At 36.5% G+C, this 72,089-nt stretch overlaps 7 protein-coding genes across 8 annotated transcripts in view; 4 read left to right on the forward strand and 3 right to left on the reverse strand.

Moving 5' to 3' along the window:
* Positions 1 to 5,469: 5,469 nt before the first annotated feature.
* LOC118344256 lies at positions 5,470 to 6,968 on the forward strand. The gene is made up of 3 exons (XM_035684409.1): positions 5,470 to 6,066; positions 6,144 to 6,300; positions 6,496 to 6,968. The coding sequence occupies exons 1-3, from the start codon at positions 5,470 to 5,472 to the stop codon at positions 6,966 to 6,968; spliced, it is 1,227 nt and encodes a 408-aa protein (XP_035540302.1).
* A 22,236-nt stretch (positions 6,969 to 29,204) lies between these two features.
* Positions 29,205 to 31,296, reverse strand: LOC108983422 (dynamin-2A-like). Its single transcript, XM_035684410.1, has 6 exons — positions 31,236 to 31,296; positions 31,051 to 31,134; positions 30,052 to 30,153; positions 29,769 to 29,853; positions 29,486 to 29,624; positions 29,205 to 29,251 (listed from the first exon to the last, which is right to left on the reverse strand). The coding sequence occupies exons 2-6, from the start codon at positions 31,092 to 31,094 to the stop codon at positions 29,205 to 29,207; spliced, it is 417 nt and encodes a 138-aa protein (XP_035540303.1). The 5' UTR covers positions 31,095 to 31,134; positions 31,236 to 31,296.
* A 3,520-nt stretch (positions 31,297 to 34,816) lies between these two features.
* On the forward strand, positions 34,817 to 37,813 carry LOC109010880 (receptor-like protein EIX2). Its single transcript, XM_035684411.1, has one exon. The coding sequence runs from the start codon at positions 34,817 to 34,819 to the stop codon at positions 37,811 to 37,813; it is 2,997 nt and encodes a 998-aa protein (XP_035540304.1).
* An 11,234-nt stretch (positions 37,814 to 49,047) lies between these two features.
* On the reverse strand, positions 49,048 to 50,717 carry LOC109010843 (UDP-glycosyltransferase 88A1-like). Its single transcript, XM_018991771.2, has one exon. It carries the CDS (start codon positions 50,646 to 50,648, stop codon positions 49,206 to 49,208), a length of 1,443 nt encoding a protein of 480 aa, XP_018847316.1. The 5' UTR covers positions 50,649 to 50,717; the 3' UTR covers positions 49,048 to 49,205.
* Positions 50,718 to 64,547: 13,830 nt separating this feature from the next.
* Positions 64,548 to 65,078, reverse strand: LOC109010878 (uncharacterized mitochondrial protein AtMg00810-like). The gene has a single exon (XM_018991827.1). It carries the CDS (start codon positions 65,076 to 65,078, stop codon positions 64,548 to 64,550), a length of 531 nt encoding a protein of 176 aa, XP_018847372.1.
* Positions 65,079 to 68,390: 3,312 nt separating this feature from the next.
* On the forward strand, positions 68,391 to 71,784 carry LOC109010839 (pentatricopeptide repeat-containing protein At5g52850, chloroplastic). Its single transcript, XM_018991766.2, is given in 3 exon segments — positions 68,391 to 70,780; positions 70,782 to 71,387; positions 71,615 to 71,784. Coding segments are annotated over 2 exon segments (2,631 nt in total). The 5' UTR covers positions 68,391 to 68,534; the 3' UTR covers positions 71,167 to 71,387; positions 71,615 to 71,784.
* Positions 71,628 to 72,089, forward strand: part of LOC109010841 (probable NADH dehydrogenase [ubiquinone] 1 alpha subcomplex subunit 5, mitochondrial) — a 2,662-nt gene continuing 2,200 nt past the window's right edge. For both annotated transcript variants that reach the window (XM_018991769.2, XM_018991770.2), the window contains exon 1: positions 71,628 to 72,089. This exon is cut by the window's right edge and continues 16 nt beyond it. In XM_018991769.2, coding sequence (XP_018847314.1) covers positions 71,793 to 72,089 — 297 coding nt within the window. In that variant the 5' untranslated portion in view covers positions 71,628 to 71,792.

Genomic DNA, 72,089 nt, shown 5'->3' on the forward strand with positions numbered 1-72,089 from the left:
GGAAAAAATTTTGAATACAAGTCAAACTATATATTTATTATACGCCTCCTCATAAATAAATTTATTTACGACAGACATTGTCTTTATTTCGAAACTCTCATAAAAGAGTATCAGTCTCTGTATAAAACAGAGATAAAACCAACCCCCACCTTTAAATGAGGGAAGGGTATTCAAATTGGTTTCCAAACCCCCATCCATCAAAAGAGGAAGAGGAGATAACCATATCATCCTTCAAAAAAGGAGGAGTTCCCTTGTTATGGACATAAGTCTAATAGCCTATTTCTTTATTAATCAACACCAACAGAGAAACATAAACACAAAGAAAACACTGTAAAAAATAGAGAAAACATAGCACAAAAAGGCTGCAGGAGCACGTGCAGGACACGCGCCAGTCCAGGAAGAAACTAGGTAGACGGTCGTGGAAGAGCCGGAGCAGCGCTGCGCGTGGCGCTAAGAAAAGAAACTGGACGAAGGCGCGTGGAGACCACGGGCAAACTTCAAACTGCGCGTGAAGGATACGCGCCACTCCTTTGGACGTCGCGTTCGGTAGGCTGATAGATCGACAGTTTCTAAATCTTCCTGTGGGGCGCATGGTGTCCTTCGACCACTAGAAAGTCTTCGAACGATACTCCTCTCTTATTTGGCTTGTAAAACAAAAAAAATAACAAAATAATAAAAAAATGATTGAACTGATGGGAATGAGAACGAATGAGGGAGGGGGAGGAGCCCTGATAGGTTTTTTGGTGAGTTTTATAAGGAGAAAAGTTAGTTTTCTTAGATTGAACTTTTAGGGCAGGTTTGGGGCCGCAGGCGAAACCCAGAATTCTTGTCCCATTTCAAGTCAGAGACGAGATGAAATATCCAAACATAATGTTTCGTTCAAAACAAAATCAAGAATTCTTGTCTCGGTTTCCTTTCACTGTTCATAGACATGACCAAACACAGAACCGGACAGTACCAGTTCTGAACATTGCATTAAAGTACTTTTCCGTTTGGCATTAGATGTTTCTTCCCTCTTTCAACGACCCATTGAAGACGTTTGAATGAGAGTAACGTTTAGAAACTGCTGAGACCCTTCAAAAGTCTACCTGGTTTCCAGTTCGTCCTTCGCTCAGGTTTCACTCCATAGACTCGATTCCAGTTCCGGCATCACCCCGAGGTGGGATTTCTCCTTCATGCCCTAAATTGCGAGAATCATCTCCGCTACCTCCGAGCTGCCTTGTCTTCGTAAACTGTATTCACGCCGTTAAATCTCAATCGGTTCCCATCAATAAGCTGTGCTCGAACCAGCTGGAGCCTCAAATCACTCCTGCACATGAGAATCTCTGCCTCTAATCTCTGCATTGGCAGTGCAATGTGTACCCCAATCCAGCGAATCTCTGCCCCTAAACCATAGCCCCTGTTCTGCATCCTTTCCAGGAATAGAAGTGACCTCAATAGAGACCCGTGGGCAATCGCGTTATTCGAATCTGTACGAACCCCATTCACTGTTTGCATTCTTCGTCTGGTGCGAAAACTCTGCATAATGGTGTATAAAGTCCCAGTTTCCACTCCAACCGTCTTCACCCCAATGAACCGGTGCAAGTCTCGCAACGAAATCCCCAAACGTCGCAAGAGATGCCTCGCCACTCATAAGTCCATCACCACGGGTCCCAAGACACGCTCCTACCAGGTAAATTTCCTTCGGTTTCTGAATTTATATGATATGTATGAGCTGTGATGGGTCAGTTAGAAAATCAGAGGAGGCATTATTTCGCTTCGTTTAAATTTCGCTAAATTGCTTCAAATGCTTGCTTAAACTCGGGATTTATTTTTTTGCCCATTAACATGGTTGCTTAACTGAAATATGCTCTGCAACATATAGAGTGGGGCGAGGAATCCCACTCCGAGAAAACCTTTGCAAAGGGCATGTATGCATTTCACACTAATGTGGTTTGAGATATGCTCTAGTGTTGAGGTATAATCTGATTAACATGCTTATTGTTTAGTTGGTTAACAGAAGATTCACGTATGATGCATTGGGATTTCAGAGAGACATGGGAACTATAGAGTCTGCAATAAGGGACTTATCTGTTCGATTTAAACATGTCAATAGAGTCTGCAATAAGGGACTTATGATTAACCATCTCAGAGAATCAATTCTCAGTCCCGACCTCCTGAAAGGAGAAAAGGAATTCATAATAAGCACACAAGTTTCTTCTTTAAAGTTGAACATGTTGAACATTATAGTGGTGCCGAGGTTTGGAAAAGTAGTAATGGGAAAGTAGTTGAACATGTTGCACTACTAAGAACACACCCCAAAAAATTCATATGGAACTTAGTGAGACTGAAAGTTACAATGATCTCATCATCTTTCAAAATAACATCACACCTCCTTTAGGATGTTGGAAAACAAATTTTTCTGTAGGTAGGCAGGAATAGCATCTCCCAAATGGCCATCATATATGGAAAACAACCCTAATTCATGTCTCTTAATCTGCGTAAATTTAGCAACATGATAATCCTCCATCGGATGATTAGCCTTCCCTTTTACTAGGCTGAAACCATACTTTATTACCCAGTCATGGCTTCTTCCTTTACCAGAGCTAGATGAGGAACGCACTCCTACAAGCTACATAACAAAATTATGAATAACAAAGACCACAATATAAATCTAGCATGGCTTAGATGCAATTATAAGGCACGAAAGCAAACAAATGGTAGTTTGCAATTTTCAAACCATTTATTCAGCAGCAGGAAGAAAATTAAACAAAGAAATTACTATTCATGCTTGCAAAACCACATCATCACAAACAAATAAAGCACTGAAAGTTATGAACATGGGGACCTTTTCTGTGACCTATCAAGATGGGAAATTGGTTCTTTGTTTTTCCTCCAATTCCATCTTTATTTATTTTTTTATACTTCTTTCTTTACCCCCTTCTTTTGTGGTCTTCAAGGCTCTGTGTTGTGTGCTGTTTGAGGGATGGGGAGGGACGAAAGAGGGGCACCATAAGTATAAGATCCTCCACCTCCTCCACCCCACCTTGCTACTTCGGAAACAATATGGGAGGCCTTGCTACTCTGAAAACATGCAGTTGGTTCAATTCAGCGCATCAGGCTGTCCTAAAAGACGTGGCTTAATAGTGCAACATGTTCACTTTACACAACATTATAGTGGGGTCAAGGTTTGGAAAAGTAGTAATGGGAATCCATGTGCTTGTAAGCTGCTGCATGCAAACACTCTACTGAAAACTGCTTCAATAATCTGGGAGACATAAAAAAAAATAAGCATAATCTGGATCAACCAGCCATCAGATGCTTGGGTTTTTTTTTTTGGTTTGAAGACTACTGGCGCTAAAAACCAATAGACTACATCCGTATATTTCTAACTTGCAACAATTGCCTTTCATTTCTTGATACTTTTAAATTCCAGGAAAACTTGCAACACTTGCCTTTCGTTTCATATTTTAGTTAGGTGTACGGCTTATACCAGAAAATATGTTTGCATATTACTAAGGTCATGTATACATATATTAGCAAACATTATACAAAATAAAATAGGAATTTTAGTAATTTTCCAGACAAATAGATGCCTGGGTTTTTTGTTTTACTACAAACATTTCTATATAATTGTTGATACATGAATTATATTACCGAAGAAGGTCTCGCGCTTTTGCCCTGAGATGGAGGTCTAACTTATACCATTTCTTGATGTAGCGTTACTATTTACGCTCAACATCCAGGTCATCCTCTCATAAGGTACGAGTGTAGTCGTTTCATTCCATATTTTAGCATAATAACCAAGTTTTGTACCTTCTCTCTTCGATTGTTTTTTCATACTTACTTCACGATAGATTTCATATTACTACAATTTCCTGTCATTATTTCCCAACTTCCTTAGTTCATAAACATGTCATTGTGTGTTCACCATGTAATGGTGAATTGGAACAAACCCAATATGGGGTGTTTGATATCTCACTTCATGTGCAATCGGTGGTTTCATTTGAGCATATATTAGATTTATATGGAGAATGAGACAATCGATTCGACCCGGGATGCAAGCTTATGGGCAGATGGATTCGAGGTTATACTTATAGACATGTTGTACGAAGATACCCTGATGGGTAGCCTGAGGGGAGGGAGGATCACGAACAGTGATCATGTAAGGCTTGCTGAAAGGTTGTCTGCAGTAGGGCCAAGAAAATTTAATTCTGATCAAGTTAAAGGCAAACTAGCTCGTCTCAAACGCAGACAACGGGAATTTACGGATCTTATGAAGCAAACTGGATTGGGGTGGGACCCAGAAAGGAAGGCACCAGTAGCTAGTGAAGAACACTGGGCGAATGCCCTTCGGGTACTACAATCTATTTAAGTCACTTTCAAATGCTTCAACTACTATATACATGAGTCGATATATTCAATAATGTGCTTTGATGTTATTTGTTTATTCTAACCACTTTGTTGGGCCCTTAGGTTAGACCATCATGGAAGAATTTCAAGACGATGGGATGCGCAAAGTATGAACAACTTTGAGCAATATTTGGTTGTTCTGTGGCGACTGGTACAATGCATAGGGGTTCGACAGATCCGGCCCCAGACAGTGACGATGAGCGCTTGCTTGATGAAGAGATGGGGAATCGTGGGACACCCCTCGCAGATGATCATGCCGACCCCTCGATGGATCCCCAGGTTCAACAGAGACCATTCTCTGCCTCCTACGCCAGCGGGTCTCATAGACGACAGAGGGGAGGGCCCACCCAAGACGCATCCATTCACCAGCAAATGAGCGAGACCCTCGATGCTATCAGACGCAGTTCCGAAGCTAGAGAGAAGGCAGCATTGGAATCGATCGAGTATACAAGGTTGAAGAAGCGCAGTAAAGGCGACACTAACATGGAGTCATCTGGGGCATTTGATCTCCAAATGCATTGTATGAAATTGCTTGAAGAAGTTGAACCTCCCCTACCGCCCGAGCAATTTAACAAGGCATTTGACCGATTGTTGAGCACAAAAGTCCAGAGATCGTTTGTGTCAATCTCTGATACTCGCAGAAGTCAGTGGGCTTGGAGTTTGAACTGATCAGTCATGGCGGATGATTAGTTTCGGTTATGAAGGCCTAACTATTGTTTTCTTTATTTAAATTAGTTTATTTGCGGGACGTTTCTGTTTTTTCAATTGGTTGAGGGATGAGCGATTCCAAATGCCTTTGTATTTGAGTACGTCTAGTTTGTTAATTAGCATTGAACTTTATTGTTTTTCCCTGCACTTTGTGATATTATATTTCATGATGAATTTATGTTACATGCTTATTGTGATTATGCTAGTTATGATATCTACATACTTGAGCATGATGTATTTGAATGTGACATAATTCCAAAATGTTCCCGCCTTCATATATGTATAAGCATGAACAACATCAATTTTGATTAGTAAGATACTAATATACTGCACATTGTTTTTGGAATCACAAGCATTCCGTTACGCATAATGGAAACCAATAGTAGTTCGGAAGAAGCCCAATCGATGGAGACAAACAGCGAGATGGAGGACACATGCTCAAGTACGTCTCACAGGAGCGAGGCGGATGATGGAATCTACCCATCTCATTCGAGTGGAGATGAATCTGCAACGCAAGAGGCGAACATCGTGTACATGATGTTCATGGCATCACAGTTGTCTAGAGGTCGAGTTCGTATGCCCAAACACAATATTGGCCTACGAGGGGATCAATATATTCAAGCAGTCTTGAATGGTAACCCCAGAACTTGCAAAACAATGTTTCGAATGGAGGTGCAAGCCTTCCGTTATGTTTGTGACCTCTTACGAGACTCATTAATTATGGACCGTACGGAGAGAGTGTCTGTCGAGGAATCAGTAGGAATATTTTGCCTTCTTGTTGGGCATGCACAGGGTCAACGAATCGTTGGGGACCGATTCCAACATTCAAGCGAGACAATTAACCGCCATGTGAAGACTGTGATGCGGGCACTACATCAGCTTGGGAGGACAGTGATTAGGCGCACTGAGAACGATGGGGTCCATCCTTACATTACGGAGAACCCCCACAATTATCCAAGGTTTGAGGTATGAACTTTTCTATATATGCCTTATGGTTATCATTTTATTGTGCACGTATATTTTATATGATAATTGTTATGTAGAAATGTCTTGGTGCTATGGACGGCACAATGATTAACGCCCGAGCACCATCTAGGCTGAGTAATGCATATAGAAATCATCATGGTCAAATCGCCCAAAATGTACTATGCCTATGTGACTTCAATATGAAGTTCACGTATGTATATATTGGCTGGGAGGGTACAGCACATGATGCAAGAGTATTCCTGGATGCCTTGAGTCGACGTCGGAATCAATTCCCATGACCACCCGAAGGTAAACATTGTACTTTATATATTAGTTAGGTTATTTTAATTATAAAATAACGTAGAACATAATTTGAAAAAGCAGTTGTCTTTTTCAAGTTGTGCCTTGATTTCATATTAACTTTTGCAGGCTATTATTACCTTGTCGATTCTGCATTTCCATGCATTGAGAAATTTATGCCTCCATATCCGCGAGAGAGGTATCATCGGTCTGATCATTATAGCGGTCGTCAATTCCGAGGATATAAAGATTATTTCAACTTCCGACATTCGTCGCTGCGCAACATTATTGAACGTACATTTGCGTTATTGAATAATCGATTTCAAATATTGAGTGCGATGCCTCGCTATCGCCCTACATGGCAAGGGATGCTTGTTACCGCATGTTGTACGCTGCACAACCTTATTAGAACGGTAACGCCAAATGATGAGTTCATTCAAGCAGCATTGGCGCTTCAGTTTAGTGAAGAAAATATGACCGGGAACGATGAGGCAGACGAGCCCTCTAAAGTAGTTGACATGTCCCATGAGTCAGTCGGAGCTATGGCAGCACAGAGAGATGCGATTGCGATCCCCATGTGGGAAGATAGGTTTGGAGCATGAACGTGTACAAGTTTATTTTAAAACACTTTATGATTTGGTCTTCACTTAGGTAATGACAACTATTGGGAATGTTAATGCTTTGGATTGATTTACATTTTCCATTGTTTGCAAACTTATCAATTGCGGGTGACCAAATTTGACAGCCTATAGTAAATTGTAAATAAACAATATATGAGGCTATAATATGATATATAAAAAACAATATATCATTTTATATATTATGATATATGTATATTTTCATACTAATAAAATAACACCAGATATTCATATAATACATGTATAATAACCTAGTTTATTGTTTTTTTCCCAATAATTGAAGTTGCCAACATTCAGCATATTTATATATATAAAGATATTGGCATAAAAGAGCACATATGTTCAACATGACAACAGAATAAAGTGTCAGTCGATAACAACCGTTCGGTTTACATTTGACACTATTGTGTGCAGGGAAATGTTTAAGGTAACATTAACTGACTTACATTATCATTAAGTTTATACATTTTAACATGACATAATAAGGCAATAAATAAAACCCAAGATATGATCAACGCACATTTGTACTTCATCTTCATTGTTTGAAACTTGCTATCCTCTTTTTTTTTTTTGTTCAGCCGCTAATCTTTGACTTCTCCGTTTTGCTAATTGCAACGTTCGCTCACAACAAACTGGTAGAGAGATTGAAGCATCAACCCATTGAAAAAATTCGCACTATTTTTTTGCCTTATGGTATCGACAATTAAAAAAACGCCTCCCAAAACTGATGGGCTTAGCCGACGTCCGCAGTTTGCATGGCATGCCACAATAACATTGTGGTATTCGTCCCACTAGCAGCTCCTCTTGTAGCCTGATAGGATCGGTTGAATTTATGGACACACTGCTTCTAGTTGCCATAGTTCTTGAACATAAAAGTTAAAACGGGAAAGTCAACAGGTTTGGAAGAAAATGGTTTTTCACATTCCTCCCAACATATGCATTCCAGCGGGTCTGTATGTAAGCAAAATCAAGAGATGAAATAACCTGGTGGGCTACCTAGGTAGCCATCTAGTCTTTATTTGAGTTTTTTGGCCTTCTATACTACTCAAGTGGCAAAAGCAGAGAAAGTGTTCTTCAATCGAAGGGTGTTACCGACATGAACTTGTGGGCTAGCTAGCTAGCTACCTCGTCTTTATTTTCCTCAAATTATCTTCCTTCAGATTAGTTAAGATAAAGAACAACATATATATTGCTATATGTATGTATTGTAACGTCGAGAGGATGCAGTTCAGTTAAGATTATTTCGGAAATTATTTCTAATGGTATTACAAAGAAAGATTAACGTCGAGCATATATATAATAATTAGCATGGGGAACAAATTATAAGTCTGTGTGAATTGGAGTACGATTATGCAGTTTGACATGTTATAAAACAACAACAAAAGGACATAAAAAATGGTTTAAAGTTAAAAAACTGCAAATAGATGCATGAGATATTATCACAGAAATCGCAATGTGTTCGTAAATATGGTATTGTTGAAGATTCCGCAACATTAGGAACTTTTATTAATAATTGAAACGTAATTTTAGTGCCTAATTCAATTGGTATAGAACTTCATCAAGCAATGCAATGCAATCCCATTGAAGTCCAATAGATACGTCAATCATCAAACGAACAATTGGATGAGAATACCATTTGTCAATATATATACTAATTCTAATCGTATTTTAATGTTCTTTGAACCCATCTTGAATACTTTTGCTGCTTGTTGGTACAGTTTTAGGGAGTATGGAGTAAGTTTTAGAGTAATTTGGTGAATGAAAGCATTCACCAAGAAGCCAAGAGACAAACAAGCACCGACTCAGCCCCAAGTAAAACACTGCTATATAATTAATTGCAACCTACATCTGGTTATTTTTAACCCCGTAGATTGGTATATAATCCAATCTCTGAGTAGAAAACCAATACATCCCCGACGGCAGAATATCAATGGCCTTGAATGTGTGTAGGTGCAAATGCATGTATTTAATTAAAGCAACAAAAATGGAAAATAAGCAATCAAGAAAACACTGGGAGACGTAAGGAAAACCATAGCCGAAGTACATGCAAGACAAAAACAAATAGAAAATACAATGAATTGAGATACCCTATAGGTTGATATGAAAGCAGTGAAGAGAATTTATGAAAACCAAAGAGGAGCAAAACTTTAATCTTTACTTTCGAGAATCTAAATTTCATGACAATAGAAAAGTAGCAAACATCTTGCAGTGGTTCATCAAACTTTCGTAGACCAAAACAATCAACAGAGCCTCATAAACCTAAAAAAACCATAACCTAAATGTCGATGTCAAGCAAACCAATTGCATCACAATTGACAGCCTAGAAAAAACATGCAACCCAAAACTGAAAAGAAATTGATGGGTTTTTTGCACAGCATGGTCTAATGGAGCCAAAAATATTTCGAATGCCTTAGTGCTTCAGACACTGCTTCAAGCACTAACTTGACACAGAGAAACCCATTGTTGCTAACGAGAAACATGTGGCAAACTCTATTTTTGGTAAAGACTAGCATAATATAGTTTTCTAATTGTTTGCAGGGAAATCCCACTTGCTTAGTAGAGCTTCCCAGTGAACATACTTAACAACTTCCCTGAGAGGGTGTTTAAATAGGGCCGATATTACCGCAGATAAAATGGAAAGCAAATAAAGGATGGCACAACTCACAAAACACAAACTAAAAGCTCGGGAAAGTAAAATAAAAAAGGAATAGATACGCTGGTTCAAGTCCAGGAGAAAATCCAATAAACACCCAAAATAAATAAGTTGAATATCTGAGTTCATTGACCGAGTCCAATGAAGTGTCAGGCAAAAAGGAAATTTTAACAATTATACTACTGACCCGTAGGATATGTGACACCTAATTTGGGAAATGGTGCGCAAACACAGACCAATTAAGCATCCACCATTACAACCGGAACCCTAACATTTCGAGTATCCAATGTTCAAATTTCCAGTTGTTTAAGACGCTCAAGAAAGTATGTACAACAACAACATGTTAAATCAGACGAGATCACACTGAGCTCCCAACAAATGTTTGCATTAAATCCAATCAAATCAATGTTTCAACCGAGATTCGAATCAAATTCAGAAAACCCTAGTGGGTCGAGGACAAGAGATTTATAGCATTAGATCTAATCAAAAATAGGGGAACTTACCTTGTTCCCAGGTGATAGTTGTGTCGGAGAATGCTTGAACTCGAGACTCTACAAACGAATCCCGTGGTTCCCTCCAAGGATTTAGCTGGAGAGGGAGGGTCTTCAAACCCTCACAATCACCCCAAGGTTGAAACGCTGGACTCGCGGCACTCTTCAAGATCATTGCATAGACCAGGTCTCACTTGTGTTTAGATGAGTATTGAAAATATGGGGCGCGGAAGGATGATCTGGGACAGTGAGGGGAGACAGACGAATGGGCGAGGAAAGGCGTTTCCAAAATAGTGGGGAAAGAGATGGGCTCGGTGAGAGGAAAGAGATGAGATGGGAGATCATCTCCCGAGGTGGGTTTGCCATTAATGCAAACACGGTGGGACCCACGAAATTATGTTTTTGAGAAAGACAAAATTCTCATTTAACTTTACTTCCAAACACATCTAACTGTGGGACCCATAAAAATTCTTTAACATATCAGAAAATTTTCACTCCTAACATCTTCACACTATTTACAAAAATTTCAAAATTCTCGTCTCGTCTCACTCTCCAAACCTGCCCTTATACGTCTCTATCATATTAATTTATCATAAAAGAATCCAAAAAAGTATTTATTCAATAGTTGAAAAAATGTTATACACGTCCGCCACAACGCTTAATCCATGCGTCAGGAATGAACCCAGCACCACGCACTATCTTTTCTTCTTTTCTCTCTCTTTAGAATTAACGTGCCTTGACCACTCATTTGCCTCGTTCTACGCCAGACAAGCTACCTTTAGTTGTTTAACTAAATTTGATTCATCTTAATTTATTTTAAATTAATTATAAATATGACTCATTATTTTTTTAATTTTTTATAAAAAAAAAAAAAAAATTCATCTTAATCTATTTCATACATTTCAATCTAAAAAATTAAACTCATCTCAATAAAATTTATAAAATATTATTATTTATAACTCAACTTAACTTAACTCATCTTAATATTCATTACTTTTATTTTATATATATACACAATCCCAAAAACTATGGTTTTAACCTTATGTGGTTGGTGAAGAGTGTCCCAAGTGAGATATCTCTTGATACAGCTCCAAACTGGTTATAGGTAAGATAAATGATAGTTTTAATCATGAGTGTACAAGCATCGCATAATTATTTTGAAAAATATGAATAAATACGATATTCACTTGAAAAAATTAATTTTTTTAATAGTAGACCATACTCTTTTTCAAAGTGACTGCACGATACTTACGTACTCCACAATTGCACGTAGCATTACTCTATAAGTAATGACTTCTTTGTCAAAATTACACTTGTTTGGTTGTCAGCTTCATAACTACGATACCAAGATTTCTTACGTTAATTTTTGGTATCTCAACGTTCTTGATCTTTCCTTTGACAACTTTGGGGATTCAAAATTTGCTTGGTTATATAATCTTACTTCTCTATGTTCTCTTGTTACCCTCAATTTAGATTCGAGTGCTATTGAGGTTCAAATTCAAGTTACTTTTGAAAACATCATTCACATGTCTAACTTGAGAAATCTATATATTTCTGGTGATGAGATTGGCTATACAATATACATTACAATAGAAATCGTCATGTGTGATGAAATTTTTCGTCCCAGAAGATTGGGGTTTCGTCCCAGAGAAGAATTTAATTTCGTTCGAAATTCATCCTAGATAGCCTATCACGAAAGACATTCTGAGACAAGAAAAAATTTCGTCAAATAAAAGATCTTTTGGGATGAAATTTGTCCAACCCGTTTGAAGTCCTTTCAAAAGCAAAAAAAAGTTCGAGATGAAAGTATTTCGTCCCTAATTACCAATCAAACGGCTAACTTTTATTTGAACATAGAATATTGTTTGAACAATTATGATATGCTGCTGTTATTCGAATACTTTAGTCATGTTCGAATGGGTTGGGAAACTTTTGAATGTGATCGGAGGTCGTTCGAATAAGATTAATTTGTATTCAAATGTTGAGATAGTATATGGTTCAAAGGTATGCATTAACCATTCGAATAAGAAATTTCCTAATTTGAATAGCATAATAATAAGGGTGATGGAACATTCGAATAAGAAACATCATTTACGTTCAAATAGAAGTGGGGGTTTGTTTGAAAAAAGAGGGGACGCATTCGGATGTGATGAAGACTTGTAGTTCAAACCATTATCATAACCATTTGAACATCATATGTTAACACTATATGGTTCAATTAGCGATTACAACATTTCGAACATAAAATAGGGTACGCTTTCGAGTAAATGAAGTTTCGTTCAAACAGTAGATAGTAAACTTGAAATTCAAACACAATATATAATCTAATAATTGTTCATGAAAAATGTTACGAAACTACAATCAAACTCTAAGTTAGGGTCATGATACAAAATATTAAAAAAAAGTTACAAAATGTGTGGAATGGAATTGGAGACATAAAATGTTGGAACATCATCATCTACATCTCTCGAAGGATTTCTTCGTGGCTGAATGGCTAAGTCCATCCACAACTTGTCTATTGCTAAATTTGTATGACAAGACTCATACAATAAGAAGCAAAATTAGATTGATGGTGTAAAAAATAAGAAAACGAATAGAACTAGTTTAATGAAATAATGCATTATCTGGTATAGTGGCTCCTCGGCACTGCGACGAAGGTTATGTTTCATACGATAGGATTCTGCTTATTCTTAAATGATGTTTCTATTTCCACTCGAGTAATTAAAAAAAAATCCATCTAAACATTTATATGCCAAATTTGCCAGGGCATCACTTCTTGAACTTTAGATGTTGTCCACTCATTGTTACTGCATTTGTCAAAATCCGAGAGAATGAAGTGAAGTAACAATGAAAGCCACACATTTCTTTAAGAAAATTCTGCGTTCGAACTTTTGCAAGACAAGGAATTGGTATAGACTTATTATTAGTCATCTTTTAAAGTTGTGAGATGAATAATAATAATAAGTTTATACAATAGTCCAGTCTTGAAAAAAATGAACGAAGAATTACCCTGAAAACATTTGTGACTTTCATTGTTACTTTACTTGTCAAGGTCCGAGAGACTGTGTAGTGAAATAATAATGAAAGCCGGACATTTTTTCAAGTTGATCCTCTGGTACAACTCGTACAAGACAGGAAACCAATATAGACTTATTATTTGACGTCTTGTAACCTTCTAAGATAGATAATAATAAATTTATAAAGCTTTCAGTATTGCAGAGGTTGAACGGAGAATGATTTTGAAAAATGTCCCGCTTTCTTTGCTACTTCATTCATCAAGGTCGGAGAGACTATGCAGTGTAGTAACAATGAAAGGCCTTATTTCTTCCAAATAATTATCTATTTATTTTCTGCAAAACGAAAAACTTGTACAGACTTATTATCATCCGTCTTGCAAGCTAGCATTTTCTCAACGTAATGAGATTGACATAAAATCTACATAAATTAGTTACCTCATTATAGAAACTAAAGTTATCTATTAGCCATTCGAACGAAGATCGAAAGGTCATTCGAATAGCTGTTCGAGCAACTATTCAAATATTTGAACATAATTACCTTCAATAAATTATTTTATTATTCTTCAAAGGCACTTCATCAATTACTTGAGAGTTAGTATTAAATATAAAATATACTATGTGGTATATATATATATAATATAAATATAGTGTATATATATATGAGTTTGAATAGTTGAATGAGATTTATAGTATATATATACTATAAATGTAGTATTTATATAGTATGTATTATATATATATGGTATATGGTATATATTATATACTATATACAATCTTCTTATGCGTTATATAGAGTTACTAAAATACATAGTAGAAATATATCATATACTATAAATTAGTTAGATATATCATATATTATATAATATATAGTCATATATGTGTAACATGCATTTTATAACAATTCGCATTTACATTAATCATACAGTGGTATGCTCGAATAGAGATAAAGTGGTTCAAACATATATTTGAATGATCCTTTCGTCCATCCATTTGAACGAATTTTCAAAAGGATAAAGGAATATACATTTTATTTTGTTCGAACGGTATAATTGTGCCTTGAATTAAAGCGTGCACACAAAGATGGGATAATGGAAAATTTTGGTGTTTGAACAATTCAACAAATGTTCGGACTATGTAAAATTTATGTTCGAATGGGTTTAGGAATCACAGCTACGTGTTCGAATGTAACAACTTATTGTACAATACGTTCGAACCTATAACATATTGTTTGAACGAAAATTGCCCTGACATAGAGCGCGGTCAAAGTTGAGCACTATAGCAACTTTTTGCATTCGAAAAAAAATTTAGAGTTATAGTAAAGTCGATAATGAAAAATCTAAACATATTAGTTTGAGACATGAATATGTTAAATAATAAATAAGTGATTGTATTATCATTATTGTATATGTGAGGTCAAGTAAAAAATTGGCAGATCCTTTCACAAAGGGATTCTCGAGAGATTTGGTGAATAGTACATCTAGTGGAATGAGTTTGAAACATTTCTTTTAAAAGTCACCTATAATAGAAACCCAACCTTACACTATTAATAAATAGTTTAAGATTTAATGAGTAATAACAAGTTACAGTTATGTGGTTGGGATATCACTGAAATTTAATTTAATATGTAAAACCCTTCCAAAATGGTCAATGCTGACTGTTACACTAAATGAAGGATGAATATTATGTTTTTAATGAAGTTCAATAGATGTATAAATGTTTGGAGTAATAGAGACACAAAACAAACTTTACCTATGTGAACATAAGAGGTATGGACAATTTCTAGCAAAAGTTTAAGGTTTATTTTTATACATGTTCGTGAATGCCAGGATGGAGCACATAATTGGTGTGTTATCTCGCTAAAGTTGGATGGAATCATGTATGTGGTATTTCTGTTATTAACGTATAGAGTCTTGGTTTAAGCCTGGGCCACCATTGACTTTGTTAGGAATTTGAGATGCTTACACTAATTGAAGGTTTAAGTCGAAAGATATCTTCTTGTATGCATGAGAATATCAATATTCGACTGAAAAATTTAATATCACAATCTGAGTGAGGGATTGTTATATTTATATTATAGATTGTGATATTAAATGTATAAATGTATTGAATGTGAGTTATTATTTATTTTTGTGAACTATTATCACAAAGAGATGCATTGGTTCAGTAGTAAGAATGTTTTGTTTGAAATAAAATGTTAGGGGTTTGAAATTTCATAAGCACACTTTGATTGATTTTGTAAAATATGGGAAGTGTTGGACTTGAACAAACACAATACTTGGGCCGGCCAACCCTTGTGTGTGGGCCGAACATTCGCAACACTTGGGTGGTTGCATATGGGCTGAATAAACACTTTGAATGGGTGCAATACTTCAAAAATTAATTTAATTGAAGAAGCACTGGAAAAGACTTGAACTAGTGCCCTCCCAACCCAAGGAAGGTACTTGACCACTAGGCTAGGCATTCCTCTTGGTCTTTTAAGTGAAACATCATGACATTTAAACCAGTAACTGTCAGTTGAAAAATCACAAGTTATGAGTTATGATCTTTTACACAGTGTCACTTCATTCTCTATAAGTAGAACATGAGACCTGTGAATTTAAACATTCCATACTCTCATATTTTCAATCATTTACACAATTTTCTAGAGAAATTCAGAAAGAAAAATTTCATAATTACTATCTGTAGTTGGTGGCTTTGTTGTATCCTGGAAGTGAATTGCTTGTAACCCAGTAGCAAATTCTTTCGAGTTAGGGGGGGCAATTATACCTTAATTATAGTGTTCTACATGCCTCAAAGTCAAATTTATTTTTTCAGATTAGTGTATCCGCTCAAATTCCTTCGACGCACCAGCTAATGAAACATAGTAGTGGACTAATCACTACGCCTAATTGTGACACAAATTGTACCCTGTGAAGCCATCTCATCACTAGGTAGCTCCTTTTTTTCATCACTACTAATAGTTTGAGACCCAATTAGTCAGGAAATTAAAATGCTGCTCGACACTTGAATTGAGCCACTCCACCAAATACCAACATGTGCTTAAGATATTCAATATGAGGTTTAGAGCATCAGTTACATTAATTTTGAATGAAAGGGATTTGCAAGTTTAATTTGGGACATGTCGAGGTTTGTTAGTAAATGTGTAACCTCATAACTCATGTGGACACCATGTGTGTAAGAAGTTATAAGCAGTTAATTAGCTTCTAGGAAAATTAATTAACCACATCCATAAATAGACCCTTAAAAAGGATAGTCTTACATACATTAGTTTTAGGATGTGAGTGAGCATACAAGCAAATGCATGCATGCTCTCATCCCTCTGTACTATTTTGCTAGAGCAACAATAATTGTTCATCTTAAAGTGCAGAATTTATTTGAAAACTCTAGTAGACTCTTAAGTGACGTAGATGTCCAATCTCAAGAACTTGATGTGGGTTCTAAAACAAGCAACGATTCATGTTTGTGGAAATTCCATTCCGCTTGAGTTAATTTGAGTTACCCTTATTTAACAAGACTAAAAAGTATTTGGTTTTAGTGTCAAACATGTCTAAAAGGAATGTAATGCTTCAAACAAATAATCTCGCCCCTTTTCAAGCCTTAGGAAATATGGTAAGTTAAGTGAGAATTAAGATGGTGGTCAGTCTACTGCCCAATATCAAGCTTATTTATGGAGGACTGCCCGCTTGTTTATTTAGACAAAGCTACTAAATTTACAACGATTGATTTGTCACCTGAGCTTGTGGCCTGGCAAGTTAGGCGAAGATCATTATATATGATTTATATAATGATCAATATTGAACTTTAGCTACTTGTTACAGTTTGAACTTCAGCTGCATTATCTTTGGTTTGAACTTCAGTTACTGCCTTATATATAATCATGATCCTCTGAAGGATATAATTAATAACTAAATTAATCTATTTTAATAAATTTAGGTGTTGAATTTGAATCCTAACTTATTTTCATTAATTAAATATTTTGTGTGGAAGGTCTCACAATAAGTAGTTCAGACAATCATCCAATCATGTTGTCTGTGAGGAAGGACATGAGATTTGTCTCTAAAAGGCAATATTCTTTTAACTTTGAGGCAAGTTAGATAAGGGAGGATGAATGTGAAGAGTTAATTAGAACAACTTGTGTTGATACTCCTTAGGTTGGAAGGGAACCTTTTGTGTGTGTTAAGAAGATGTTGAGAGAGTGTAGTGGTAAGTTGAGTAGCACATTTAGAAGAAGGGATGGTGAGAGATGTTATGATATTGTATAGTTAAACAAGAGAATAAAGGAGCTACAAGATAGAGATGGGGATGCTGCTTCAGAATTGAAAGAAGGGAATGAGGAGGTTGTGGAGGCTTTTAGGCAATACTACACTGAGGTTTATAAAATAGTAGCTCCTTCTTGTAATCAGGTGACAGAGGGGAGTGAAATCCATTGGGGTTTGAGTCATTGAGCAGATGAATCAGGAATTGGAAAAGCCTTTCACAAGGGATGAAGTTGTAGTCGCCCTTAAGCAGATGGGTCCCTTGAAACCCCTAGCCCTGATGGGTTTTGGCCATACTTTTATCAAACCTATTAGCATACAGTAGGGGATAAGGTGTGTGCTGTAGTGCTGAGTTTTTTGAATGGGGGTGTGCTTGAAAAGTCCATCAATTTTACTTATGTGGCCCTTGTACCAAAAGTGTCTGAGCCGAAGAAGGTTGGTGATTACAAACCAATTAGCTTGTGCAATGTTTTGTACAAGCTAATTTCGAAGACTCTTGCAAACAGACTTAAGCTAGTGATCGATAAGATCATTGCTAAAAATCAGAGTGCTTTCATCCCTAGTAGGTTGATATTGGATAATGCAATAGCGACTTATGAAACATTGCACTCGATGAAGACCAGATCCAAGGGGAAAGGAGGAAGTATGGTACTGAAAATGGATATCTCAAAAGCATATGATACGGTAGAATGGTCCTATTTGAAAGCTGTCATGCAGAGAATGAGGTTTAGAGAGAGATGAATTGTATAACTTCTGTATCTTATCTTGTGCTGGTGAATGGAAGGCCAAGTGATGTTATATATTCCTCACGAGGTATTAGGTAGGGGATCCAATATCCCCTACTTGTTTTTGTTGTGTGCTAAGGAGCTAAGCAGTCTTATTAATGTAGCTGAGGATAAGGGTGAAATAAGAGGAATGGTTGTTGCAAGAGGAGGTATAAGTGTCTCTCATCTCCTATTTACTGATGATTATATTATCTTTGCAAGAGCTAAGTGGCTTGAATGGTTGAAGGTGAAGGAAATCCTAAGGGTATATGAAGTTGCGTCTGGTCAGTGTATGAATTTTAAAAAAACCACTGTGATGTTTAGTTCTCTAGTTAGACAGGAAGAGAAGGAAATGATTGTGCAAGATCTTGGGGCAAGGGTGCAAAGTAGCTGTAAAATATATTTGGGCTTGCCTACTATGGTTGGAAGAGCCTGTTATGACACTTTCAGGGGGATCAATGATAGAGTTTGGCGCAAGATTAACAATTGGAAAAATCAGCTCCTATCCCTTGCTGGCAAAGAAGTTTTACTTAAAGTAGTTATTCAGTCCATACCTACCTACCATATGCGTGTGTTCAGGTTGCCTAAGAGGTTATGTAAGGAAATATCTGATATTATGGCTAGATTTTGGTGAGGTTATAAAAACAATGAAAAAAAATTCAATGGACCAGTTGGGAGAAGATGGGTTGTGCAAAGATGATTGGGGGTCTTGGTTTTAGAGAGCTGGAAAATTTCAACACTGCTCTCTTAGCAAAGTAGTGTTGGAGACTTGTCACTAAACCAGACTTTATTGCTGCTATGGTGTTAAAGGCTAAGTATTATAAGAATTCTAATGTGGTGAGTTCTAAGCTGGGCTATGGACCTTCCATGATTTGGAGAAGCATATGGAGATCTTTGAAACTGCTTAAGGAAGGCTTGTATGGAGAGTGGGCAATGGTTTGAACATTAAAGTGTGGAATGATAGATGGTTGCCTAGTAAACCTTCTCATCGAGTGCGGTCTCCTATTATGCATTTGAATGCTGAAGCAAAGGTGGTAGAGTTGTTAGTGAATGGAGGTAGTTGGGATATTGAGGTAGTGAGGGCTACATTTTATGAAGAGGAAGATGAAGTAATTTGCAATATTCGTTTGAGTTATACTGGCTTGGAGGATAAAAGAATTTGGGCCTACTCTAAGAATGGGTGTTTTAGTGTAAGGAGTGCCTATCACCTTGATCAAAGCAGGAATAAGGATTTGAAAGGGGAATCATCTGATGAGAGAAAGACTAAAGAAGGATGGAGAGAATTGTGGCAGCTTAATACCTCGGGTGTGGTTAAAATTTTTTTATGGAAACCTCTTAACAATTGCCTTCCCACCAAAAAGAACATCTACAGAAGGAAAGTGGTGAAGAAGCCAATATGTCCTATTTGCTTAAGGGAAGATGAAATTGTTTGCCATGCTTTATGGAGCTGCCTTGTAGCTATGGATGTATGGGCTGAGAGAGAGAGCCCAGTGCAGAAGTGGATGTCATCGCGCGCCCCTTAACGCTTTCCCCTTCTTCGCTAAGCTCGTCCTCCCTCGGGGAGGAGAATGTTTCTCACTCGTATGCGCTGCCTCCGAATTACGGCTTCCCCTAAGCTTTTGGGCAACGGGGAAGCCTCATACGCAGCTCTAGGAGTGAGGCTAGCTCCACCGTTCGTGAGTATCCCCAGGAACTAATTCACTGTGAGTTAACTCATTCATTCTTTCTGTCTTTTGCTAAACAAGGAATCCCATTCTGAGGTGAAACAATGGCTTTAGGGGTATACCGGAGGTGAATTAGAGAGGCAGGCAGCCCTCGTAGTCCTTCGATCGGGGTAGAGGGGGTGTTCCTATCCATCGAAATCTCTCATGTGACTTCATATAATGTACGTTCTCGGTTAAACCAGGAAGATTTATTGATGTTAATATAATGTTATTCCTGCTGCCAATATTATTAATGATGTTTAATTGGGAGTCGTGAACTCATTTAATTTGGACGCTAACTCATGTGGGCAGTTTTAGAGGTCCATATATAATATATTTGATGGGTTCATGCACCAAATTAGCGTCTGATCCATGTTATTTATAATACAAGTTAATCATTTTTGGTAGGGGTCAAAGCAGCTGCCTATAATTTTTGAGATAAGGCCTAAAATCAAGTTAAGAGATAAAGTCAATAATAGATTGGACAAGTTAACTCAGACTCCTAAAAGAAAAGGAATGCAAACTTCTAAGCAGAAAATGTTTCACAAAACAAGTTAGACCTCTATATATATGAGGAGATCCCCCACAAAACAAACGACATCTCCACAAGCTCTCTACACACAATATCTCTACATGGAAGCTCCTTATGCCCAAACTCCACTACTACTCCAAATAATCATTCCTAAATTCTTCTATTGTATTGTGAGATATGTGAAACCATGAGATATTGTAAAATCACCTATTATAGTGGATTTTACTCCAAACAACCCATGGACATAGGCATTATGCCGAACCACGTAAATCTCTAGACTGTCGTAAAGCTCCGTGCAACCATCGCCAAAGCTTGCCATAGGAGCTGCTCGATGCCGATGCCACAACTTGCTTGCTCGCTATCCCAGCCCAACCTTGAAATTGTGGTGTCACTCACAGCCACGCCGTGGAGCTCCGATGCTTTCTGTCGCCGTCATAGTGATCTTCACTCACCAACCAAGACTACTGTAAAGCTTTGTGCAACCATCACCAAAGCTTGTTGTGAGAGCCACTCGACGCCGACGCCACAACATGAGCTTGTGGTGCCACCCACGGCCACGCCGTGTAGCTCCGTGTCGCCGTCACGATGACCTTCACCAACTTGGCAAGCCATTGAATTTTCTATCACCAGCAAGAGAGTTACTTGCCACTGGAACACCATTAATCACCACCATGAAGACGTTGCTGGGAGGTCACTGCTCACCGTCGAGAGCCAGGGATTGAAGGGAATCAACTGCTCACAGTGGGCGGAAACACTTTCGCCTATGCGTAGACGACTGGAAGCACCTCGACATGGAAGCTTTGCCTGCCAACTTGATTTGCTCGCCATGATCAGTACGAATCGACTAAGGCTACATGAGTCACTCACCCCTTGTGATGGGCAACAAGTTCCTCGTCCCACCACGTGCCAAGTATGCTAGCTCGCCACCCTTTGGTGAGCCAACAGATCTAGGAGGACAGCACACAAGGAAATCTAACTCACCGCCCTCGTGAAGGTCAACAAATTCCTTGCGATAGGCAGACAACGAGTTCCTCACCTAGTCATGAAATGAAGCTAGCTCAAACAAAGCGAAGTAGTAACTACATTATTCTGGTGAAACCTCTCAGGATGGTGGAACTCCTCCTCCCGTCACAACAATGTGGTCAAGCATCCCCTCAAACACCAAAATCGAGACCCTAGACTCGCGGTGCAACGACCTCTATAGTTAGCCATTGGTGTTGAGTCCCAAGACTTATGGTGCACTCAACAGGTGTGGAGGTCACAAGACCCCATGACCCCCACATTTAGCCACTAATGTCGAGTCAAAGACTCGCAATGCAACCAATGGGTGTGGAGGTCACAAGACCTCACGATCCCAACAGTTAGCCACCAGTGTCGTGTCAAGGACTCGCGGTGCAACCAATGGGTGTGGAGGTCACAAGACTCCACAACCCCTACAGTTAGCTAGCAGTGTCGAGTTAAGAACTCGTAGTGCAACCAATGGGCGTGAAGGTCACAAGACCCCACAACCCCTACAGTTAGCCACCAGTGTCGAGTCTAGGACTTGCGGTGCAACCAATAGGCGTGGAGGTCATAAGATCCCACAACCGCTACTGTTAGCTAGCAGTGTCAAGTCAAGGACTTGGAATGCAACCAATGGGCTTGGAGGTCACAAGATCCCACAACCCCTACAGTTAGCTAGCAATGTCGAGTCAAGGACTCAGAGTGCAATCAATGGGCGTGGAGGTCAAAGACCCCACGACCCCTACAATTAGCCACTAGTGTCGAGTTAAGGACTCGTGGTGCAATCAATGGGCATGGAGGTCACAAGACCCCACGACCCAACGACCCCTACAATTAGCCACTAGAGTCGAGTCAAGGACTCGTGGTGCAACCAATGGGCGTGGAGGTCACAAGATCCCACGACCCCTACAGTTAACCAGTAGTGTTGAGTCAAGGACTCGTGGTACAGCCAACAGGCTGGAAAGGTCAAGGACCGCCCAAGCACCTAGTAGGCGTGCAACTTTCTGGACTTCCCGACCTCTCACATGGATAGCAATGCAAGCACAACATCTTCTCCAGCAAACGCTGAGTGTTTATGCTTGCGCCACAACCGCCACTAGCGAGTTACTTTCGAGAACGAGCCACCAAGCTCTACAACTGCCTCGCATGGGTGTCTTTAGCGAACGAGTCGACGGGTTCAACAACCATCTAAGATGGATCCAGGGAATCGACACACACCTTGACCACTTAAGTGCAAGTTACTACAAACAAACAACAAAATGAGAATACCAACAACAATTTACACCAAGGGGTATAAAATCCACTACTACCAACAAAAGCAAAAACGATCACAAAAATAACACAAAAACCAATCATGGAATATGCACTCTTAGCCGACAACAAAAAATCTCTCGAGCAAACATCAACACAAATAAACAAACTCAAAGCTGAGCCCCTTGCTCGCCACTACTACGGTTGAGTAAATCTCCCTCCAAAGTAGAGTTCCATGCTAATACCTATTGCGGTCGGGTACACCTCTCGCCTATCTCTCCAAGCTGAGATCCTCATCGCTTTGCACAAAAAAAAAAAAAAAAATCAGGGGCCAAACAACAAACTAGAGACCAAAAGGAAAACCAGTGACCAATTTTCTAAATTTATTTGCAGATTATTGACTTGAAGATTCTCAAGGCTTTCTTATAGAGCAAATCGCCCTTAAGAATCGAGGACATTTGTAGGAGTCAAATCAGCAACCTATAATTTAGCTTCGAGATAAGATCGAAAATCAAGCTAAAAGATAAAACTAATATAAAATATGGCAAGTTGACTCAGACTCCTAAGAGGAAAGAGATTCAAACTCCTATATGGAAATGGACTCAGACTTCTAATAGGAAATGGTTTGACAAGGCAAGTTAGGCCTCTATATATATGAGGAGATCCCCCACAAAATGAACGGACACTTCACAAGCTCTCTACACACAAGATCTCTACACATAATCTCCATATGCCCAAACTCCACTACAATTTCAAATGATCTTCTATAAATTCCTCCATTGTATTGTGAGACATGTAAGGTCATGAGAGATTGTAAAATCACCTATTATAGTAGATTTTGTCCCAAACAACCCATGGACGTAGACATTATGCTGAATCACATAAATCCTCGTGTCTATCTTTATTTATGCTTATTTCTGATTTATTTTATGGATGGATGCAAAGAACACTGTATCGAAGCTCGAATCATCTTGTGGGCCGTGGATAATTATTTCATCTCTTCCGATCTATTGTGCAAATTTAGGTATTAACATTTCCATTTTGTGTAATTGAAAAAATCTGCCTCTACAAAATTATCTGTTGCTACTCATGATCTAGCTAAGCAAGCTATTGTAGAAATTAACGAAGCACTAATTTACATGTCATACCACACTCACAAGTATGGATAAGTATGTACGCAGCTTATCGATGGATCCCAATTATCAATTGACAGGAAATTCTATCAATTAATGTGTCTTCAAAAACATGATGTTGATGGGAAGACAACCATGCTTCAGATCAATATAAAGAGTTCTAGAAGTCATTATTATTATAAACCACACGATTGGTCTCATCCTGGACTACATGAGATAATTTAAAGGGTGTGGCCCAAATGTATGTGGACAATGAATCCTTAGTCACAAAACACACACACACACACACATATATCGGATTTTGTACGCCATTGTTGAAAACGATTTCTCGGGTTGGGAGTCATGAACTCATTAACTTAGACAATATATTGTTGGCATTTTCAACTTTTAGTGGGACTACCAATGGGACAACAAATTTGATATATTGTGACAGACAAAACCATCATAAAAAATAAACAAACCGTCATAAAAAAATTTTTTGTGACGGTTTGAGACCGTCACCATAACTGTCACAAAAAAGGCGTCACAGAAAGTATTTTGTGATGGTTTACTGTACAACCGTCACTAAATTTTTTTATGTGATGGTTGGAAGTCGTAGGTGAGATATAATGTTTGAACGTGAAGAATTTTTGTGACAGTCGAATTCCGTCATAGAAGTAGCGTTCGCACGTACTGAATAATGTTCAAACGTCTACCCAACAGATTAGCATTTGAATGATGAATATCTAACCTTCAGTATTTTTCATTTGCACATTTGATTATTACGTTCAAATGTAGACATGTTTGAACATTTGTGTGTTACGTTTAGATGTCACATTCGCATATTAATGGGAAATTGTTTGAACGTCAAAGATTTAACATTCGGATGGTTAATCAGTCTGTTCAAATGTATCTTTTTTAGTCATTTGAACATTAACTGAATAAGTTCAAACGTTTTTGGAGTGCGTTCAAACATATTTACCGAACGTTAGTGTAATTATATTGTTTCTCTCAAAAAATTTTTTTTGAGAGGTGACGTGGCTAGGTGATTTTGAAAGCTTTGCTAGGGTTTGGTTTCATGATCCGTGGCTCCTGCTGAGGCCCTCGAATGGTGAGACCTTATAACCTTTTGTTTTTGCATTGGTTGAACTGTTTGTTGATGACCAACATATGTATAGATGACAAGTTTCGGTGGTTAGTATGTCGAGCTAATGTATTACTATTTCTGTAGTTATGAGAAGCAAGCATGTTTGTGTTTCATTTGTATATGCTAATTGTTTATATTTTGCACGTCGATGTTTATGGGTTAAGCTATTGGGTTTGAATTTGGGAAATGTCCTGTGGATGGTTTTAAGGGGCTTTAATATTATTCATTCTGATGTAGAGAGAATTGGTGGAAGATCTAGATCAATTATAGCTATGGAAGAGTTTAATTCATTTATTGATGATGCGGGTTTATCTGAGTTGAGATTTCAGGGTAATAAAATGTCCTAATGTAATGGGCATTTTGGGCGTGCAAGAAGTTGGTCTTGGTTAGATAGGGCTTTGGTGAATGCTATTATGGAGCTGGAGTTTCCATTAATGGAGGGGCAGTACCTGCATCTTTTAACATCAGATCATGCAGTAATGAAGGTGAACTTAGCACGGGAGGTTCGTGGTTATGGTCATCCATCGTTTAAATTTTAGCAGATGTGGATAACACATGATCGGTTTAGAGATTGTGTGGAAAATGCATGGCAAGAAGCCCAGGTAAGGGGAGGAATGTCTCGATTAGCCAGGCGTGGAATAAAAATGTTTGAAAGGAGTTCTTCAGGCGTGGAATAAAAATGTTTTTGGTTGGACTACTTCCCATATTCGACAAATGGAAGAGAAGATTGGATCGTTGGAGGAGCATCTACAAGTTGGTTTTTTGGAAGACGTCGAGGCTGATTTATTGGCTTGTAGAGTAGAATTATCTGCTTGGTTGAGTAGGGAGGCAATGCATTTGGCCCAACAAGCAAAGTAAGGATGGATTGAGAAAGGGGAGGCTAGTGTAGATTTGTTTCGGATTATGTCTCGAAAAAATCATAAGGTGGTGAAAGAGATGAGAATAAGTGAAGACAAATGGTTGAAACCCTGGAAGAGGTTCACATGGGGGCGGTAGGCTATTCTCAGCATTTTTTGGCATCTCATCATTCCTCGTCTTTACCTTATCTCTCTTTGTAAGTAGAGAAGGTAATCCAAAATGAGGATAATGTGACTTTAGTAAAGCTTCCTTCAATCCAAGAAATTAAAGAGGTTTTGTTTTCTATTCCAACTGATAGTAGTTCAGGCCCTGATGGTTTTGGATCGGAATTTTATAAAGCTTGTTGGGATATTGTTTGTGAAGATGTGGTAGAAGCAGTACATGATTTTTTTCGGGGTTCTACACTACCAAGGGAATTTTCTGCTTCTGTTTTAGTTCTTATTGCCAAAGTAGGGGATCCAAAAGGGTTTGACAAATTTAGACCTATTAGCCTATGTTCGGTGTCTTATGAGCTGTGTACGGAAATTTTGGTGGGTTGCATTGCTCGTTTGCTCCCTAAATTTATTGCACAAAAACAAGGAGCTTTCATTCCCGGGAGAAGCATTTTTTAGAATATGAGCTTGACTCAGGAAATGATTCAGAACCTGCACAAGCTAGTTAGAGGAGGTAATGTTGTTCTAAAAATTGATAAGGCTAAGGCATATAATAGTGTTGATTGGAATTTCTTGGAGCATGTTATTGAAGCTTTTGGTTTTTCTGAATTTGTATGCAAAATGGTGCGTCATTGTATTTCTTCTCCTTGGTTCTCGATAGTGATAAATGGTGTTCCTAAATGTTTCTTTCAACGTGGTAGGGGATTGCAGCAAGGAGATCTTCTTTCGTCTTATTTGTTTATTATAGTAGAAGAAGTTTTCTCTAGACTTCTTAAGAAGAAATTTCAAGAAGAGAGGATTAATACTTTTTCTCATCAGAGAGACTTTCCTATTGTTTCTCATTTATTTTATGCTGACGACATAGCTATTTTTGCTAATGGTAATAAAAATTCCCTCCGGAATATTTCAGATATACTTGCTACTTACGAGAAGTGGTCGGGTTGACAGGTTAATAAAGAGGAAGTCCTCCATTATGTTTTCAAAAGTTATTTCTGCTCCTCGTCTTAGAGGTGTTTTGAGGTTAATTGGATTTTCTGAAGGATCGCTCCCCTTTAAATACTTGGGGGTGCCTATTGTGTCGGGTCAACTCAAAACCATTCATCTTGATGAGTTCTTTGGAAAAATCAGAGGCAAAATTGGTGGCTGGAAAGCTAGACTTCTATCAGGTGGGGCATGCCTTCTCTTATTAAAACATGTGTTTGGTAGTATTCCTATCCATCTTTTATCGGTGTTGAATGTGCCAAAATCTATTATTTGCTCTCTAAATCCCTGTTTGGAAGTCATGGGATTTGATGTGCAAGCCGGTTAAAAAGGGTGGGATTGGATTTCGCAATCTGCACGAAGTCCAGAAGACGCTGCGTATGAAGTTCGCGTGGAAGATATTATCTGAAGATTCGCTTTGGTCTTGCTTTAAGGCCAAATATGTGAATAAGAGTCATATATCTCTTGTGAATATGAATAAAGGGTCAAGGTTTTGGAAGATGATTTTAAACTACATTCTAGAAATTTTTCAGTTTTCAAGATGGAGACCAAAGGAAAGGGAAGTATCTTTTTGGATTGATAAATGGATAGGCGAGGAACCACTTGGTGTTAATTTCAGTCTTACTTTTCCTCATTTAAAACTTAAAGAATGCCGAGTGGAGGTGGGTTGGGACATGGATTTGCTTGTTCAACTAGTTGGGCTTAAAAAAGCAGAGGAAATTGTTAGGTTGATGAATGGAAAAAAGGAAGGTTTTGATTTGTTGGTTTGGACAGCAAAGGAAGATGGGAAGTTGTCTAAAAAGAGTGCTTGGGAATGTATTAGGGTAAAGGCTCCTTCAATGAGATGGTGTAATTGGGTTTGGCATTCTTGTCTTCCAAAAAATATTGTGAATATTGTGTGGAAGAGTTTCAATGATGCTTAAGTGTGGATGATAGAGCTTGGCAGATTGGTATCTCGATTGTATCAATGTCACTACAAGAAAAATGATCTTTTCCAGCGCTCAAAATCGTCGCAAATACCCTTCAGAATCGCTACATTTGATCATTTGCGGCGATTTATAAATCGCTGCAGGTTCGCCACAATCCTAAAGCCATTTTTGATCAATTGTGGCGATTGGAAAAAATCGTCAGAAAATCTACAATTCCCGGCGATTTTAGTCTGTCGGAAATGTTCAAAAAATCGACAGAAATGGACTTCCACAAAAAATTAATGAATCGCCGCAAATAACTTATTATTTTTCTCAACAAATTAAAATTATCGCCATCAGGAAGTATTTCCAGCGGGTCAGTTTCGCCGGAAAAAAGTTATTGTGGCGGTTTCATGTCACCGCAAATAAATTCCTGCTATAAAAAAATTATTTCTGGCGATCAAAACTCGCCGGAAAAGATATTTCACAAAATAAAAAAAAAAATGCACAAAACAGTATAGAGAAAATATGATACACATCCAAGTTTTGCAGGCTTCACAATTTTACTTTACACTATGGATTGCCCTAATATTCTTTTTATATACTCAAAAAAGAATCAAAGATCTATAGTAACTATACTAGGAACAAAGTACTTTAAAAAAACACATTTACAGGAAGCAGTATCATTGAATAGTATCACAGGGAGGTTAGACTAGCCTATGACAGTGATTGCCACTAAGTGTAAACTCACATTACACATCCAGCTGAGATGTAATATAAACATGGTTGTATTGGTGATAGATGCCTAAAAGAGAACAAGAAAAGCTGAATTTTCATTGAAGAAATGTAATTTAAGAAGCCTCAAACACTACAAGAAAAATGGTCTTTTCTAGCGCTCAACCCAAAAATGAAGAAGTTAAAAAATGCATGAAGAAAAAACTAAACACAATAAACTCCCAACATGCAAACCCACAACATATAAGCAAATAACAGACAGAATACAAAAATCGAAAAAACTACACATTGATAAAAAATGCATGTCAACTTGATGAAAAACTTATTGATTAGGAAATGTGTATATTTTGGAAAAGAAGATATTTTCCCCTTATGTAATAAACCATAATTTATCATCATACCCACTCATCATTATATGGTATTAGATGATTGATTAACAAGTGGAAAATAACAAAAACATTTCTCAAACATTTAATATCACCCTATGGAATAATGAGAGGATGATAAATGAATGGAAGATGAAAAAATCAGCTGCTCATTTATTTTCAGTTGAAGAATACTTACATTTTATCATATGTAATTAAAACATATAACCAAAAAACTGGTATACAGTGATAAGATAGGAGTATGATCTGTTGCTAACCAAGAAGAAGAAATTTATCTAACTGCAAGGTATCTTCATAATCTGAAACATTGTAACAATGTGATATATAGCATGCAATAAAACCAGCTTCAATCTCATAACCAAAATGTTGTCCCCATTTTATTTTTAATTGTAGCGTTTTCCATAAATAGAGAAATGAGGAATAGGAAATCTACATTAATTAAATGCCTGAATCTTGATTTTGAAATACAGGTATCTAGATTCTTATATAATAGAACCTATTGTCACAAATGAGCATGCATTTTGCACACAAACCTGCTGTTATTTCTCCTTCAGGACCTGCAGTCTTTAAACCTGAATTCTCCTGAACTTCTTTCTCTGTCTGCCCTGGTTTTTCCTTCATTGATTTCAAGCTTCCACCAGTTTGCTGACCACCTGTTTGAAGACTAGTTGCCTGACAAGGAAACAAGATACGCATAATAAGCAAGGCATGGGAAGACCAAAATGACTTCATTAACAAGATATACAGTTCAGGAAAATAAAACAAAATAAACTCAATGTAATTGTTCTACAACAAACATCGGAGGAGATATCCTACTCTGTTTAGTGTTGCCTGCTCTGCCTCTTGCCCCTTTTTTGAAGATTGAGTTTTCAGCTCCTCCTCTCGGCGCTGTCTCTCCATCCTAAGATTTTTTATCACGTAATTGAAGATTTTATTAAAAAAAAAAGGTAAAAGCCTGAGAAAAAAATTAACAGATCATCCTAATAAGCTCCAGATAAATATTGCAAAAGAAAACATACAATTTCAAACCAGATGCTACATAACATGCTTTGGTATGAAACCAAATGTTATTTTCAGGCAAAAAACATGTTAAGAATACCTCCTTTGCACCAAACAGATGAAATGTTGGGGGGGCACAAAGGCTCGCTCCATATCAACTAGTGCAACAACCATTTTCTTTGCCTCATTCTTAAAACCATACCTGGCAGACATACACCAACAAAATGTAATATGATAATTTTTCTATTGATTTGTTTCTCTCTAATAACAACAGAACATATACAGTCAGAAAAAAAAAAATAGAACATATAGTACCTAGAGAGCCCTAGTTCTTTTCTACAATGATAGCTTAGAAAGATAAGAAAGAAATAAAATAAGTAAAAAAAATTTGATTAGGCCAGCGTATTTGGCTCAACAGATTTGAAAAAAAGCTCTAACTATTTTTATTGTTCATTTAACTAATTCGCTGTAGAATATTCTCAACTGGGAAATGGCTAAAATATAGCCAAGCATTAAGCAATCGCTTTACTGAGCCCACTACGAAGGCTCTCAAAACCATAAAGCAAAGCTCCTCCTGGGCCTCAAGTCATCTTCTCTCTACAACATTTTAAAATGTAGCTAGGAATCTAGGATGACTCCAATATGTGTATCCCAAATATGCCTTTAATGTACTTTTTTTTTTCTTTCCAATATTTTTTAAACATGATTAATTATTAAAAAAAATATTATAAATTCACTAATAATAATTTCCATAACCATTTAAGAAAAATTAAAATACATGAAGATGCACATTTGGGATGCACATTGCCACATTTAAGAATCACCCAATCTTGAAATGGGGCTGTCAAAGGTTATACTCGAAGGAGATGTATTGCAAGTGGTCACCATGGCAAACAAGGTTGCTACATACCTAAGTTTAGGTGGTTTACTAATTGAAGATGCTCAAAGTGGTATGTTGTTCATTCAGATAGGAATGCTAATATGGTAGCTCATAGATTGGCAAAAGTTGGTCTTGATCTCGATGAAGACAAGTATGTTTTGGAAGAAATTTCTCAATATATTCAGTCCACTGTTTTAAGTGATTAGATTGGCACCATACCTCTCTCTTGAATGGAGGGTATCTTCCAAGACCTGGTGTAGCATTTGCTGCAGCAGAAACTATTTCAACCAGAACGCAGTGTACCTAATTTATAATTCAGAAATCAATGTATAAGGAATTGATTAGAGCATTTGCACAGATTGATCCCAGTAAATAATATAATGCCTTGCTAGAGCTAGGTGTACCTCTTGTATAAAATGCTTATGCCTCAGTTGCCTCATCTGCCCTACTCCCTGCGCCTCCCCCTCATTTGGTCGCAGTGGGTTGCAAACAGAGCAAGAGAGGGTTTCGGGCTGCTGGGCTAGGCGTAGAGGAGAAGGGGCTCCGACGGAAGACTGGAAACAGCGTCGAGGTGTGGGTGGTTGCGAATGGCGCCTCCAGCGACGGCGATTATAGAGAAATCCGAGAGAGAAAGAGAGAGAAAGGGAGAGAGGTGAGGCCAGAAAGAAATTGGCGTGGGGGCTGGGGGAGAAGGAGGGGGTGGCCGTCGAGGTGAGGTCGCGGAGGCGTGCTGGGGCCATTGGCGACGGGCTGTGCGCGGCGGAGGCTTGAGGGAGAAGAGGGACTGGGTAGAGAGAGGGTGAAGGGGGAGAGACGGCTGCAGGAGGGAACGAAATGAGGGGAAAACCTAAGGCGGGGGGTTTAAATTTAATGAGCTTTTCCGGGCGCTTTCGACTCGCCGCAAATAAGTTTAAATGGGCGCATTCGTTTTTACAGCGATAATGTTCGCCGCAAATAGTGCATATTGTGGCGATTTTATTTAATCGACGGAAATTTAATGAGCTACAGTTAATAGAACATTGTTGTGACGACAAAAATCGCCGCAATAGGTACAAATTTCGCCGCAAAAAATAATTTGTACATTTTTCCTCCATGATTTCCCATCATCGCACCGAAATTAAGCGGCGACTTAAAAATCGTCAGAAATACTCTATATTTGCAGCGATTTTTTTTGCGACGATTTTAAAATCGCTGGAAAATGCCAAATTTCTTGTAGTGTGTGTAGTTGCTGTATAAAAGGGGCTTATGAGGATTTAAATCATGTCTTGGCAACTGGGGAAGTGGCTAAGAAAATTTGGAGCATATGTGCTGTTCACGTTGGTATGCTCAGGAATCAGTTTCAGATGTGGAAGGAAACGATGCAAGCTTGGTTTGCGAGGGCTTCAAAATCTTCTACTAAGGGGCAATTAATTGGGCTTATTCCATCTATTGTTACTTGGTGTCTCTAGATGTGTCGTTGTAAAGCAAGAATGGAAGATAAGATAGTCAGTGGAGGATGTGTGGCAGTGTGTTAAATTCCGGTTAGTTAAAATCAGAGGGAGGCTAAAGGCTTCAAAACTCGTCTGTGAGAGATGAGAAAATCCTGGCTAATCTGCAAATTCCTCTTAAGGTGCAGTGGCAAAAATGTGTACAGCTTGTGCGATGACATCGTCCGAAGGCAGGGTGGGTAAAACTGAATGTTGATGGAAGAAGTCGTGGTAATCTTGGAAAGGCTAGTGCAGGTGGGATAATAAGAGATGATGAAGGTAATTTATTGTTTGCCTATGCCACTCCTCTTTTGCATGGTACTAGTAATTTTGCAGAGTTTATGGCCATCTTCCAAGGAGTTAGACATTTGAGGAACCTGGGTTTTACTTATGTTGAACTGGAGATGAATTCCTGCATTGTGGTAAATTGGTTCAAATCTTCTTCATGCCCTATTTGGTATTTAGAAGATTATTGGGATGAGTTATGGTGATGCTTTCTGAATTAACTTTTTCCATTCATCATATTTATAGGCAGGGGAATTCTCTGGCGGATTTTCTTGCTCGCTTGGGATCGGAGGATTGGGATGCTTGTTGGGATTCATTTGACTCTATGAGTCTATTCCACGTCTACTTAGGGGCTTGATTCATATTGATAAACTTGAGCTTCCATATGTTAGGAATGTTTTTAATTGATGGTTGGGGTTTTGGTTATGTATTCTTTTGTTTTGGTGGTGTAATGTGCTTTGCTACAAGGCTTCCCTCTGCCATAAGTGAGGATGAATAAAAGTGTTGTTTCAGCTAATATATATATATACACACACAACTTTTAAGATTCACAACTATAATATAATAATTTTCAAAAATCTATTCACAAGTTCGGCTAGAGTCATTAAAGTCTAAATAATTACAAATACAAATACTCTAACAAAAACTTAAAAATAACTAAAATATGACCATAAAAAAACTCTTTGTACAACAAAAACCATCTTCAAGCAACAAAATATCAAGTTCCAAAACTTTCAACCACAAGTGACTAAACTAAGTCCATTCTGGAATCTTTGGCTCAAAAACTATCATTACAAAGGAAGGAACTTCTAAAACTTTGAAAAATATGTGAAATGAAGTAGTGACCTGCCACATGCTTAATAAGTAGCAATTTAATGAGGGTGTGGGAGTTGACAGTTTTCTTGAATATAAGAGGGTGAATAAATTTCAATAAAATAATGTGAGAAATATAATTTTATTTCAACCACTATCATTTTTTTTTTTTATCTTAACTAACATATTCAGCCAAATATCACATTCAAGACCACATGATAATAGGGAAATCATCAATATACTACAAAGATATCATACCACGAAGACATCATGCAGCAAGGGCATCAATATACCACAAAAATTTCATGCCACAAAGACATCATGCCACGAGGGATGTCAAATATGTCATGGAAACATTCATATCATGGGCTCAATAATAAATAGCATGCTCACATTTAACTTTCAATTTAATAAGTCACATATCATTTTTCAAATATTCCAATTATTACAAAATTTGTACAAATCCCACAAGCAGAGCCAAAATAACATAAGAATATGCACAAATCCAAAGTTTACATAAGTTTGAAATATAATACTCAAATGCACAATTCCAAACAAAACCATCAATTCTTTCATTAAAAACCCATTAAATAGCCACTTCCCTTGATTTTTACTCAAAATAATCACGATATTTATTGGCCAACGGTCACTCGGAATTTATTTGAAAATTATTATAATGCGTCAACTTCTACACTAAAATTGATCTCACTTAATTTTAAAATTTCACACCATCCTTAATAACATGAATTCATTTTGGGTTAGAGAGAGAGAGAGATTTCGGTGAGAGAGGAGGGGTGGGGAAGTTACGGGAAGGGGAAAGAGATTGGGGGCGGTGGGAGAAGAAAAAGGAAGGGCGTGGGGTGGGGTGGGTTTGTTTTCCTGGACTTGGGTTTATTACAGTCGTGCTGCCCATTGATGAAACCGATCGATTTCTAGATCAGCTGGTTGAGAATCACCAAGTATTCATTTTGGACATTTCTGGGCAGTAATAATTCAGTAGTCCATTGTTAATCGGTTCATGCACCAAAGCGTCGGATCCATATTTTTTTTCAATAAATGTCTGTATCATATTAATTTATCATAAAAGATCAATCCAAAATAGTATTATACAATCGTAGTTCAAAGAATGTCATGGACGTTCGTATGTATCGTTGCTCTTCCGCCACTAGTGCACATTATACGCTAATTCCATGATCGTGTTTGTCGTGTCAGGAATGAAATGCACTTTCTTTTCTTCTCTCTCTCTCTCTCTCTCTCTCTCTCTAAAATTAAGGTGCTTTGACCACTCTGTTGACTCATCATACGCCCACTTACTTTTATTTTACATATAAACACACTCACAGAAAATGTATTTTTACCTTCTCCGTATCGAACTCATTTTCATAACACTTCTTTCCCTCCTTTGAGCCATGAGAACGGTTATGGAGAAGAAGAAGAAAGCCAGTGCTTGGGTGGTCCTTTTGCATTGGTATCTTTCCTTAGCAACTACCATATCTACTCCATGTCATGGAAATCGAAATCCTGTCATCTCATGCAGAAAAAGAGAGAGAGAAGCTCTTCTGAGTTTCAGAAAGAGTATCACAGATCCTTCGAATCAACTCTCATCTTGGGTTGGTGAAGAGTGTTGCATGTGGAAACGAATTAGCTGTGACAATCTGACTGGTCATGTTGTCAAGCTAGACCTCCGAAATCCAAAAGATCCCAATGCTGCATTTGACGCTTTTAACCAGTCAAAGTTGGGAGGGGTCATAAATGATTCTCTTTTGGAGTTGAAACATCTTCGCTATTTGGACTTGAGTTTTAATGGTTTTGGACAAAATCGTATCCCAAGCTTCTTTGGTTGCCTTGCGAATTTAAGATATCTAAATTTGAGATATTCAGGTTTCGAGGGTGCGATTCCTCCTCAACTGTCAAATCTCTCGAACTTACGTTATCTTGACATCCGAGGTCTCGACTTGAGAGTTGATGATCTAGAATGGTTATCACATCTGTCGTCGCTAAAATTTCTGGACATGAGTGAGATATCTCTTGATGCAGTCCCAAACTGGTTACAGGTGATGAACATACTTCCTTCTTTGTCAGAATTACACTTGTCTGGTTGTAAGCTTCATAACTACGATCCCATGATTTCTTACGTTAATTTTTCGTCTCTCAACGTTCTTGATCTTTCCTTCAACAACTTTGAGGATTCAAAATTTTCCTGGTTATATAATCTTACTTCTCTTGTTACCCTCAATTTAGGTTCTTGTGCTATTCAGGTTCAAATTCAAGTTATTTTCGAAAACATGATTCACATGTCTAACCTGAGAAATCTACATCTTTGTGGTAACAATTTCTTTAACACACGATCTGACTGGTTATACAATATAACTTCTCTTGAAAAACTTGATCTTTCACAGAGCCGAATTCGAGGTGTACTCCCTAGTGTCATTGGAGGGTTTTCCCAACTGACCTGTCTTGATCTATCAAATAATGCGCTTGAAGGAAAATTACCTAGATCCTTGGTAAATCTTTGTAATCTACAGCATTTAGATTTATCAAGCAACAGACTCGAGGGAGGTATCAATGAACTTTTAGGACAGTCGTCTGCATGTGGCATAAAAAATTTACAGTTTTTAAGTCTGGCCATGAATCAACTTTCGGGTACTCTTCCCGATCACTTGGGGAAACATGAAAAAATATCTGTTCTCATACTTCACTCAAACAAATTTTCTGGTCCAATTCCCGAGTCTATAGGGAAACTGTCATCATTGAAGCAGTTAATCCTCTTTAACAATAAATTAAACGGGACGATTCCTGAAAGTTTTGGGCAGCTTTCAAATCTTGAAGAGATAGACATTTCTGTCAACGTTTTGAAGGGTTCTGTCTCTTACATGCATTTTTCCAAGTTGACAAGATTGAAAAACTTTTCGGCCTCTTCAAACCCCTTGACTTTGAATGTAAGCTCAAATTGGGTTCCTCCTTTTCGACTTCAAAATCTTAAGATGAAATCATGGAAACTAGGGCCACGATTTCCTGCATGGCTTCAATCACAAGATGAGCTTCAAGTGCTAGATTTATCGAATACAAGTATTTCAGATCTAATCCCTCCCTGGTTTTGGACCCACTTTCCAAAGATCAGGCAACTAGATCTTTCTCAAAACCAGATTCGTGGCAGCATTCCAAGTTTATCTTTTGTAAGAGAAGTCAATCTTGGCTCAAACAACTTCACAGGCCCATTGCCCAATATCTCTTCCACAATTTCAGGATTAGATCTTTCCAACAACGCATTTAGTGGGTCTCTTGATCTCATTGTTTGTGAACAGAAAGATAGAATGAATGATCTGGTTATCCTTGATCTATCCAGAAATGTTTTATTCGGAGAAATTCCCGACTGTTGGATGAACTACTCTAATTTACAAATGTTATACTTGGGGGACAATAAGCTGACAGGAAATGTACCCAGCTCCTTGGGTAAGCTATCTTCACTTCAATCATTGTCCTTGAACAAAAACAACTTGTCCGGAAGTTTACCATTTTCCTTGCAGAGTTTCCAAGAGTTAGAGCTTTTAGATCTCAGTGAGAATCATTTCACCGGTGGCTTACCCAATATTCGGTACTTGGGAAATACTTTGTACAAGCTTAAGGTTGTCGTGCTTCGCTCAAACAAGTTCGATGGCCGTATTCCTCAGGAGCTTTGTCACCTCAACTTTCTTCATATCTTGGATCTTGCGGATAACAACTTGTCAGGACATATTCCACCATGCTTTGGGAATTTCAGCGCCATGAGGGCGCAGGACCCCACAAGAGTCTTGAATTTTCTCTCAGAAAGGGCATCCTTGGTAACGAAGAGAAAAGCGTATGAATATAGCAAAACGCTTGCACTTGTCACAAGCATGGACCTTTCCTGCAACAGTTTAAGTGGGCATATCCCCGAGGAACTCACCAATCTCTACGCAATGCGATTCTTGAACCTATCCTACAATCAGCTTCGAGGGAAGATTCCTGAGAGGATTGGTGGCATGACATCATTGGAGACTTTCGATATCTCAATGAATAAACTCACAGGTGCAATACCTCAAGGCTTGGCGAATTTAACACTCCTGAGTCATTTGAACTTGTCATACAACCACTTCTCTGGTAGAATTCCCAAGGGATCTCAGTTCCAAACCTTTACTGCACTGAGTTTCATTGGGAATCGTGACCTTTGTGGCTTTCCTCTCACAGTCAACTGTAGCGAAGATTGCAATGCAGTTGACACAAATGTTGACAACGATAAAAACGGTGGATGGATTGAGATGAAGTGGTTTTATTTGAGCACGCCATTGGGATTTGTGGTAGGTTTTTGGGGTGTGTTGGGTCCATTAGCATTTAACAGGGCATGGAGATGTGCTTACTACAAGTTTTTCGATGACTTGAAGTATAAAGTCTTTGGCTAGCTGTGTTTGAAAGCGCAAAAATGGCAATAATACCAATGAGGACCATGTTCGTGCAAGTTGTAGGGATATAATTGTTTGTTTTCATTCAATAAAGTGACTTGCATCGTTATAATTAGTTTTTTGTTAATTGTCTAATATTCTAGCCTATTTTTTGCGAATTCCTGTTTAATTTATTGGAGCTCCCATTCAAGAACATATACTAGTAGTACTTATTTTGCTATCGCAAGGTTGGTAAATTCTGACTATATATTCATTTTCATTATAGAAATACCAAAATTAAAAAATATTTTTATATTAACTAGTTGATGATCAGAAGCATATGATCATGATCATATGATCAAAAGTGTATTTGGTGTATTTTTTTTATACAGACAATGATATTACTCCATAATTTCATTGATGACCGTCATCTATAATGTAGAAATATCTTTGGTAACAATTACTTTGACAGTTACAAAAATCATAAAATCAAGGTAACGTGAAGAAAAAAAACCACAAAAACAAAACACCTACACAACCATAAAACTTAAAATGGAAAAGCTAAATCATTTATGTCATAAGTGAGGAAGCCAAACTTTATCCATCGTTGACATAACTTTTACTTCTTTTGGGATATCTTGCTGCATGCATGCAACATGTATTCTTTATGAATGCCTCTGGCAACTGGCTTTACCAAGACATGATCCGCACGCTAGCTGCACAGCCAACTTCTCCCCAAATATGTTGAATGAGTAAAGAGAAGGCTTAATAATTAGATAAATGATTTGTACAAGTTTAGTGTAGTCCCTTTGTAAAAATATAGATCTCACCTTAAAAAGTATAAAAAAAATCTATTGCTTTTAGTAAGACTTACTTTTTTATAAAAAGATTGTACAAAATTTATCTATTTGAAACTTGTACGTAGCATTACTTTCTCACCAATTAATCACAATTTAAGATATAACTCGATTAAGCTCCACATCCCAAAGGTTCTGCACAGATTTTGAGACCATCCTACGCAACCACTCGCACCTCTGTAAATCAAAGGGATGTGATCACACCAAACAATGTACCCCTTGAATTGAACCTCTCCATGGTGATGGTTACATTAGGGTGTTGGTTGAGGAAGTGGCAAGATAAGTGATCCCGTTTGATTGGTCCCGTTTGGATTGAGAAGTTATCTCAACTCATCTTATCTTATCATTACAATTTTTTTAAATTTTCACACAAAATATAATATTATTAAAAAATTCTATTCTAATAATATTTTATTTAACTCATCTAAAACCATCTCATCTCATCTCTCAATCCAAACAGGAGAGTCAAACACTTGTGTCGCTTGTGCCACTTACCAATGGTTAGGCCATTTGCCAACCAATTCATTCACTTGCAATTTCTTTGTCCATCACCAACTTGTGGGACAAATACCCTTATGAGAGTGTCACCATTTTGTCGAAACACTATTCATTTCCATTTTGTTTTTCAACAGTGACATCAAGAGTCTTGTCATGATAGAGGGGTTGTTTTCTTGCATAGAAAAGACCATTAATAGGCAAGTGCATGGTTTGTCAAGCACACTTGCATTTTACAATCATTTACGTAGACTCTAGGATCCAAGGAAAAACATTTTTCAAATCTCGGTGGGAGGCCTCAAGTATACTAGGAATCTAAAAAATCTGGTAACTAGTTACTATTTTGAGGAAAATTATTGGCATATTTTCACACAAAGAAGAAAATATGTACTGTCTGAAATAGAGAATTCAACAATTTTCGCAAACACTATTCCAATCGGTTGCCAGAGTTCTTTGCCACTACTAGGGTTCGAGAGTGTGGGGGGCACGTTGGAACTTGTCATCATCTTCCAACTCGCTGTAGGGTAGCATAGATCCAACTTTTACAAAGTTGGAAACCAGTTTGGGCAAGGAAGAAGAAGAGTGTTGTGTTGACCAATGTTCAGGAAAATTCAAATAATTCTTGGCTAAACGACATTATCGTTTCCCCAATTGAAGAGGAAAATGACTAAAATGACGTCATTTTGGCTACTTTAGAGAATCCAGATCCTAAACCGAAAGACGCTATTCCGAGGACCTTGGAAGCCACTTAAGAAGAAGCACGACATCATTTCGGACAAACCAAATGACGCCGTTTTATTTGGACTAGGCCTTCACCAAATGACCCGCCTAAGAGCTCTGCCTCCAGCCCACTTTATTAAGATTGTGGACTTGAAAGGGACTGGACCCAATCCCAGGACCATAACGCTAGCCCACAGGCCAACCCACAACAAGAAGCCACGCCCCCAGCCGAAGACAAAGTCGTTGATCGGAATGCATATCAAGCTATTAACTGAGTTGCTAACCTTCAGTTTTTAGCGCCTGATCCCAGTCTAAACCACCTAACTCGGTTTTCTGAACCAATTCAGACTCGTTTTGGTACTTTTAGCCGTTCTAAGTCATTTCAAACCTGATTTGGTTAGTTTAAAAACCGTTGCACTCCTAATTTTGTTCCAAATCATTATAGGGCACCACCTGTTGGTTAAAAATATTGCCAGAAATTCCTTGAAAGGGGAGAGACATTAAGGAGAGTTTTAGGCAATACTTGATCGGAACATCAATCCCGTTATTCTTCTTATTTAAAATATAACAAGATGATTCCGAAGCAGCCACCTTGGAGTAAATCCAATGGTTATTATTATTAAGTTAGTAATAATTTTATTTTCTCACAGGTTGAGCTATTGTATTTAGTTTATTTACATTAGAACACAATTATTGTTTATACATTTTTATTTTTAAATTTTAAGATTTATTATTTATGGCACCGAAGAAAATTATTAATCCCATGGGAATTGAAAAATTAAATGGAAGAAATTATTAGGCCCAGAAAAGACATATCACTTTACTTCTAACCCATGAAAATACCTTATATATATTAATAATACCAAAACCATAAAAAAATGTAGAAAATGGCCCCAATAGAAGTGGAAGCATCATACGAACTAGATATAAATGGGAAGAATATAATGCGTGAGAAAAAGCTTTACTGTTTCATTGTATGAATGATAATATCATTCCTCTTTTTGAAGATTGTGAAACTGCCAAAGAGATTATGGATGCAGTTGAGGCAAAGTCTGGTTTAAGGTCAGATATTTACATACAGTTATTACTGAAAAAGTATAACCAAACATGCATGAAAAAGAATAATGACATAAGCGGCCATGTACTACAAATGAAATTGATTGAAAAAGAATTATACGGCATTGGTCGTCCTCTTATTGATAAAATATAAGTCACAACCATACTGAATAATCCTTCTTCATCTTAGGACCATATTGTTACTTCTTTAACACATAGTAGAAATGAAATAATAATGATATCACTTCCAGTATTTTTAGTACTTGAAGGAGAAACGATGAAAATGAAGAATAGAGAAAGTGAATCATCCAATTTATTGATGACTTGGGACAAACATTCTATACATAACAAAATTAAGCTAAAATGGTTTAAGAAAAAGAAATTGTAAAAAAAGAGGCAAAGTAGACCATTAATCGGAAACTGTTTCAAAAGTGGGAAGAATGTCATTATAAATCATAGTGTCCTAATAATGTAAAAGTAACAGAATGCAAGGAAGTTATGATGACAGTTTCGGAACTAATACTCGTGGACCTAGCGCTAGATTTATGGTAGGTTGACTCTACAGCAACAAAACATATTTGTAGGAACAAATAGTTGTTTGTTAATCTTGAAGAGAAGCAAAAGGTGATCACAAAGTATATATGGACAATAACACATACTGCAATATCTTGGGGCAAGGTACATGTAAATTTAAAGTGAATAGTTTTGTAATTTTACTTAGCGATATATTATGTGTACCTAGTATTCATAGAAATTTAGTATCAGTGCCTACATAGTTGAGTTTAAGTATGGAACCGTTGTTATCAGTAAGGGTGATGTATCAGTGAAAGACGTGAAAAGCCACAATATGTATGTACTGAATTGATATTAATAAAGTATCTATTTCTAATTATTTGAATGCGTCTACATATTGCGCATACTTATAGGCCATATAAACAAAAACAAAAAGATGATTAAAATGTATAAAAGTGGATTAATACCACAAATAGACTCAGATAATTTTGATATATGTGAAACATGTATCAAATGAAAAATGAGCAATAAATATTTTTTGAAAAATTGGAAATCCACTGAGTTACTTGAAATTATACATTCTGATGTTTGTATATTTTTTAAAACAAAAACTCTTATATTTTTTAAAACAAAAACTCAAAGAGGACTAAAGTACTTTATTATTTTTGCTGATGATTATTCAAGATATGAGCAAATCTACGTACTCAGACATAAATATGAGGTACTTGAGAAATTTAAAGTCTATAAAGAAGAAGTAGAAACCTAGTTGGGTAAGCCCATTAAAGGTTAGAATGATGATTTTAGAGGTGGATTTGAAGCTTTGGATAACTTTTGTAAATTGAACGGTATAAAACATATTTATATTATGCCATTTAAGTCTAAAAAAAGGACATTGCAGAAAGAAGAAATAGAATTTTATTAGATATGTCGAGATAAATGATGGCATATACTAATCTACCAACACATTTTTGGGGCGAAACATTATTGATAGATGCATACATATTAAATCAAATTGAAACCAACGCGAAATCTCTAACACCTTATGAGATATGGACGGGAAAAAAATTAAACTTAAGTAAGCTTAAAGTGTAGATTGTAACGCACAAGTGCTCATCCCAAGGCCACTAAAGAATAAATTGAAGAGTAAAATCTGGGAATGTAAGTTTATTAGGTATGTAAAAAATAAAAGTGGCTATAGATTTTATCATTTTAACAAATGATTGATAGAAAATAGAGATGTCATTTTCTTAGAAAACACAAACCTAATTACTCCAATTGATCAGATAGATTTATTAAATGATCTAGAGAATTAACAGATCTCTACATGATCTGACGTAGAAAATCCTGATGTTACTCAAATACAGAGTAATTAAAATAAAAGAAAGCCAGATAAAAATTTATTCAGACATTGATAATAGAGATAGTGGAAGTAAAAGAACCAGATCACGACCATCAATATTATTTCAAGATCATTATTCTCTAAATACTAATTTGAAAATTTTAGAAAATGATCCTGAAGTTTTTCTGCAGCAATCAATAGTCTCGATTCAATTAAATGGTTTAAGGCCTTGAAAGATGAATTATAATTGATAAACAAAAATAATATTTAGGAGTTAAAAGATCCTCTAAAAGACAGAAAAACTATTGGTTGTAAGTGGGTTCTCAAAAAAAAAAATTTAAAGTTAATGGAAGTTTGTATCGGTACAAAACAAAATTAGTGGCTAAATGATACACTCAACAATCAGGTGTAGACCTTGTGGACTAGGGCTGTAAATGAACCTGTCTGTTCTATAGCCCGCTCGGTTAAACTCGAATTGAACTCGACTCGTGAAAAAAAAAAACTCGTTCGTGAAAGCTAATACCCGCTAAAATTGTAAATGACACATACCTGACAAAACTCGACTCAACTCAGCCAAGACTCGTTATGGCCTCTCGTTTTTGCTCTAGTTAACTAGAGTCGACTCGTTAATTCGACTCGATTAAAACTCATTCATATATTGATAAATATAAACATACACTTATGTATATATACATATATATATGTATTAGCTAATAATATATGCATACTATTTTTATAATTAAATATATAATATGTAATCTAATTACTTATGTCTATATAGTGAATATACTTCATAAGTATATTTTATAATTTGTATAATAATTAATCGATACAATTTAATACTTTGATATACTAGTATGTGGAAACCATATATAAAATAGATATATGATATCATATTAAGTGTATATATTAATAATATATGTAGGCATATAATATATTGTTACTTTGGATAAATATCAACTAGTTAGATATTAATTATTTATAAATTTTTTAAAATTTTATAATTCAATAGAGGTTCTACTTGTTAGTTGTATAAATTTAATATTAGATTTTTAAATTTTTTTTATTTATTTTATTTATTAATTATTAAATCTTATTCAAAAAATAAAAAATTCAAGTTGAGCTCAACTCGAACTTGTTTGTGGGACGAGCTCGAGCTCGACTTGAGAGTTTAGCTTATCGAGTGGAGTTCAAACAAAGAATAAAAAAAAAATCTCGAGTTCGAGTATTTTGAGTCGAGCTGAGCTCAGCAAGTCAAAGACTCGCTTGACTCGGCTCGATTACAGCTCTATTGTTGACACATGTTTGCCTGTGGCAAAGTTCACGTCTGTAATAATTATCATGTCTATTGTTGTCAAAATGAATTTTGAATTACATCAGTTAAATGTAAGGATGACTTTTCTTAATAGTAAGTTAAACGATGATATCTTTATGATTCAGCCAGAAACATTACAAATTGAAGGACATGAAAAAAAAAAAAAAGCCTACAGGTTAAATAAGTCACTATATGGACTTAAGTAATCTTTAAGGCAGTAATACTTGAAATTTCACCAAGCTATTTTGGAAATGAGATATGAAATGTGTTCACTAAATCATTGTGTATACATATGGAAAAAATGATAATAAAGTAATATTATTATCATTATAAATTGATGATATATTACTAGCCAGTAATCGTCTAGATATGATGGATACAACAAAAAATTCTTAAAATATAAATTTGAAATGAAATACATGGGTGAAACCATCTATGTCCTTGATATAAGAATTTCGAAAGATAGAAATTTTAAAATGTTATATTTAAATCAAGAAAAATATCAATAGAAAAAGTATTTCAAATATTTGCTATAAAAAATTGTAAACCCTTAAGTACACTTATTTACAAAGGTCACATTTTAAATAAAAGTATGTGCTCAAAAGATGAGGAAGAAATAAGCGAAATATTTAAAGTTTCCTATGCTCAAGTTATGGGAAGCCTTATGTATGCAATGATATGTACGAGACCAGACAATTGTCATGCAATCATATGGTAAGCAGATATCAATCCAATCCAGTTAAGAAACATTGGCAAACAATAAATCGTACATTAAGGTATTTACATAGTACCAAAATTATGAAATTTTGCTTTAGGATCAGTGATCTACAATTTATCAACTATGATAATGCTGATTTTAGAAGTGGTGTAGATGATAGAAAATTTACAAGTAGATATATATTTCTATTTGGTGGAATAACAATTTCTTGGTTGAGTAAGAAACAGAGCTGTGTTGCGAAATCTACAATGGAAGCAGAATATATTGCTTATAGGATTGTAGGGAGTAATGCGGTGTGGATGAAATATTTTACTGACAACTTAAATTTGGGTACAACCATAGAACCAAAGAAGGTGTTTTCTGATAATCAGTCTATCATCTCATTCATAAAAATTTGAATACAGAGTTTTGAAGGAAAATATATTGATGTGCATTATCATTATATTTTAGATATAGTGGAAATATGTGAGCTAAAGGTTAATTTTATTTCCTCGATCGAGATGGTAGTAGATTTAGGGCTGCAAATGGTCCAGTCCGGCGATGGACTGAATATTTTTGGTCCATCATTTTTCCAGATCGGACCTGACCGAACACCCAAAAGGACCGGACCGAACAGTCCTATCCGGTCCAGTCGGTTCGTCTTAATTTTTTTTTTTAAATAATTAATAAAAAAATTTATTTAAAATACTAAATTAAATTAAGTGACTTATTAATGTGGATTATGTAACAAACTCAATAAAAATATATTTAATATGATCAATGATAATAAATTAGATGAAAATTATATTATTAATTTATATAATTACTATATAATTAACTAATTGATATTATATATTAGTTAATTCATAGAATATTAACAAGTGTTAATAACATATTTAAAATTTTATATTATTAATAGTGATAGGTTAGATGAAAATATATATAAAATATTTTTAATTTATAGAATATTAACAAGTAATAATAATATATTTAAAAATTTATATTTTTAATTGTACAATTATTATATATAAAATATATCTAAAATATTTTTTTTATTTTATTTTTCACTCGGTCTGGTCCTGTCCGGTCCGGTCCGGTCCTGAAAAATCCTAGACCGTGGACCGGACCGGACCGAGACTACCGGACCGGTCTAAGTCTAGGTCTGATCCGGTCCGGACCAAAACAGTCCGTCCGTTCTGTCCGACCGGACCATTTATCACCCCTAAGCAGATCCAATGACCAAGGGATTGTCTCCAGCTAAATTTAGAGAACATGTAACTAGAATGAGGTTGAGAGATACCTAGGTAAAGTAACCTCATGGTCAACATGCATAACTCAGAAAATTTTGAGGATGGCTAGATAAATGGAGTTATGGTGATTTATCCAAATAAAAGATTTGGTTATTTGAAAAGTCACTAATAATGTGATTAAAGAAAATCTCAAGAATTGTCTTAGGGTGAGTACTTATAAAATTTTAGCACAAGTTGATTAACCCAGTAAAGGAATGATCATTTGTAAAATCGCCGATGAGATAATTAAGGAAAAGCTCATGAATGGCTTAAGGGTGAGTACTTAATAAAATTTCAGCGCAGGTTGATTAACTAAGTAAAGGGTTGATCATTTGTAAATGCAATGATAAGGTGATTAGGGAAAACCTCAGGAATATCATTTAGAGAAGTACTTAACGAAAATTCAATGCAGGTCAATACATGTGTTATGTATTTGACTGAAATCATCGATTGTGGTAGGAATATTAATTCAGTCATAGAGAATTGATTCCATTCACTAAATTTTTAGTAAAATGAATTCACCCCTAATATGTGGTCAGTGGGAGCACATATAGTAAAGAGTGCAGTTAGATAAGATAATGACAAAAGTATGCGCATGTAGATGATTGTCATGCTTTGATGCAGATTTGCAGGAGTTGCATATGGGAGTTGAGTTGTGGAAAGCCTGTATTGGTACCATGGTAATATACTTAATTGAATTCATCATTGTTTTTGTGTTCAAGTGGGAGATATAAATCAAAGAGGTGTTCATCACTTTTAGACATAATTTTTGTTCCTGTTTGTGCATAGTTTTGGCAAGATTCTTTTTCTATTAAGTATTTTATTTTTATGCAATAATTGAAAATTTACCTTTTCAGATAAATTTATCATAATCTTGAATTTCTTTAACTATTTGAGTTCGGTTTTTAGGTTTGAAAACCAATTTTCAACTTTTAGTCATAATCATCACCCTCGGAGTTTTTTTTTTTTTATTTGTTTAACATTGTTTCTCAATCTCTAAGTTTTTTTAGTTAACTAGCCATGAGAGTAATTCTTATTGTATTCTGCGTTAAGACTATACTCAGATTTTCTTACCAAGGAAAAATTTAATCTTGGAGCATAATTGTGACACAGATTGTACCTTATGAAGCCATCTCTTCACTAGCTAGCTCTTTTTTTCTTCTTTTTTTTTAATCAGTACTAGCTCTTTTTAGCCTTTATCTACCCCATACTCTAAGAATTAGGGGTGCTATTCACATGGTGTGGGACGGGAGGGACCCTTCCCCTAACCCTCCCCACACCATGTGGGGGAGGGGTTTTTTCCCCCCGCACCATGCCCCCGAGAGGCGGGGGCGGGGGAAAAATTGTCATCCGCCCCCGCCCCTGCATTGTCCAAAGTATTGGGTCTAAAAAATTATTTTTGAGTCCAAAAATATTTTTTTGGACCCAAATTATAATCTAATTTAAATTATAAATTAAAATTTATAAATATAAAAAGAACTTAGACTCATTAAAGTTATATTGTTTAAGTATAACTATTGTATTGTCTTAGCCTCCTATATAATGGTTGGTTTAGGAGAACAAGACAATCCAATAACTTGAATACAATTTCAAGTTTTTAATAAATTGTATATATCTATATACAATATATTTATTTATATATATAGATATAAAAAATATTTTTTATATATATGTAGTGCGGAGCGGGGGTCACCCCGCCCCAGTTAGTCCTTCTCCCTACAGGGCGAGGGCCCATGCCCTTGCCCCCGCCCCCGCATGGGCGGAGCGAAGTAGCCCACCCGCCCATGTGGGGGCGGGGCCCCATTGCCCACCCCTACCTAGAACCAATAAACCAGACCAAACCGATCTTCTTAAGCCCTTAATTATAGCAACAATTATATTAATTGTGAGTTAAAGGGATTTCCAAGTTAATTTCGAACATGACGAGGCAGCTTGTTACAAGTAAATGGCCGGTAATATTATCATGAACATAATTCATGAAGTACTATCGACATGGGTGGAAAATAGTTATAAACAGTTAATTATAAGCTCTCCACTACAAATACTTAATTAACTTTTAGATTCGTTAATTAATTACATCCACAAAAAATTTCTTATAAAAAAAGCGCCTTACGTATGTTAGTTTTAAAATGCAAGTCATGTACGTACAAACAAATGCCTCTCCTCTAGCTATCTATAATTTTCTTAGAACAACTATCTTAAACTCTTGATCTTGAAATATTGTGAAATTTATTAATTTGAAGAGTACACTAATAGTCTTCTAAGTGATGTACATATGTGTAATCTCAAAAACTTGATGTGGCCGGCCTCTAAGATCACTAACAACAATTCGAGCTTGTATGCGAAAATCTTATCCTGCTTAAGAAAATTCGAATTTACCTTATCTAACAAGTCTAAAAATAGTTGGTGTATACATAAAAAGCTTATAAATAGATTTCTTTTTCTTCCTTCACTAATGTTTTCCAATTTTCTTAGAACGTTGTCATGTTCCTCTTGATAAATATTGGAAGTTTGATCTCGAACAATGTTCTAGAGATTAGCTTTTGATCAGTTGCTCTTTGCCAACTTGACGAGATGGCCGGAACTCATGGAAAGCTTGTTCAACATCCTCAAATTTGGCTGACTATACAAGTGATAATTAATTAGATAGTGCATGGTCTGTAATTTAGTTTACTGCTCAATAATAAGCTTATTTATGGAGGACTAACCACTCGTATAATTAGACAAAGCTAATAAATTCATCACAACGATCCGTCGTCTCTCCTTAATTCGTACGTACGTACGTAGCTTGTGGTCTGGCAAGTTAGGCGAAGACCATGATAATTATGTTTGTCAAGTCGTGAGATATGCTTATAGCGCACTTTCTTAAGTAATTCTTTCACAAAGGTGCATATATACTATTATACATTAAGTTGACTACACTATGAAGTCTTGAAATTTAAAGTCGGTTCTAAAGTCGAGGTGGAGAAAAATCTGATGCAACAACATGCACTAACATAACTCTTAAGCCTCCTATTTTACAACAATTAACAAAAATTATTTTCTCTTCACTTTTTTTTTTTTTCAAACTGATCTTACAATGATGCCCTCTTTATGATGATAAGAAAGTGCAAAGTAAGTGATTGGACCCAACTAGTCTTCTTTAATGGACGAGCACGACTCAAAGAATTTGTTTAGTGCCACGCGACTTGATCCCCTGTCCTCATTGAGTGCAGCCTTGGCCTCATTTTTCATAGCCAAGGTTCTCTCCTTGATCAGCTTGCCTTTGTCCGAGTCCATCAACTCTCTGACTCGCTTCTCCACCTCAGTTGCGCTCACAAACCTGTCCTCCGACTCCTTCATTGGCAAGGCAATCCTCATATCTTTCACCATTGACACCCTACAGATTCTTTGCTCGGCGTAGAGAGGCCAACCGATCATCGGCACACCCGCGCATATCGATTCCAATACCGAGTTCCATCCACAATGTGTCACAAAACCACCCACCGCCTCGTGATTCAATACGTCCACCTGTGGTGCCCAGGACTTCACTACCAGGCCCCTCTCCTTGTTCCTCTCCAAGAAACCCTCAGGAAGCAACGAGTCCAAGTCCGGGTCAAGTTGGGCTGAGGTGGCCAAGCTATGGTCCTGATCAGTAGGTGGATTGCGTACCACCCACAAGAACCTTGTGCCGCTCCTTTCCAACCCTATGGCCATCTCTTTCAGCTGTTCAATGGAGAAAAACCCCAAGCTTCCAAAACATAAAAATACAACGCTTTGACTCGGTTGCAAGTCCAGCCACTTTAAGCATTCTGGTACGGTCTCGTTACCTCCAGCACTTCTTTTATCACTAGATGCTATCAGTGGCCCTACGTAGTAAATAGGAGGTGTGGGGCCGTCAGGGTTGCATAGCCCATTTGATATTGCACTGATACCTCTCGACTCCAGGGATTCAAAAGAGTTCACGAGTATTCCTGCTGATTTAGCCATTTTGATCGAGGAGTCTAGAAAGTATTCGTAGGCCTTGTCAAAACGGTCAAGTACAGGCTTCGGCATATCCCAGGATGGTACGGGTGGTATGCCAGGAACTTCAACAATGGCGTTGAGGTCTTTGAAGCTTTTGGTGGTGTTTCTGTGCAAGGTTGGGAGATATAGAAATGAAGCAAGACAACTAGCAGAGGAAGTATAGAAGTAGTAGCCAGGAATGTTGAGGTTGACCGCAACAGAGAGAGCATGAGTGCAGAAGAAGTCCATGATGAGGGCGTGGATGGTGTAGCTTTCGGAGATAGACAGGAGAGATTGATGAACATTAGGGTTGTTGAGACGGAGGAGCTCAAAGATAAGGGTTTCAGGGTGGAGGGAGGTGATGGCCGGTGGGAGAGTAACGTTGGGGAGATTGTGAAAGGTGATGGAAGGGATGGTGGCAGAGACAGAAGATATGTAAGGAGCGGTGGAACCAGCATTATAGGGTTGAGGGGCAACGAGTATGTGGATGGTGAGGGAAGGATGGTGGGTAAGTAATAATTTTCCAAGCTCCACCATGGAGACCAGATGTCCTATGGCTGGTGATGGGTACAGAACTATTGCCTCGTCCATAGCAGCTGCTTGTTACAGTTTTAACTTCAGCTGCGTTACCTGTTTGAACTTCAGGTACTACCTTATAATCACGATGATATAACAAAGAGATATATATATATATATATATGTCCACCGACGTCTTTGAAAAATTTATTTTTTTAATAAGAAAATGTATTTTTTATTTTTAATTAGAATGTGTCGCTTACGTATTTTAAAAGTATATCTAGTATTACTTTATAATAAATAATTAAATTTACCTATACTTATAAACTTAGATCTTAAATTTGGATCGAACTCCATATTATATCTTACAAAATAAATATTTTACGTATTAAACTCATGTGAAGAAAATATTAAAGATATAATAAAGAATGAAATTTATTTATGTCCATGTTTAAACAGACAAATAATATATTACATATACATTGATTATAACTCTAGCTGTGTCCCAGTAGAACGTGTTCTCGATCTATTCAAGAAGGAAGAATTAATATATATAGTACTGTTCATCCTGCTAGCTAGCTGTCATGCATTGATGCTTGGGAGTCGTGACCAACTCATTTAATTTGGACGGTAACTCATGTGGGCAGTTTGAGTGGTCCATAAAATATAAATATATATATAGTTGACTAGGTCGGGATAACGTGCAAGGCACGTTGCCTAGTTCAGTGAAATATCGATATTTATAAAATGTTAGTTTAGAATATAACATAATCCAACACATAGTTATAATATCGATAGTTTTAATAAAGTTGTTTCCGATAAATATAATACAAAACCAACAAAAATATTGATTCAAAATATAAGTCCTTTGATATTTTTACTGTGATGCATCATTCTGTATCATCTTGTACTGCATCAATAGAGACGACGTTGAAATTCTTGTGTTGCTGTTGGTTGAGTCGATTAGGGTCTACCAAAAGTTCAATCATCCATTTTTTCTGCGAAACTTCTGATACAAGATTTTCTATATATGGTAGATGCTCCTGTAAAAAAAATTTTTAATGGGTTTCCATGATTAATAAAAATTTAAAGAACAAATATGCTATAAATTGATGTCTTCTAAATTAACACAAATATTTGAATGCAATGTTCTTAATTAAATTACTATACATGTTATAAATAAAAATAAAATTGGCATAATAGACAAGTATATAAAAATCAATTTAAATGATTTTTGTTATAATTTGTTTTTAATAGTTTTTTAATATAAAGCTCAATGTGCTCATAGATAATGTAGTAAACATGTCAAAAATTTTAAGATGAACTTTTTTACTCACAATGATAAAGGCAATGGAAAACAAGAAAACATACATCACCAGTGTGCTTCATAAGCTCAACTGCCGAACAACCAAATGCTTGCTCTACAACTTCACCAAACATAACAGCAGACAGTCTTCCTGTACCATCGTCGAGTTCAACATATACTCGACAACTATAAATTTGATAGATTAAAATTCTAAGTTAGAATCAACAAAAGTTATACATTAAATGTATTACATCACTTATCAAACAAAACAAAAAATTTGAAAGATACATACCGCGGCTGGGAAATGCTTTGGTGTTTGCAATGGTAACAAAGGAAAGTATCATTGTAATCATACCCAGTTCCTTTATTACAGCCAATGCATGACATATAAAAAAATATTTGGCGCAAGTCGACCACAAATATCTTTGCCTTTATCCAAAATCTTGCTTTCTACATTATATTAGAAACAATTTTTTAGGTGAATTGATTCTATAAATATTTGAATTTGTTACAAAGAATATGATTTTACCTGCATGGGTTGTAAACTTTTGATGAACTCAGCAACATCACAATTCTTGATTATTTCTCGAATACCAGTAGAAGACAGAGATCTTGACGGGTATGTCAAGCTTTTTGCAATAACACTTTCAAGTAATAAGTCATTAATCACCGACCTTAAAATTCATAAAAACAAATGTGACATAAGAAATAAAAATATAGAGATTTCAATATTCAAGTGGCATGAAACAAATAATGACTTCTTTGTGATAATTACCATTATTGCAATGAAGTTGCTTCAGGAAGAACATGATTGATCACAAATTTACTTTTTGGACGCGATGAAAGAGACAATCCTTCATTGGAAATAGAGATCTTATAATTATAATTATTATAATAAAATTATTATTATTATTATTATAATTTTCATTATTTTTTATTATTAATGATCGCTTTCATTATATTATTTTATTATTATAAAAGATGTTGTGTATTTTGTATTAAGGTGTTTTATATTTGAAAAATTCTATTCCTAAGCCTCATACACTTACACACCATCCTTTTTTATGATTTTTTTAATTTTATTCTCTTATCAAATGTGTAGTATATGGATTATGAGTAGAATAATTCAATTATTTTAAGAATAATAAAACCAAAAAAAACTTTAAAAAAATTTTTAAAAAATAAATCAATTTTGGTGTGTGATGTATGGGCTTATGAATTGCAATCCTCTTTATATTTTGTATTGTGTATTAGTTTTTCGGATTGGGCTTTCTTTGTTGGGAGGTTATGTGAAGTGTTTGGATGAATTTTTATTATTATTGGGTCGGAGTGTGTGTGTGAAGGGCCCAACCCGTGTGCAAATGGGATCCATGGGCCGGAGTGTGTGTGAAGGGCCCAGCCCGTGTGCAGATGGGATCCAAGGGCCGGAGTGTGTGTGTGAAGGGCCCAGCCCGTGTGCAGTCTCACAGCCAAGATTCCAAAACACTGCCGTTTTGCTATCTAATGTTTGCAAACCCTAATGTTTTCTCCATTCGCACCCCCCGCGCCGCACTCTCCCTTTTCAGTCCCTTCCTCAGCTCCCTTGTTTCACTCTCTCGCCTCTGCGTCGCTGTGCCGCCTCTGCGTCTCCGTGCCGCCTCTACGTCGCCGTGCTGCCTGTGCGTCACCTCTGCCTCTTCTCTCCTCAGGTTTGGTTTTTTTTTTCCTTCCGTTATTTGTTTTCGTTATGGAGGGTTAAAACACCAAGTAATTTTTTTTCTTCTTTCTCTCATTTCTCTTCTCCCTCCTTTCTCCTTTACGCCGCAGCCCATCCCGAGCCCGATCTCCCTCTCTGCAACCGATGTATGGACCACGCCGTCAGCAACAGAGCCGTCGGCAAGATCTGCACCACGCCGAGTCACCCCAGATCTACCATTTCTCTTCTCGATCTCCTCCACCGCATTCGGACCCACTGCAGGTCAGCATTCAGATCCACCATGGATCTCACGTTTGTTTTTGGGTATAATTTTTCATATATCAATTTCATTTTTTTTTGGGTATAATTTCTGTTGGCTGTAATCTGAATATGTAGAACATTTGCATTTGTAGAAGTCTTGATTTCTATATTTTTGGGTAAATTTCTGGATCTGTTATGAATTTGTTACTCTTCTTCTCTGTTTTTTTTTTTTTTTTTTTTTATGTATCTTTTTTTTTCCCTATAAATCTCAACAAATGTATAACATGAAATCATCTTTATAAATCTCAAATAATTTTTTAAATTGTAACCAATGGGTCTGAAATCATCAAAGCCATAAATGTTTAACAATTATGTTGACATACAATATATCGATTTCAACACATCTTCACATATTTTATTTTGGTAAATTTCTGTTGTTTTTTTTTTTCCTTTATAAATCTCAACACATCTTCACATATTTGAAGAGATGGTGTGCATATATCAATCTCATTTTTTTTTTGGTATAATTTTTGTTGGCTGTAATCTGAATATATAGAACATTTGCATTTGTAGAAGTCTTGATTTCTATTTTTGGGTAAATTTCTGGATCTGTTATGAATTTGTTTCTCTTCTTCTCTGTTTTTTTTTGTTTTTTTTTTGCTGTATCTTTTTTTTTCCCTATAAATCTCAACAAATGTATAACATGAAATCATCTTTATAAATCTCAAATAATTTTATAAATTGTAACCAATGGGTCTAAAATCATCAAAGCCATAAATGTTTAACAATTCTGTTAGACATACAATTTTATTTGGGTTTGTACTCTAAATTTTTTGTAACATGTATGTGTACTAATTGATGAATGATATACAGATGTGATGTATGCACACCATCTAAACATCTGTTGAGGTTTATAGGAAACAGAAAATAGGAAAAGCATCTAAACATCTGTTGAGGTTTATAGGAAACAGAAAATAGAAAAAGCACTGCATGTACCATTAGAAAACACCACACTAAATAACCATGCACTCACAATGATCAAACGAGAAAGTTATAGCTTGAGAAATCTCCAGCCAAGAACACCTTAGACAACTGGGAAAGCAGCTGTAAAAAAAATTAATATTAAACATTAACAACCAGTAAGAGAAAAAAATAGAAAAGAAGAGAATATATGAGAAGTCAAAAACATAAAATAGGTTGAACACTAAATGTTGCCAAAGATGAATACCTATGATCCTCAAACACTAAATCAGGTGGTTTGGTTTCTCCTCTCAAAACACTCTGGTTTCTCCTCTCAAAAACAATTTGGTTTATCATCTGAAAACAGTTTTTAAAGTGTAATGGAGGAGAGGTGACTTCTTACATTTCAAAAATAGCAAAACAAACATGAAAAAAGAAAAACTCAAAAAGCTCCCAAACCAAATATGGAAAAACACTGATTAACAATATTTTTTTAATGGTTTTTGTGCTTTTTTGTGTTTTTTCTTATTGGTTTTTTTTAATGGTTTCACGCATTTTTCTGTGTTTGTCAGAGTGAGTTTGATTTTTTTTTTTGCAACTTTTTTTAATGTTTCCTGTGTTTGCTTATTGGTTTGCACCGTCGGAGGCATGCTTTAATCAGAAATCCCAATAAAGATGACAAGCTTAGACAACCTGCAGAAGCAAAAACCGACAAGAGCATAAAAATGGGGAAGAAAGTCTTTTGCTGTATTTAGATATTTGATGTTGATGTCGGTCACAATTTGGGTGACAATTTGGGTTTGGATTTAAAGTTCTTTTTGCGTGACAGTGAGTTAACTTTGCTTTTTGGCTTTACATTTACTCTACTTTCCTTGTAAAGCATTGAAGCTGTAAGCTTTACTTTTACGTATCAAAGCATTGAAGGCTGAAGCTTTACTTTCCGTGTAAAGCATTGAAGTTGAAGTTTTACTTTCCGTGTAAACAAATGAAGCTGCTAATGTTGAGTTAACAGAAACTAAACGGAAAACAAGGTTCTCCGTTATCTCCGTTTCATAGGCACTTATTATATATAAAGAAAAGATGTAGCAAAGCGCGCGTCGGATCCATGTTATTTATAATACAAGTTGATTTCCCTTTTCTTAATTGAGGAAACTGTGAGCCGTTATGTGCTGCTACTCCTGATCTAGCTAAGAGCAATGGCAATGTCAATGGCAATGGCAATGGATTGTCGTTAAGTTTAAAATTTAGTTAAAATGCTATATTTTGACTATAATATATATTTGTAGTTAGATTAATCGATATTGGACTAGCTATTTTAAAGTCTAAATAATAATAAAATATTATATATTTTAATAATATATAATTTTTTTTAATATTTTATAAATACACTTCATATATTAATTAATAATTTTATTAAAAAATAAAATTATTATTTTTTAAATATTTTTTCTCTCAACCTAATTATTCAATAAATATATTTTGTCAATCATTCACCCAACAATCATATATATAAACATACCAACATTTCTTCTACCCAACATTTACATTTAGAATTGTGGTTGAAGCAAACAAACATGCCAACAACTTTTTTTTTTTTAGAAGAGGACGGGACTACAAATTTTATAGATAGCCCTCACTTGTGGCGGAGGAAAACCGTGGTTACAACAGGATACCTAGGAGATACAAGTAAAGTTCCAAAAAACCTAGGTATGGTAAACTAAAACCGTCCAGGAAACAAAACAATTACCAGAAAAGTACAATTCGAAGCAAACTTACAGCCCTAGACAAGGAAGGAACCTGCAAAAGAGAAAACCAGAGAGAAACAAGAACATATACATACCTCGAGTGAGTAAGACAGTAAAACTAAGAACCACTTACCAAGGAAAAAAAAACCTTTACGATATCCGCAGATAAGATAAACCAATTCTATCCATGCGGAGAAGGCCTCTAAGGCGACTAGGAATCTCACCAGACCAGTCATAATTTAAACCTTCAGCTCCCCTTTTAGCTAGGAAGTCAGCGACAACATTACCTTCGCGAGAGACATGATACAATATGTAATCCAAGCAGTTAAGAAAAAAAAACTTATTATATCAACCAATCACCATTTACAATTTTTGAATGAATTAATTTGTAGCCAACTCTTCTTCTTTTATCAATTTTTTTAGTTGTAACTAATAGTTGATAATCAAATCCTATAAATAGACCCATCCTCTAACTATACTAATAAAAAACCAAACTTTCTTCCTCCAAATCTTCTTCTATTTTTCTTCCATCAATTTGCTAGGGATCCCTCTTTAAATTTTGATAATGATTATTTTGATCATAAGTTGGATATGATGCAAGCAATTGCAATGATATCCTCTAACTGAAATTATTTGCAACTTGACCACTGTAATATAACTCATGGTGAACACTAGGTAGAAGAATGTGAACAAATACCAATAACAATTTCTAGGTAGTTTGAAAAGAAATGGAAAAAATAAGCATAAATACTAAACATGGTTGAACACTAGGTAGTTTCAATCTCTTTCACTTTCTTGGGTTTTCTCATAAATCAATCACAATATTATCTTAACAAACTGAATGGGTTTCCTCGTTTGAGTTCCTATTTTTCTATCCCACAATTGTAAATACTAACAAAAATCAAAAGTATATATTTAAAACCTACTAATCATGTATACTACCCATGTACACAACTAAAGAAATAAAACAATTTTGTAAGAATCATGTGTAAATAGAAAACAACCACTTCAGATAGTAAAATAAACAAATATATAAAAGACTTTGTGGCAGGAAAGACACCATTGAGCTCACAACAAGATCAATTAAAATAAAAAATGAGCATTGCTAGCAACTATTACTAAAACAATTAACATGCAGTAGCAATTTTCTAGAAAAACCAAACCTGTATAATGATTTACAAATTCATGACACAAAAAGCAAGTGGTTCCATCAAAATTTATCCTGCAAAGTACAATATATAGCAGGTGCCAAACCATAGCATCATACTCTTTAAACTATATTTTTCTTGAAAGACATATGCTAAAGAATCTAAATTAGCCGAGGAAGAATACCATACATAGCATCATATTTCACTATCCATGCGCACACATTCTTCAAACTATTGCCTCACACACTCTTAAGACTACTACTGCCTAAGACTAATCACAATCACAAAATATCAATCACAGAAATTCCAGTCACAGAATACCAATCACAGAAATTCCAATAACCAACAACATTGCACAAACAACAAATCCAATTAATAAAACCCTCATAAATCTCCAGCAATCACGGCTATATATACATCCCCAAATAAATATTGTATCAAATGCAGAGCAAAATAGATTTTTCATACCTAAACCCAGACGTGGGATCGGTTGGTTTCACGAGCGTGCCACACGGTCTAGTGATGAAAATTGCCTCCAAGTATAGTATTCTAAAATCCAAAAATTTTCTCGTCTGAAAGCAAAGAAATAATGAAGAGAAATCTGAGTGTGTGTGCATGGGATCTTGTCATGGAAAAAAAAAATAAAAAAATAAAAGAGATGTACTATGTGATGCGTGGAATGCTAAGTAGAATTATTATTTTTAGAACATTCTTATCCTCGTGATAATTTGAAGTTCGATCTCAAACCATGTTCAGGAGGACTTAAGATTAAAAAAAATAGAAAAACAAATTAAAATTTAATGCTCTTTGCCAACTTGACGTGATGGAAGGCCTTTTCATCATTATCAAACATGACTAACTTTATAAGTGAGAACATGTATAGCGGTCTTTTAATTGTGAAAAAATACGACACCCACAAATAACGATATGGAGATAGACAGTAAAATAAATGCAAAAACATAATAACCTATAACACACAATCACACAACACAAGACTTATGTAGTTAGACAATGTGCTTATGTCCACAGAGCTACATGATATTTTATTTAAAGGAGATTACAAACACACAATGAGTTACAAGAGCTTCCCTTTACTCACAATCTCAACTCTCTCTCTCTCTTTAGGGCCTTTCTCTCTCACTCAAGAATGCTCCATGTCGTTCCTCACTCTTTATGCCTCAATCTGGTACGCTTCATACAAAATAACTTTGCATATATTTACTAAATGGCGTCAGGAAACCTTAAGGCGGCAAAATAGGATTATTCACTCGAGCGAAGTGTCGAGCGTGTCTCGAGCGAACAATCTGTCTAATATTCGCTTGAGCCATCTATTCACCGAGTCTCGAGCAAACTCTCTGCTTGAGTCTCGCTCTAGCCAATTGTCAAGCACACCTCAAGCAAAGCTCAAGTACTCTCTACTTGAGTTTCGCTCAAGCGCCTTGTCGAGTGAGAGTCGAGCAAACTCTCGACTTGACGTCTTCTTAGCTCAAGAAAAACCATGTTGCTTAACCCAACAGTCTCCCAATTGGAGACTGGTTCTCCATACGCAAGCCACTGTCTCCAAAGCCTTATCATCTATGTATCTCATAGCTCCTGTCTTTAAGCCTAAAGACGAATTGAGGCCAAGCATGACTCCAGTCTCTCACGTATAACGCCCTTAGTCAACACATCTATTAGGCAATTCACAACTCCCATTGCACTAGGAATATGTGGTCTCGAACCGACCGTAGCAAACATCAGAGAACCTGTTGTTGACATCTCCTTGTTTGGTCTGGGAGACTAATCCCACCTTTCAGTCGACGTGCCCATCTCTTGTGCAGTTTTTACTTCCTTACTAGAAGTCCAATCAGTTTCCTCTCAACTAACTCCCACTTGCTTGATCTCTCATCTCACAAGATTTTACCTTTGTACTCATGTGGTTCACCACCTTCAGTTAGCATGACATATTTAAAGGAAAGTGACCATTGTAGAGATCTGGTCTTGGCAACTCTGCGAGCAGCAACTCTATAGGTGTAGTCATCCCTGGAAAACCAGACTCTTTATTCCCATCTCTTACATCTCTGCTCCGCAATGTGGTCTCGAAAAATTTCCATAGGCTCAAGGATACATGATGAATTGCAAAACTGACTTTTTTTTTTTTTTTATTTCTCATTTGTTTCACGCGACCAATTCTGCTCTGCCTCAACCCTGTATTTTCCATCACATCACTGGAATTTGATCAAACACAAGGTGTTAGTTTTTTTACCACGCGCAAGGACCAGCATACCCTTTGTGACCTTCCATGCTCCTTTAGAAATGCTACTGTATGACCATTGTACTCAAGTTGTCCAACAGAGATAATGTTTTTCTTCATATAACTTGTTGCAAAGTCTACACACTCCTATTCGGGAGTGCTATGTGCACATCGCCCATTCTCACTACATCTAGTCTCTCTCTATCAGCTGTGTGTATCTTTCCAAAATCACGAGCATCATAGTTATGCACGATCTCTCAATCTGAGGTGTTATGGAATAAAGCCCCTGAATCCAACACCCAATCGCCAACTAGACTGTGGACTCCAAGAAATAAAGCATCCTTCATTTCTTCAGCCACCACGTTCACAACGTCATCTTCAGTATATATTTTATTTCGATTCTTTTGATGTGGCTCGACTTGCTACAATTTCAGCAAGTGATCTACTACCCAGATCTCAACTTAGTCCTACCCCTGTTCCTAGACCTATATTGTTCGCTACCTCGATTGTCAACTCCTAGGGCAGAACCTGTAATAGAAAACTCCCCAGTCTTTCCTACGTACCTTCTCAACAAGAATCATATCACGAATATCATTGTAATTCAGTTTCATCAACAGAAATACTCACCGCCATTCTCATGACCTTCCATCTATTTGGCAAAGATGCCAACAGAATCAACGAACTAATTTCATCATCAAACTCAATCTTGACCGAGTCAATTAATTTTTTATCGTATTAAAATCATTCAAATGTTGGGCAACAAACATACTTTCTGTCATTCTCAGATAGAACAATTTCTTTGTTAGATGGACCTTATTATTCACCGACATACCTAACAAAGCTACCCTGATATCTGTCATGGTTCTCTCCTTAATAATATTGTGTGCCATTGATCTAGACAGGGTGAGCCGAATAACACCTCAAACTTGCTGATCCCAATAGAGAAAGGTAGAGCATTTTTCCAAAGAGATAATCATCGATATACTTTCACCAATAGCTAAAAGGTGTGCCATGGAGCTTCTCGATTCCAACCTTCACTTCTTCTCCAGCCATTGTTTAGCCCCAAATCCCAAAACTTTGGAACTTTGACACTAGTTGTGACAAAACACCACACCAACAAACAACGATAACGAGAAAGATAGTGAAATAAATTCGAAACATAGGAATCATTCACATATAATCACACAACACAAGATTTATGTGATTCGGCAACGTGCCTACGTCCATAGAGCTTTAAGGGATTTTATTCAAGGTAAATTACAAACATGTAGTCAGTTATAAGTGCTTCCCTCTACTCACAATCTCAACTCTCTCTCTCTAGGGCCTCTCTCTCACTCAAGAATGCTCCACGTCGTTCCTCACTCTTTATGCCTCAACTTGATACACTTCATACAAAATAACATTTCATATATATGCTAAACAACATCAAGAAACTCTAAGGCAGCAAAACATGGTTATTCGCTTGAGCAGAATGTCGAGTGCGTCTCGAGCAAAAAATCTATCTAACATTCGCTCGAGCCAACTATTAAGCGAGTCTCAAGCAAACTCTCTGCCTAAGTTTTGTTTGAGCCAACTGTCGAACGCACTTTAAAAGAACTATTTGCCTAAACTTCACTCGAGTACCTTGTTAAGCAAGAGTCAAGCAAACTCTCCACTTGACATTTTCTCAGCTCAAACAACAATCAAGCTCCATAACCCAATATTGTTCATTGCCTTGAAGCTTCTTAATTTTATGGAGGAAGTACCCATATATGCACTCATTTATACCCGTCTCGTGCGCTTGCAATGTGGGCAAGTTAGGCGAAGAGCATATATATTTATGTTTGTCAAGTCAGATATGCTTACCAGCTCACTTTCTTTCAAAGTACTCATGCTCAAATGATTAAAAGAACAAATTAAATGTAGAACAATAACCAGAAACAAAAATGAAATAAATTAATATGACTATATAAACCGAGAATACTGAAACCGGTAAAGTCAATATAAAATAGAAAATTATGAGGCCGTACTGGTGCATTGGCTATGACCTGATTACCGTGGCTAGCAGCATGAGAAACTATCAATTAGCTGAACACAGGTTTCTAGCTAGAAAAGTCAGATGCATGTAGCCGAATTTCCTCTCGTCCCTCTACTCTTTTTTCTTCCTTGCTTTTCTCATTCCAATCACTATCTTTCCACAGCGGTATCAAGTCCTCCTTTAGCGCTAATGCTCCAATCGCACTAAACGATCACGCACAAGCGCAAACATATGGAAAAGAAAAAATGATCAAAATAACACAAACTTGCTGATCAAATATGTTGAAAAATGAAAACCCATTTCCAGAATAGAATGTGCGCAAAGAATGAAAAGAGTAATAAATCAAACAACAGAAACCCATCTCCAAAATTGTATTTTGTATATACCGGCCCAAGTTATGAAAATACCAAGAAGCCCATTATAATCAGAACCCACGAAAGATTTTATCACTTCGTAGACAACCACCCTTGAAGATTTTGCCAAAATTCAATTGCCATTTGTGTGACAACTTTGTTGAAATAAACCTTGGTAATTGGTTCTTGTTTTTTTGAAAAAAAAAAAAAAAAATTTAGGCAAAGAAGGTAAGAAGATATTTAGGCCCGGTTTGGATGTTGAGATAAGATAAAAAATTTATGAATAGTAATAAAATGATTTAAGTTAATACTTTTATGGGGTTTTGAGAAATCATAGAGAAAAAATTGAATAAAAATATTATAAAGTTAAAAATATTATTAAAATATAACTTTTTAATATTATTTTTGTTTAGGAATTTGAAAAAATTGAATTATTTTTTGTGTTTTGTTTGAAAAAATTGTAATGATTAGATAAAATAATTAAATTTTTTTTACTAAAATTATTGTTTTTTTAATGTTTAAATGTTTAAATGTTGAGTTGATATGATATTGAGATTTCTTTTAACTCAATATCCAGTCCAGCTCTTAGGAGGTGAAGTTTCATTATTCCAGTGTTGTAGAAAGTGGGGTGAAGGAGTGCGTGGGCTTCATGCTATACAAGTCATATCTGGGTTTTCCGCGGCGGGCAATATGGAGGAGGAGGGATTTACAAGTCATGGACCTTCACTATCATTAGTGCAATCCCCATAATCTTTATAATACTGGTGGAGTTTTCTGCAGTCTTGAGAAGTATGCTTCCAATGAATTTCGATCCCAAGAAAAAAAAGTTCAAAACTAATCCTTAGCAGTGGCCCAGCTGCATGCAGTATTTACTATATGTTTGGCTTGTAGGAAACTTCATTGATGTAGAGAATATGGCGAATTCACTTGAAACAATAAAAAAAGTCGACCGATTCGTTAAAGGTCTAATGTGAAGATTGATCATGCTGAGTTCTTTCCGGTAAAGGTTGTATTGACTAGAAAAAACAAATTCAGAAGTCTATCAGCTGGTTTTTTCGGATAAAATCATGTTCAAAATGCTAGCACTACAAGAAAATTAATTATTTGTAGTCATTTAATTCCAGCGAAATGACTATTTAGTATTTACAATCAAAATGAGTCTGTTTTAATCATAAATAACCTTTTCGCCGCAATTAAATGGCCACAAAAGTCTATTTTTCTTATAGTGTAACTAGGCACTGAACCACCACTATATATATAGTACTCGCTATATATAATGTGTGGCTTGTTGGAACTTGGAATTAAGTCTCATTGAATTTATAATGTAAAGAAGAATATTATGACGTAATTGTGACTTGTATTGGCATGAAAATATAAAAGAAGTTGATCATTCTGCATGATCAATGCGCTAAGATTTAATTAATGAAATGGATAAAGATTCAAATTCCTAATCAATAGTACTACTGACCCAACAATAAGCTAGCGATGTAGTATATATAATATTATATGTTTGGCTTGCAGGTCGAAGATATCATAATTCATTGGTCTGAAGAATGTCAGTACGTACTTAATTGTATTGACTTCATGAAAAAATATAAGAAGTCATGGGTCATAATTAATTCATTAATTAGGTTTAATGTAAAGATCGATAATTTTGAGTTTATCTTTTGGATGAAGGCTCAGAATTATATTAATAGCACTGACGCAATAATATTTATTATAGAAGTTTCTGGCTAGCTGCAGGAAGTTTCATTCATGATCATCATATATACAATGACGCTGGCTTGCTGTATGGATATTTTAAAAAAAATTAATTCAATGCCTGAATTAATAGGTCTAAACTGAAAATTATGATATCAAATTATGTTAAACTTGGCCGGCTAGTTTTTCTATTAAAAAACGATACTAGTGTCAAGTTTCAGATGAATTGAGATTTGGTTTACGAGAAAAGATCGCAGAGATGAAAATAGAGGAGATGAATTGGAAATACTTTCACAAATGAATTGGATGATTAATTACAGAGTACTTGAACTATATTTATACAAGGCAAAATGAGAAATAACAGACCAACTTTAATAACTAACTCTTCTTCTCCTCTTCTAGTTTAACACATGTAGCTTTAGATTTTAAGTACTCCATTTGTTCAATCCATGAGACTATATTCCAACACCCATGATCTTGTATGTTCATGTTGCGGAGAGTATGATGAAATGGAAGAGAGCCTAGAGGCTTTGTTAAAATATTTTGTTGCAACTTCTATCTAATAAGATGGCAGTCTATCTGTATGTGCTTTGTTCTTTCATGTTGTCTGTATAAACCAAAGTTGGCTGGTGGTGGTTGATTCTTAGGTCTTGCAATGCATAAAGGAGCCATTGAATCTCATAAGCTGTTGAAGCAAGGGCCCTATACTCTACTTCTGCAGAAGATCTGCTTATTGTAACTTGCTTTTTACTCTTCCATGAAATTAATGAATCACTCAAGAAGATGGCAAAGCTTGTTACACTCCTTCGAGTGTCAATACACCCTGCCCAATCACTGTTTGAGAAAGCTTTGAGCTGCAATTCTGATGAAGCTGGGAAGAATAATCCTTGTCTAGGGGTTGCCTTCAGATACCTAATAACTCGAACGGCTGCTTGGTATTGACTAACAGCTGGTTTGGCTAAAACTTGACTGAGAACTTGGACTGAATAGGCAAGGTCAAGTTGAGTTATTGTGAAATATAACAATCTTCCAACTAATCTTCTGTAGGCTGAAGGATCTTCATACAAATCAGAATCTAAAGCAGTGAGCTTTAAATTCGATTCCATTGGAAAAGCTGCAAGTCTTGCACCAAGAATTCCAGTTTGTTGAAGTATGTCTAGAACATACTTCCTTTGACAAATTGATATGCCAGTTTTAGATCTTACTACCTCCAATCCGAGAAAATATATGAGTTCCCCCAAATCTTTAATTGTAAACTTATCATGTAGAAAATTTTTGAGCAGTTGTATTTCAAGCAAGCTGTCACTTGCCAAAAGAATATCATCTATATAGACTAGTAAAGCTATGAAGGATGATTCAGACTTCTTGATAAACAAAGAACAATCTGAGCTACTTGAGTGAAACCATAATCAAGCAATACTATAGACAGTTTAGCAAACTATTGCCTAGATGCTTGTTTCAAGTCATAGAGACTCTTAAGAAGTTTACAAACTTTATTTTCTCATTTGACAGCCAAACCAGGGGCAACTCCATATAAATTTCTTCATGCAATTCACCATGTAAAAGTGTATTATTAACATCTAATTGGTGAATATGTTAATTTTTAATAGCAACTATAGTAAGCAGTAGCTGAATGGAAGTAATTTTTGCTACTGGAGAAAAAGTGTCAAAGAAGTTCAATCCTTCTTGTTGAGTGTAACCTTTAGCTACCAATCTAGCTTTGTGTCTTTTTATAGTTCCATCTGCCTTATACTTGATTCGAAATACCCACTTACAACCTATGATCTGTTTATTTTTAGGAAGAATAACAAGTTCTCAAGTCTTATTTAACTTTAAGGCATTTATTTCATTTTGCATTGCAACTTGCCATCACTACAACATAATGCGTTTAGAATGCATTCAAGGATTTTAGCAGCCAATTTATAATTTTTGGGTTCTTAGGAGGCTGAAAGGGATACTAGAAAGGCTTTATGAGAAGTGGACAATCGATTTGCAGAAAGAAAATCAGATATGGTTTATTAGGAGAGCAATCAGCAATAGCAGATGAGTGAGTTGCATTTGGAACCTGTGAAGCAGTACCACAATAATAACCTGCAAGTAATTTGGCATTTGTTTAATTCTTGAAGATTTTCTGAGATGTTGTGAGGCTATTTGAGGAACAGATTCATTGTTCAACGGTAGTTGATGGTTTGTAAGATTCTGATCTGAGGTAAGGTTTTGATTTGATGTAAGATTATGATCTGAATTAAGGTTATGATGTGAGGCTAGATTTTGATCAGAATGAATATCATACATTAGTTTCTCTTCTTCTTCTTCTTCTTTTTTTTTTTTTTTTTTTTTTTGATCTGTAGTATTTAGAAGAATCTACAGTACTACATGAATTCCCGCAGGATCTCGTATTTTATTATATCATAGACTCTCGTCTCATCTTTTGTTCTTACAACTCATTCTTGTAATATTTCCTTCTTCATTGCGCTATGGTAATAACAGTCATGGACAAGAAGACTGCTGTTATGTTGGTCCTTCTGCACTGGTACATGATAGCGTTAGCAATCACTTTCTTTCCTAAAGGCCATGGATACCCAAATCATGTCCTTTGCATGAAAAGAGAAAGAGAAGCCCTCCTGACCTTGAAACATGGTATCGTAGACCCTTCAAATCGGCTCTTATCGTGGACAGGCGAAGAGTGTTGTTCCTGGAAAGGAATTGGGTGTGACAACATAACTGGGCATGTCATCCAGCTAAACCTCCGAAATCCATATGATAGATCAGGCCAGTCCGACTTTGGTGAAAAGACTCGTAGGCTGATGAGAGAAAGAGGTCTGAGGAGTTGTCCTTGCCAAAGCTGGATGGAGACAAGAAACCAGATTCATGTCTTCACTGCAGGACACAGATCGCATCCAGAAATTGCTAAAATTAAGGCAAAAATAGAATCACTTATGATTGAATTCAAGCACCGGGGATATTTATACCATGACAATGGAGATAGATCTTATCATAGTGAGAAACTAGCTACTGCTTTTGGTCTTCTTAACACACCATCAAAGGCCCCAATACACGTTGGGACAGCCCTGGTTCCTGGAAACAACAGCAGTATAGGAGAAAATAGTGGATCAATATAGTAACACGCTCGCTCTCATCACAAGCATGAACCTCTCGCGCAACAATTTAGTTGGAGAAATCCCCCAAGAACTCACCAGTCTCTACAGCCTGCAATTCTTGAACTTATCCAACAACCAACTCGTAGGAAAGATTCCTGAGACAATCAGTGCCATGAAATTATTAGAGTCACTTGATATCTCAATGAATCAACTCACAAGTGTAATACCTGAAAGCATGACGAGTTTAAATTCATTGAGTTTTTTGAACGTATCATACAACAACTTATCAGGAAGAATTCCAAGGAGTACTCATTTCCAAAATCTTACTGCGCTGAGTTTCATTGGCAACCATGATCTCTGTGGACCTCCACTTACTGCCAGCTGCGATGGAGATCATGATACACCCCTAGAGCCAATACCAGCTATTACTGGAGGTGAAGGCGACGCGGACAGGGAAGGGATTGGCATGAAGTGGTACTCGTATGTAACCATACCATTGGCATTTGTAGTGGGGTTTTAAGCAGTATTGGGTTCATTAGCATTCAACTAGCTAGCTAAGCTAGCTTGTTATATTTTGCTATCAGATCTTTATGTTTTAATTGGGGTCATTTGTTAACGTCAACTTTGGTAGTGATTGAAAGCGTAAAAATGGAAATCCTACCAGATCAGACCTTCTGTTTATTGAAAAATTAGTTTGAAACTAAATTAATTAAAATTAATTTTTCTTTATTGTCGCTATTAGTAATCTTTCGCTTTCTTTTATAATAAGTAATAACATAAATAATATATGAAAAATATTAGAATAACAAATATATCTCACAAAATTAAATTAATAAATTAATGTGATTTATTGTAATGCATCATATTGTATCTTTTTTTTAATATAAAATAAATTTAACATATCATATTCACTCATATCGATAATTAAAATATTTTACTTTTATAAGAATTTTTTATTAAACTATATTGCAATATTTCTCATCAAATATTAATATGAGAAAAAATCTATAATATTAACTGACGTACCTTTTCCAGGGCCTAGAAAAAACTCAAATGGCAACTTTATGAACTCCACTGATGTTTCACTTGATTAAGTTTGAATAGTGAGTTAAAACATAAGATGAGTTGAGAAGATAATTAAAAATTAAATAAAATATTTTTTTTTAATATTATTATTATTATTTTAAAATTTAAAAAAATTAAATTATTTATTATATTTTATATAAAAATTTATAAAATTTATAATAATAAAATAAAACGAGAGTGCTTCTCAACCCAAACCGATGGTTTTCTCGTAGAGGGGCCCATTTCCAGCGCCTGATTTTCTCATTTTAGTGATTCCTGCTCTAAAATTTCTACTACTTGTAGCTAATAATATGTTCAGCACAACTTCCTTAGAAAATTGCTAAAGGACTGCTCTGATGTCATCATCAAAACAAAGCTCTTTCTGAGATCAAGAGAATGCTATGTAAAACAGTCACCAAGATCTGTAGTAGAAATGAACTATACATTGGGGTTCTTTCACTCTGCAACTCCATGTCTTTGAAAGAGGGTCTGTGTGTTCACAGCCCAATTATCAAACTGGGTCTTCAACGTGACCTCTATTTGAACAACCACTTATTGTCTCTCTACGCGAAATGCTTTGGAGTGGGCAATGCACGCTACTTCTTCGACGAAATGCCTTACAAGGATGTTGTATCCTGGACTGGGATTCTGTCTACTTGTGTCCGAAATGGAAACCACGCTCAAGCTCTTGAATTGTTTGGTTCAATGATAAATTTCGGTTACTATCCAAATGAATTCACGTTGTCGAGTGCCTTAAGGTCATGTTCCGCTTTAGGAGATTTTCACTATGGAACTCGTATTCAAGCCTATATGGTAAAGAATGGTTACGATTCGAATCCAATTTTGGCGAGTGCTTTGATTGGCCTGTACTCCAAGTGTGATTGTACTGAAGAAGCATATGAAGTTTTTGCACATATGGATGGTGGTGATGTTGTTTCTTGGTCAACAATGATCTCTTCATTGGTTCAAGCTCAGCAATGGAGTCAAGCTTTACAGTTGTACATCCGAATGATTAAGGTGGGGGTTCCTCCTAATGAGTTCACCTTCGTGAAGCTTCTTGCTGCATGTAGTTCTCTTGGTATAAGTTTCGGAAAATTAGTTCATGCCCATATGATATTACTAGGAATTGAGGTGAATGTTATTTTGAAGACAGCTCTTGTTGATATGTACTCGAAGTGCCGGAGGATGGAAGATGCAGTCGTGGTCTCAAATCGGACACCTGAACATGATGTGTTCTTATGGACTGCTATTATATCTGGTTTCAGTCGAAACATGAAGGTCAGGGAGGCTGTTGGTGCATTACATCAAATGGAGATGTCCGAAATTGTACCAAATAATTTTACATATTCAACTGTCCTAAATGCTTGCTCATCAATTTTATCACTGGAACTGGGGGAACAGATCCACTCACGGGTGATTATGGCAGGCTTGGAGGATGATGTTTCTGTTGGAAATGCACTGGTTGATATGTATATGAAATGCTCCAACCTTATAGACAATGCTTTGAAAGTATTTAGAGGGATGGCCTCACCAAATGTGATCACTTGGACTTCTCTGATTGCTGGTTTTGCTGAACATGGTTTTGAAGCAGATTCTTTTCAGGCTTTTTTGGAGATGCGAGCAGTGGGGTTACAACCAAATTCATTTACTCTCTCTAGCATTCTCGGTGCATGTAGAACAATAAAATCTCATGGTCAAACTATGAAGCTCCATGGATACATAATAAAAACCAAAGCGGAAAAAGATATAGTTTTGGGGAATGCTCTTGTAGATGCTTATGCTGGATTGGGGATGGTGGATGAAGCATGGTGTGTGATTAGAAAAATGAGTCGCAGAGATGCCATCACATACACAACTTTAGCCACAAGAATGAATCAAATGGGTCATCATGGCTCGGCATTAAACATCATCACGCACATGAACTATGAAGACATTGAGATGGATGGATTTAGTATGGCGAGCTTCTTATCTGCATCAGCCAGCTTGGGCTCAATGGAAGCCGGAAAGCAACTACACTGTTGGTCTGTGAAATCTGGTTTGGGTTGCTGGCTATCAGTCTCAAATAGCCTAGTTGACTTGTATGGGAAATGTGGCCGCATGCATGATGCACACAGAGCTTTTAGGGAAATAGATGAGCCTGATGTTGCATCATGGAATGGGTTGATATCTGGGTTAGCATCGAATGGTTATTTCTCATTCGCTTTATCTGCCTTTGAAGATATGAGGTTAGCGGGAGTCAAACCCGATTCAGTTACATTCTTGTTAGTGCTTTCTGCTTGCAGTCATGGTGATTTATTGGACCTGGGTCTTGAGCATTTTCGTTCTATGAGAAATATACACAATATGGTACCACAATTGGATCACTATGTTTGCTTAATTGATCTCCTCGGACGAGCTGGCCAGCTAGGGGAGGCAATGAAAGTGATTAAGACGTTGCCCTTCAGGCCAGATGCTTTGATATATAAGACATTGTTGAGTGCCTGCAGATTACATGGGAATGTACCTCTTGGGGAAGACATGGCAAGGCAAGGTCTCAATCTTCACCCATCCGATCCAGCTTTCTATATACTACTTGCAAACTTGTATGATAGATCAGGCCAGTCCGACTTTGGTGAAAAAACTCGTAGGCTGATGAGAGAGAGGTCTGAGGAGTAGTCCTTGCCAAAGCTGGATGGAGACAAGAAACCAGATTCATGTCTTCACTGCAGGACACATATCGCATCCAGAAATTACTAATATTAAGGCAAAAATAGAGTCACTTATGATTGAATTCAAGCACCGGGGATATTTATACCATGGCAATGGAGATAGATCTTATCATAGTGAGAAACTAGCTACTGCTTTTGGTCTTCTTAACACACCATCAAAGGCCCCAATACTCATAATCAAGAATACACGCATGTGCATGGATTGCCATAGCTTTATAATGCATGTAACTGAATTGGTTGACAGGGAAATAGTATTAAGGGAAGGGAACAGGGTCCATTCCTTCAAGAAGGGTCGCTGCTCATGCAGAGGCTGTTGGTAGTTGTCAATAGAGGGGGAAAACATATCGATCTGTTCTTGTGTACGCCATGATCATGAATTTCTTCTCTGAGGACAACATTAATTCTGCTTCTACGGTGAAAGATGTTACGCAGTGAGGATGCTTTTGGCAATGGGACTGTTGAGAGAGACTACTTCGCAACATCAAACAGATGGACGCTTTGCAGCATGCAAAGCTGTGACAGATGTTTAGAAAGATTTTTGGTAAGAGAAACACAGTAAAGTCACTCATGGTATTGATTTTGGAGTTTTGGAAAGATTATTGAGAAAGTTGAAAATCTAGACATCGATTTATAAAAATGTGAAAACTTATGGTATTGATTTTGCAATTAATTCAAAAAATATTATATAAATCCTCGCTTTGAAATTGTTAAATTCACAACTACTAAAAATTTGCGATAAAAATCTTATAAATTTCATTATCATTGTAGCATAAGTCACTAATGTTAGTGGGAAAGCGCACGTGAATAAACAACAGACCGAGTACTACTGTACTCACTCGTAAAAATCCAACAGAATAGGCCCAAAGACCTCCACACTCGACTCGCCCATTTCTCCCAAACCCAACGCTGTCAACAGCACCTCACCAACAATAACGAAAGTCGAAAGATGTTCCTGCGGGCTATCGGACGGCCATTGTTGGCTAGGGTGAAACAGACGACGGGGATCGTGGGCCTTGACGTGGTGCCAAACGCGAGGGAGGTCCTGATCGACTTGTACTCGAAGACGCTCAAGGAGATCCAGACGGTACCGGAGGACGAAGGCTACCGGAAGGCCGTGGAGAGCTTCACGAAACACAGGCTCAAGGTGTGCCAGGAAGAGGAGGACTGGGAGGCTATCGAGAAGAGGCTCGGATGTGGTCAGGTCGAGGAGCTCATCGAGGAGGCCCGCGACGAGCTCACTCTC

Source organism: Juglans regia, chromosome 13, assembly GCF_001411555.2.
Source record: "Juglans regia cultivar Chandler chromosome 13, Walnut 2.0, whole genome shotgun sequence".
Classification (NCBI taxonomy): Eukaryota; Viridiplantae; Streptophyta; class Magnoliopsida; order Fagales; family Juglandaceae; genus Juglans; species Juglans regia.

Excerpts from the sequence above, each read along its gene's own strand:
- LOC109010878 (XM_018991827.1), bottom strand. The coding sequence starts at position 65,078 with ATGGAATCGAATTTAAAGCTCACTGCTTTAGATTCTGATTTGTATGAA.
- LOC109010880 (XM_035684411.1), top strand. The coding sequence starts at position 34,817 with ATGGAGAAGAAGAAGAAAGCCAGTGCTTGGGTGGTCCTTTTGCATTGG.
- LOC118344256 (XM_035684409.1), top strand. The coding sequence starts at position 5,470 with ATGGAAACCAATAGTAGTTCGGAAGAAGCCCAATCGATGGAGACAAAC. Across the intron at positions 6,067-6,143 it reads ACAATTATCCAAGGTTTGAG|AAATGTCTTGGTGCTATGGA; the intron begins GTATGAACTTTT and ends ATTGTTATGTAG. Across the intron at positions 6,301-6,495 it reads TGTATATATTGGCTGGGAGG|GCTATTATTACCTTGTCGAT; the intron begins GTACAGCACATG and ends TAACTTTTGCAG.
- LOC108983422 (XM_035684410.1), bottom strand. The coding sequence starts at position 31,094 with ATGCTACACCAGGTCTTGGAAGATACCCTCCATTCAAGAGAGAG. Across the intron at positions 30,154-31,050 it reads ACCCTCCATTCAAGAGAGAG|GTATGGTTTTAAGAATGAGG; the intron begins GTATGGTGCCAA and ends TATGTCTGCCAG. Across the intron at positions 29,854-30,051 it reads ATCTGTTTGGTGCAAAGGAG|GATGGAGAGACAGCGCCGAG; the intron begins GTATTCTTAACA and ends AAAAAATCTTAG.
- LOC109010843 (XM_018991771.2), bottom strand. The coding sequence starts at position 50,648 with ATGGACGAGGCAATAGTTCTGTACCCATCACCAGCCATAGGACATCTG.